We start from the raw sequence: 71,768 nt of genomic DNA, 5'->3' as shown, positions 1-71,768 counted from the left end.
CCCTGTTCTGCTCACTTAATTCTCACTCTTTACAGACCACCTCTGTTCACTGAATTCTCACACTTTAGAGCCCGGATCTGCTCAGTGAAATCTCGCTTTTAACAGCCCTGATCTGCTCACTGATGTTTCACTCTTTAAAGCACTGCTCTGCTCACTGAATCCTCGCTCTTTACAGCCCTGCTCTGCTCACTAAATTCTTACTCTTTACAGCGCCCTCTGCTCACAGAATTCTCGTTCTTTGCCTTTACAGCCTCGCTCTGTTCATTGAAATTGCTCTTCAGTGAAGTCTCTCTCTTTACAGCCCTGCTCTGCTCACTGAAGATCGCCCTTTACGGCCCAGTTCTGTTCACTGAAGTCTCGCTCGTTACTGCCCAGCTCTGCTCAGTGAGGTCTCGCTCTTTACAGTCCTGATCTGCTCACTGATTTCTCACACCTTCTATCCCCGTTCTGCTCAAAGTTTTCTCGTTCTTTAGAGACCCGCTCTGCTCACTGAAGTTTCGCTCTTTACAGCCCTGCTTTGCTCACTGAATTAACTCTCTTTACATCCCTGCTCTGCTCACAGAATTCTTACTCTTTAGAGCGGGGATCTGCTCAGTGAAATCTCACTCTTTACAGCCCCGCTCTGCTCTCTGAATTCTCGCACTTTACAGCCCACTCTATTCAATAAGGCCTTGCTCTTGACGGCACAGCTCTGCTCACTGAATCCTTGTTCTTTGCAGCCCTGCTCTGCTCACTGAATTCTCACTCTTTACTGCCCTGTTCTGCTCACTTAAATCTCACTCTTTACAGACCACCTCTGTTGACTGAATTCTCACTCTTTAGTGCCTGGAACTGCTCAGTGAAATCTCGCTTTTAACAGCCCTGATCTGCTCACTGAATTCTCACTCTTTACTGCCCTGTTCTGCTCACTTAATTCTCACTCTTTACAGACCACCCCTGTTCACTGAATTCTCACTCTTTAGTGCCCGGATCTGCTCAGTGAAATCTCGCTTTTAACAACCCTGATCTGCTCACCGATTTTTCGCTCTTTAAAGCACTGCTCTGCTCACTGAATCCTCGCTCTTTACAGCCCTGCTCTGCTCACTAAATTCTTACTCTTTACAGCGTCCTCTGCTCACAGAATTCTTGTTCTATACATCCCTGATCTGCTCACTGAATTCTCGCTCTTTACTGCCCAGTTCTGCACATTGAGGTCTCGCTCTTTACATCCCTACTCTGTTCTCTGAAGTCTCGCTCTTTACAGCCCTGATCTATTCAGTGAGGCCTCGTTCTTTAGAGCCCAACTCTGCTCACTGAATCCTCGCTCTTTAAAGCACTGCTCTCCTCACTTAATTCTCAATCTTTACAGCCCAGCTCTGCTCACGGAATCCTTGCTCTTTGCAGCCCTACTCTGCTCACTGAATCCTCGCTCTTTACAGCCCTGCTCTGCTCACTCTATTCTCACTCATTCCAGCCCTTCTCCTCTTATTGAATTCTCATTCTTTCTAGCCCCGATCTATTCAGTGAAGCCTCTCTCTTTACAGCCTTGCTTTGCTCACTGAAGATCGCCCTTTACAGCCCAGTTCTGTTCACCGAAGTCTTGCTCTTTACTGCCCAGCTCTGCTCAGTGAGGTCTCGCTCTTTACAGTCCTGCTCTACTCAAAGAGTTCTGGTTCATTCCAGCCCCGCTCTGCTCACTGAACTTTCGCTCTTTACAGCCCTGCTTTGCTCACTGAATTATTTCTCTTTACATCCCTGCTCTGCTCACAGAATTCTCGCTCTTTACAGACAACCTCTGTTCACTGAATTCTCACTCTTTAGAGCCCGGATCTGCTCAGTGAAATCTCGCTCTTTGCAGCCCTGCTCTGCTCACTGAATTCCTACTCTTTACAGCGGCCTCTGCTCACAGAATTCTCGTTCTATACATCCCTGCTCTGCTCACTGAATTCGCGCTCTTTACTGCCCTGCTCTGCACACTGAGGTCTCGCTCTTTACATCCCCACTCTGTTCTCTGAAGTCTCGCTCTTTACAGCCCTGATCTATTCAGTGAGGCCTCGTTCTTTAGAGCCCAACTCTGCTCACTGAATCCTCGCTCTTTAAAGCACTGCTCTGCTCACTTAATTCTCAATCATTACAGTCCTGCTCTGCTCATTGAAGATCCGTCTTTACAGCCCAGCTCTGCTTAGTGAACTCTTTGCCTTTACAGCCCCGCTCTGTTGTTTGAAATTGCTCTTTACGTGCCAGCGCTGCTCACAGAACTCCCATTATTTTCACTTCCCCTGTATTCACTGAAGTCTCATTTAGAGCCCGGCTCTGCTCCAACTCTCCTTCTTTACAGTGCTGCTCTGCTCATGTAAGTCTCATTCCTTACACCCCTGCTCTGCTCAGTGATGTCTCACACTCTACAGTCGCGCTTTCATGATTGAAGTATCGCTCTTTACAGCCCCGCACTGCTCACAGAATTCTCGCTCTTTACATCCCTGCTCTGCTCAATGAATTCTTGTTCTTTACAGCCCTGCTCTGATCACTGAAGTCTCGCTCTTTACAGCCCAGCTCTGCTCACTGAGGTCTCACACTTTACATCCCCTCTCTGCTCTCTGAATTCTCGCACTTTACAGCCCAGTCTATTCAGTAAGGCCTCGCTCTTTACAGCACAGCTCTGCTCACTGAATCCTTGTTCTTTGCAGCCCTGCTCTGCTCACTGAATCCTCGCTCTTTACAGCCCTGCTCTGCACACTTCATTCTCACTCATTCCAGCCCATCTCTTCTTATTGAATTCTCGTTCTTTCTAGCCCTGATCTATTCAGTGAAGTCTCTCTCTTTACAGCCCTGCTCTGCTCACTGAAGATTGCCCTTTACGGCCCAGTTCTGTTCACTGAGGTTTCGCTCTTTACTGCCCAGCTCTGCTCAGTGAGGTCTCGCTCATTACTGTCCTGATCTGCTCACTGATTTCTCACACCTTACAGCCCCGCTCTGCTCAAAGATTTCTCATTCTTTACAGCCCCGCTCTGCTCACTGAAGTTTCGCTCTTTACAGCCCTGCTTTGCACACTGAATTCTCACTCTTTACAGCCACGCTCTGCTCACTGAATTCTCACTCTTTACAGCCCTGCTCTGCTCACTTAATTCTCACTCTTCAGAGCCCGGATCTGCTCAGTGAAATCTCGCTCTTTACTGCACAGCACTGCTCTCTGAGGTCTCGCTCTTTACATCCCCGCTCTGTTCACTGAAGTCTTGCTCTTTACAGCCATGGACCATTCAGTGAGGCCTCGTTCTTTAGAGGGCAACTCTGCTCACTGAATCCTCGCTCTTTAAATCACTGATCTGCTCACTTAATTCTCAATCATTACAGTCCTACTCTGCTCATTGAAGATCCGTCTTTACAGCCCAGCTCTGCTTAGTGAACTCTTTGCCTTTACAGACCCGCTCTGTTCATTGAAATTGCTCTTTACCGGCCAGCGCTGCTCACAGAACTCCAATTATTTTCACATTCGCTGTACTCACTGAAGTCTCATTTATAGCCCTGCTCTGCTCCAACTCTCCCTCTTTATAGTGCTGCACTGCTCACGTATGTCTCACTCTTTACACCCGTGCTCTGCTCAGTGAAGTCTCACTCTCTACAGTCACGCTTTCCTGATTGATTTCTTGCTCTTTACAGCCCCGCTCTGCTCTCTGAATTCTCGCACTTTACAGCCCAGTCTATTCAGTAAGGCCTCGCTCTTTACAGCACAGCTCTGCTCACTGAATCCTTGTTCTTTGCAGCCCTGCTCTGCTCACTGAATCCTCACTCTTTACAGCCCTGCTCTGCTCACTGAAGATCGCCCTTTACAGCCCAGTTCTGCTCACTTAAGTCTCGCTCTTTACTGCCCAGCTCTGCTCAGTGTGGTCTCGCTCTTTACAGTCCTGATCTGCTCACCGAGTTCTCACAAATTACAGCCATACTCTGCTCAAAGATTTCTCATTCTTTACAGCCCCGCTCTGCTCACTGAATGTTCGCTCTTTACAGACCTGCTTTGTTCACTGAATTTTCTCTCTTTACATCCCTGCTCTGCTCACAGAATTCTCGCTCTCTACAGCTCACCTCTGGTCACTGAATTCTCACTCTTTATAGCCCGGATCTGCTCAGTGAAATCTCACTCTTAACAGCCCCGCTCTGGTCACTGAATTCTCACTCTTTACAGACCACCTCTTTTCACTGAATTCTCACTCTTTAGAGCCCAGATCTGCTCAGTGAAATCTCGCTTTTATCAACCCCGCTCTGCTCACTGAGGTTTCGCTCTTTACAGCCATGCTCTGCTCACTGAATCCTCGCTCTTTACAGCCCTGCTCTGCTCACTAAATTCTTACTCTTTACAGCGCCCTCTGCTCACAGAATTCTCGTTCTATACATCTCTGCTCTGATCACTGAATTCTCACTCTTTACTGCCCAGCTCTGTGCACTGAGGTCTCGCTCATTACATCCCCACTCTGTTCTCTGAAGTCTCGCTCTTTACAGCCCTGATCTATTCAGTGAGGCCTCGTTCTTAAGAGCCCAACTCAGCTCACTGAATCCTGGCTCTATAAAGCACTTCTCTGCTCACTTAATTCTCAATCATTACAGTCTTGCTCTGCTCATTGAAGATCCATCTTTACAGCCCAGCTCTGCTTATTGAACTCTTTGCCTTTACAGCCCCACTCTGTTCATTGAAATTGCTCTTTACAGGCCAGCGCTGCTCACAGAACTCCATTATTTTCACTTACCCTGTACTCACTGAAGTCTCATTTATAGCCCTGCTCTGCTCCAACTCTCCTTCTTTACAGTGCTGCACTGCTCATGTATGTCTCACTCTTTACACCCCTGCTCTTCTCAGAGATGTCCCTCTCTCCACAGTCGCGCTTTCGTGATTGAAGTCTCGCTCTATACATCCCTGCTCTGCTCACTGAATTCTTGTTCTTTACAGCCGTGCTCTGATCACTGAAGTCTCGCTCTTTACTGTCCAGCTCTGCTCACTGAGGTCTCGCTCTTTACATCCCCGCTCTGCTCTCTGAATTCTCGCACTTTAAAGCCCAGTCTATTCAGTAAGGCCTCGCTCTTTACAGCCCAGCTCTGCTCACTGAATCCTTGCTCTTTGCAGCCCTGCTCTGCTCACTGAATCCTCGCTCTTTACCGCCCTGCTCTGCTCATTTAATTCTCACTCATTCCAGCCCTTCTCTTCTTATTGAATTCTCATTCTTTCTAGACCCGATCTAATCAGTGAAGTCTCTCTCTTTACAGCCCTGCTCGGCTCACTGAAGATCGCCATTCATGGCCCAGTTCTGTTCACTGAAGTCTCGCTCTTTGCTGCCCAGCTCTGCTCAGTGAGGTCTCGCTCGTTACAGTGCTGCTCTGCTCACTGAGTTGTCACACCTTACAGCCCCGCTCTGCTCAAAGATTTCTTGTTCTGTACAGCCCCGCTCTGCTCACTGAAGTTTCGCTCTTTACAGCCCTGCTTTGCTCACTGAATTCTCACTCTTTACAGCCACGCTCTGCTCTCTGTATTCTCACTCTTTACAGCCCTGCTCTGCTCACTTAATTCTCACTCTTTACAGACCACCTCTGTTCACTGAATTCTCACTCTTTAGAGCCCGGATCTGCTCAGTGAAATCATGCTCTTAACAGCCCTGCTCTGCTCACTGAGGCTTCGCTCTTTACAGCCCTGCTCTGCTCAATGAATCCTCGCTCTTTACAGCCCTGCTCTGCTCACTGAATTCTTACTCTTAACATCGCTCTCTGCTCACAGAATTCTCGTTCTATACATCCCTGCTCTGCTCACTGATTTTTCGCTCTTTGCTGTCTAGCTCTGCTCACTGAGATCTCACTCTTTTAATCCCCAAACTGTTCTCTGAAGTCTCGCTCTTTACAGCCATGGTCTATTCAGTGAGGCCTCGTTCTTTAGAGCCCAACTCTGCTCACTGAATCCTCGCTCTTTAAAGCACTGCTCTGCGAACTTAATTCTCAATCATTACAGTCCTACTCTGCTCATTGAAGATCCGTCTCTACAGCCCAGCTCTGCTTAGTGTGCTCTTTGGCTTTGCAGCCCCGCTCTGTTCATTGAAATTGCTCTTTACCGGCCAGCGCTGCTCAAAGAACTCCCATTATTCACTTCCGCTGTACTCACTGAAGTCTCATTTATAGCCCTGCTCTGCTCCAACTCCCCCTCTTTACAGTGCTGCACTGCTCACGTATGTCTCACTCTTTACACCCCTGCTCTGCTCAGTCAAGTCTCACTCTCTACAGTCGCGCTTGCCGGATTGAAGTCTCGCTCTTTACAGCCCCGCTCTGCTCACAGAATTCTCGCTCTTTACTGCACAGATCTGCTCACTGAGATCTCGCTCTTTATATCCCCGCTCTGCTCTCTGAATTCTTGCACTTTGCAGCCCAGTCTATTCAGTAAGGCCTCGCTCTTTACAGCACAGCTCTGCTCACTGAATCCTTGTTCTTTGCAGCCCTGCTCTGCACACTGAATCCTCGCTCTTTACAGCCCTGCTCTGCTCACTTAATTCTCACTCATTCCAGCCCTTCTCTTCTTATTGAATTCTCGTTCTTTCTAGCCCCGATCTATTCAGTGAAGTCTCTCTCTTTACAGCCCTGCTCTGCTCACTGAAGATCGCGCTTTACGGCCCAGTTCTGTTCACTGAAGTCTCGCTCTTTACGGCCCAGCTCTGCTCAGTGAGGTCTCGCTCTTTTCAGCCCCGCTCTGCTCACTGAGTTCTCACACCTTACAGCCCCGCACTGATCAAAGATTTCTCGCTCTTTACAGCCATGCTTTGCTCACTGAATTTTCTCTCTTTACATCCCTGCTCTGCTCAGAGAATTCTCCCTCTTTACAGCCCACCTCTGTTCACTGAATTCTCACTCTTAAGAGGCCCGCTCTGCTCACTGAATTCTCACACTTTACAGCCGTGCTCTGCTCACTTAATTCTCACTCTTTACAGACCACCTCTTTTCACTGAATTCTCGCTCTTTAGAGCCCTGATCTGCTCAGTGAAATCTCGCTCTTAACAGCTCCGCTCTGCTCACTGAGGTTTTGCTCTTTACAGCCCTGCTCTGTTCACTAAATTCTTACTCTTTAACGCGCCCTCCGCTCACAGAATTCTCGTTCTCTACAACTCTGCTCTGATCACTGAAGTCTCGCTCTTTACTGCCCAGCTCTGCTCACTGAGGTCTCGCTCTTTACATCCCCGCTCTGCTCTCTGAATTTTCGCACTTTACAGCCCAGTCTATTCAGTAAGGTCTCGCTCTTTACAGCCCAGCTCTGCTCACTGAATCCTTGTTCTTTGCAGCCCTGCTCTGCTCACTGAATCCACGCTCTTTACAGCCCTGCTCTGCACACTTAATTCTCACTCATTCCAGCCCTTCTCTTCTTATTGAATTCTCGTTCTTTCTAGCCCCAATCTATTCAGTGAAGTCTCTCTCTTTACAGCCCTGCTCTGCTCACTGAAGATTGCCCTTTACGGCCCAGTTCTGTTCACTGAAGTCTCGCTCTTTAATGCCCAGCTCTGCTCAGTGAGGTCTCGCTCTTTACAGTCCTGCTCTGTTCACTGAGTTCTCACACCTTACAGCCCCGCTCTGCTCACTGAAGTTTCGCTCTTTACAGCCCTGCTTTGCTCACAGAATTCTCGCTCTTTATAGCCCACCTCTGTTCATTGAATTCTCACTCTTTAGAGCCCGGATCTGCTCAGTGAAATCTCACTCTTAACAGCTCCGCTCTGCTCACTGAATTTTCACTCTTTACTTCCCTGCTCTGCTCACTTAATTCTCACTCTTTACAGACCACCTCTGTTCACTGAATTCTCACTCTTTAGAGCCCAGATCTGCTCAGTAAAATCTCGATTTTAACAGCCCCGCTCTGCTCACTGAGGTTTCGCTCTTTATAGCCATGATCTGCTCACTGAATCCACGCTCTTTACAGCCCTGCTCTGAACACTAAATTCTTACTCTTTACAGTGCCCTCTGCTAACAGAATTCTCGTTCTATACATCCCTGCTCTGCTCACTGAATTCTCGCTCTTTACTGCCCAGCTCTGCTCACTGAGGTCTCGCTCATTACATCCCCACTCTGTTCTCTGAAGTCTCGCTCTTTACAGCCCTGATCTATTCAGTGAGGCCTCGTTCTTAAGAGTTCAACTCAGCTCACTGAATCCTCGCTCTATAAAGCACCGCTCTGCTCACTTAATTCTCAATCATTACAATCTTGCTCTGCTCATTGAAGATCCATCTTTACAGCCCAGCTCTGCTTATTGAACTCATTGCCTTTACAGCCCCGCTCTGTTCATTGAAATTGCTCTTTACAGGCCACCGCTGCTCACAGAACTCCATTATTTTCACTTTCCCTGTACTCACTGAAGTCTCATTTATAGCCCTGCTCTGCTCCAACTCTCCTTCCTTACAGTGCTGCACTGCTCATGTATGTCTCACTCTTTACTCACCAGCTCTTCTCAGTGATGTCTCACTCTCCACAGTCGCGCTTTCGTGATTGAAGTCTCGCTCTTTACATCCCTGCTCTGCTCACTGAATTCTTGTTCTTTACAGCCGTGCTCTGATCACTGAAGTCTCGCTCTTTACTGTCCAGCTCTGCTCACTGAGGTCTCGCTCTTTACATCCCCGCTCCGCTCTCTGAATTCTCGCACTTTAAAGCCCAGTCTATTCAGTAAGGCCTCGCTCTTTCCAACCCAGCTCTGCTCACTGAATCCTTGCTCTTTACCGCCCTGCTCTGCTCATTTAATTCTCACTCATTCCAGCCCTTCTCTTCTTATTGAATTCTCGTTCTTTCTAGCCCCGATCTAATCAGTGAAGTCCCTCTCTTTACAGCCCTGCTCGGCTCACTGAAGATCGCCATTTATGGCCCAGTTCTGTTCACTGAAGTCTCGCTCTTGGCTGCCCAGCTCTGCTCAGTGAGGTCTCGCTCGTTACAGTCCTGCTCTGCTCACTGAGTTCTCACACCTTACAGCCCCGCTCTGCTCAAAGATTTCTCGTTCTTTACAGCCCCGCTCTGCTCACTGAAGTTTCGCTCTTTACAGCCCTGCTTTGTTCACTGAATTTTCTCTCTTTACATCCCTGCTCTGCTCACAGAATTCTCGCTCTTTACAGCTCACCTCTGTTCACCGAATTCTCAATCTTTAGAGCCCGGATCTGCTCAGTGAAATCATGCTCTTAACAGCCCTGCTCTGCTCACTGAGGCTTCGCCCTTTAAAGCCCTGCTCTGCTCACTGAATCCTCGCTCTTTACAGCCCTGCTCTGCTCACTGAATTCTTACTCTTTACAGCGTCCTCTGCTCACAGAATTCTCGTTTTATACATCCCTGCTCTGCTTACTGAATTCTCGCTATTTACTGCCCAGCTCTGCTCACTGAGGTCTCACTCTTTACATCCCCGCTCTGTTCTCTGAAGTCTCGCTCTTTACAGCCATGGTGTATTCAGTGAGGCCGCGTTCTTTAGAGCCCAACTCTGCTCACTGAATCCTCGCTCTTTAAAGCACTGCTCTGCCAACTTAATTCTCAATCATTACAGTCCTACTCTGCTCACTGAAGATCCGTCTCTACAGCCCAGCTCTGCTTAGTGAACTCTTTGCCTTTACAGACCCGCTCTGTTCATTGAAATTGCTCTTTACCGGCCAGCGCTGCTCACAGAACTCCCATTATTTTCACTTCATCTGTACTCACTGAAGTCTCATTTATAGCCCTGCTTTACTCCAACTCTCCCTCTTTATAGTGCTGCACTGCTCACGTATGTCTCACTCTTTACACCCCTGCTCTGCTCAGTGATGTCTCACTCTCTACAGTCGCGCTTGCCTGATTGAAGTCTCGTTCTTTACAGCCCCGCTCTGCTCACAGAATTCTCGCTCTTTACATCCCTACTCAGCTCACTGAATTCTTGTTCTTTACAGCCCTGCTCTGATCACTGAAGTCTCGCTCTTTACATCCCCGCTCTGCTCTCTGAATTCTTGCACTTTACAGCCCAGTCTATTCAGTAAGCTTCGCTCTTTATAGCACAGCTCTGCTCACTGAATCCTTGCACTTTGCAGCCCGGCCCTGCACACTGAATCCTCGCTCTTTACTGCCCAGCTCTTCTCACTTAAGTCTCGCTCTTTACATCCCATCTCTTCTCTCTGAATTTTCGCACTTTACAGCCCAGTCTATTCAGTAAAGCCTCGCTCTTTACAGCCCAGCTCTGCTCACTGAATCCTGGTTCTTTGAAGCCCTGCTCTGCTCACTGAATCCATGCTCTTTGCAGCCCTGCTCTGCACACTTAATTCTCACTCATTCCAGCCCTTCTCTTCTTATTGAATTCTTGTTCTTTCTAGCCCCAATCTATTCAGTGAAGTCTCTCTCTTTACAGCCCTGCTCTGCTCACTGAAGATTGCCCTTTACGGCCCAGTTCTGTTCACTGAAGTCTCGCTCTTTAATGCCCAGCTCTGCTCAGTGAGGTCTCGCTCTTTACAGTCCTGCTCTGTTCACTGAGTTCTCACACCTTAGAGCCCTGCTCTGCTCAAAGATTTCGCGTTCTTTACAGCCCCGCTCTGCTCACTGAAGTTTCGCTCTTTACAGCCCTGCTTTGCTCACAGAATTCTCGCTCTTTATAGCCCACCTCTGTTCATTGAATTCTCACTCTTTAGAGCCCGGATCTGCTCTGTAAAATCTCATTCTTAACAGCCCCGCTCTGCTCAAATTCTCACTCTTTACAGCCACGCTCTGCTCTCTGAAATCTTACTCTTTGCAGCCCTGCTCTGCTCACTTAATTCTCACTCTTTCCAGACCACCTCTGTTCACTGAATTCTCGCTCTTTTGAGCCCAGATCTGCTCAGTGAAATCTCGCTCTTAACAGTCCCGCTATGCTCACTGAGTTCTCACCCCTTACAGCCCCGCTCTGATCAAAGATTTCTCGCTCTTTACATCCCACCTCTGTTCACTGAATTCTCACTCTTAAGAGCCCGGATCTGCTCAGTGAAATCTCACTCTTAACAGCCCTGCTCTGCTCACTGAATTCTCCTTCTTTACAGCCCTGCTCTGCTCACTTAATTCTCACTCTTTACAGACCACCTCTGTTCACGGAATTCTCGCTGTTAAGAGCTCGGATCTGCTCAGTGAAATCTCGCTCTTAGCAGCCCCACTCTGCTCCATGAGGTTTCGCTCTTTACAGCCCTGCTCTGCTCACTGAATCCTCGCTCTTTACAGCCCTGCTCTGCTCACTGAATTCTTACTCTTTACAGCGTCCTCTGCTCACAGAATTCTTCTTCTATACATTCCTGCTCTGCTCACTGAATTCTCGCTCTTTACTGCCCAGATCTGCTCACTGAGGTCTTGCTCTGTACATCCCCGCTCTGTTCTCTGAAGTCTCGCTCTTTACAGCCGTGGTCTATTCAGTGAGGCCTCGTTCTTTAGAGCTCAAATCTGCTCACTGAATCCTCGCTCTTTAAATCACTGCTCTGCTCACTGAATTCTTGTTCTTTACAGCCCTTCTCTGATCACTGAAGTCTCGCTCTTTGCTGCCCAGTTCTGCTCAGTGAGGTCTCACTCGTTACATTCCTGCTCTGCTCACTGAGTTCTCACACCTTACAGCCCCGCTCTGCTCAAAGATTTTGCGTTCTTTACAGCCCCGCTCTGCTCACTGAAGTTTCACTCTTCACAGCCCTGCTTTGCTCACTGAATTCTCACTCTTTACAGCCACGCTCTGCTCACTGTATTCTCACTCTTTGCAGCCCTGCTCTGCTCACTTAATTCTCACTCTTTACAGACCACCTCTGTTCTCTGAATTCTCGCTCTTTAGAGCCCAGATCTGCTCAGTGAAATCATGCTCTTAACAGCCCTGCTCTGCTCACTGAGGCTTCGCTCTTTACAGCCCAGCTAAGCTCACTGAGGTCTCGCACTTTACATCACCTCACTGCACTCTGAATTCTCGCACTTTACAGCCCGGTCTATTCAGTAAGGCCTCGCTCTTTACAGCCCAGCTCTGCTCACTGAATCCTTGTTCTTTGCAGCCCTGCTCTGCTCACTGAATCCTCGCTCTTTACAGCCCTGCTCTGCACACTTAATTCTCAATCATTACAGTCCTACTCTGCTCATTGAAGATCCGTCTTTACAGCCCAGCTCTGCTGAGGGAACTCTTTGCCTTTACAGCCCCGTTCTGTTCATTGAAATTGCTCTTTACCGGCCAGCACTGCTCACAGAACTCCCATTATTTTCACTTCCACTGTACTCACTGAAGTCCCATTTATAGCCCTGCTCTGCTCCAACTCTCCCTCTTTATAGTGCTGCACTGCTCAAGTATATCTCACTCTTTACAACCCTGCTCTGCTCAGTGATGTCTCACTCTCTACAGTCGCGCTTTCCTGATTGAAGTCTCACTCTTTACAGCCCCGCTCTGCTCACACAATTCTCGCTCCTTACATCCCTGTTCTGCTCACTGAATTCTCGTTCTTTACAGCCCTTCTCTGATCACTGAAGTCTCGCTCTTTACTGCCCAGCTCTGCTCACTGAGGTCTCGCTCTTTACATCCCCGCTCTGCTCTCTGAATTCTCACACTTTACAGCCCAGTCTATTCATTAAGGCCTCGCTCTTTACAGCACAGCTCTGCTCACTTAATTCTCACTCATTCCAGCCCTTCTCTTCTTACTGAATTCTCGTTCTTTCTGGCCTCGATCTATTCAGTGAAGTCTCTCTCTTTACAGCCCTGCTCTGCTCACTGAAGATCGCCCTTTACGGCCCAGTTCTGTTCACTGAAGTTTCGCTCTTTACTGCCCAGCTCTGCTCAGTGAGGTCTCGCCCTTTACATCCCCGCTCTGCTCACTGAATTTTCTCTGTTTACATCCCTGTTCTGCTCAGAGAATTCTCGCTCTTTAAATCCCACCTCTGTTCACTGAATTCTCACTCTTAAGAGCCCGGATCTGCTCAGTGAAACCTCACTCTTAACAGCCCTGCTCTGCTCACTGAATTCTCCCGCTTTACAGCCTCGCTCTGCTCAAAGATTTCTCCTTCTTTACAGCACCGCTCTGCTCACTGAAGTTTCGCTCTTTACAGTCCTGCTTTATTCACTCAATTTTCTAACTCTTCCAGCCCTGCTCTGCTCACTGAATTTTTGTTCTTTACAGCGCTGCACTGATCACTGAAGTCTCGCTCTTTACTGCCCAGCTCTGCTCACTGAGGTCTCGCTCTTTACTTCCCCGCTCTGCTCTCTGAATTCTCGCACTTTACAGCCCAGTCTATTCAGTAAGTCCTCGCTCTTTACAGCACAGCTCTACTCACTCAATCCTAGCTCTTTGCTGCTCTGCTCTGTTCACTGAATCCTCGCTCTTTACAGCCCTGCTCTGCTCACTTAATTCTCACTCACTCCAGCCCTTCGCTTCTTATTGAATTCTTGTTCTTTCTAGCCCCGTTCTATTCAGTGAAGTCTCTCTCTTTACAGCCCTGCTCTGCTCACTGAAGATCGCCCTTTATGGCCCAGTTCTGTTCACTGAAGTCTCGCTCTATACTGCCCAGCTCTGCTCAGTGAGGTCTCGCTCTTTACAGTCCTGCTCTGCTCACTGAGTTCTCACACCTTACAGCCCCGCTCTGCTCGAAGATTTCTCGTTCTTTACATCCCCGCTCTGCACACTGAAGTTTCGCTCTTTACAGCCCTGCTTTGCTCACTGAATTACCTCTCTTTACATCCCTGCTCTGCTCACAGAATTCTCACTCTTTGCAGCCCTTCTCTGTTCACTGAATTCTCACTCTTTAGAGCCGGGATCTGCTCAGTGAAATCTCACTCTTAACAGCCCCACTCTGCTCACTGAATTCTCAGTCTTTACGGCCACGCTCTGCTCACTGAATTCTCGGACTTTACAGCCAACTCTATTCAATAAGGCCTCGCTCTTTACAGCACAGCTCTGCTCACTGAATCCGTGTTCTTTGCAGCCCTGCTCTGCTCACTTAATTCTCACTCATTCCAGCCCTTCTCTTCTTATTGAATTCTTGTTCTTTCTAGCCCAGATCTATTCAGTGAACTCTCTCTTTTACAGCCCTGCTCTGCTCACTGAAGATCGCCCTTTACGGCCCAGTTCTGTTCACTGAGGTTTCGCTCTTTACTGCCCAGCTCTCCTCAGTGAGGTCTCGCTCTTTACAGTACTGCTCTGCTCACTAAATTCTTACTCTTCACAGTGCCCTCTGCTCACAGAATTCTCGTTCTATACATCCCTGCTCTGCTCACTGAATTCTCGCTCTTTACTGCCCAGCTCTGCACACTGAAGTCTCGCTCTTTACATCCCCATTCTGTTCTCTGAAGTCTCGCTCTTTACAGCCCTGATCTATTCAGTGAGGCCTCGTTCTTTAGAGCCCAACTCTGCTCACTAAATCTGCGCTCTTTAAAGCACTGCTCTGCTCACTTAATTCTCAATCATTATAGTCCTACTCTGCTCATTGAAGATCCGTCTTTACAGCCCAGCTCTGCTTAGTGAAATCTTTGCCTTTACAACACCGCTCTGTTCATTGAAATTGCTCTTTACAGGCCAGTGCTGCTCACAGAACTCCCATTATTTTCACTTCCGCTGTACTCACTGAAGTCTCATTTATAGCCCTGCTCTGCTCCAACTCTCCTTCTTTACAGTGCTGTACTGCTCACGTATGTCTCACTCATTACACCCCTGCTCTGCTCAGTGATGTCTCACTCTCTACAGTCACGCTTTCCTGATTGATTTCTTGCTCTTTACAGCCCCGCTCTGCTCACTGAGGTTTTGCTCTTTAAAGCCCTGCTCTGTTCACTGAATTCTTACTCTTTACCGCGCCCTCCGCTCACAGAATTCTCGTTCTATACAACTCTGCTCTGATCACTGAAGTCTCACTCTTTACTGCCCAGCTCTGCTCACTGAGGTCTCGCTCTTTACATCCCCGCTCTGCTCTCTGAATTTTCGCACTTTACAGCCCAGTCTATTCAGTAAGGCCTCGCTCTTTACAGCACAGCTCTGCTCACTGAATCCTTGTTCTTTGCAGCCCTGCTCTGCTCACTGAATCCTCGCTCTTTACAGCCCTGCTCTGCTCATGTAATTCTCACTCCTTCCAGCCCTTCTCTTCTTATTGAATTCTCGTTCTTTCTAGCCCCGATCTATTCAGTGAAATCTCTCTCTGTACAGCCCTGCTCTGCTCACTGAAGATCTCCCTTTACGGCCCAGTTCTGTTCACTTAAGTCTCGCTCTTTACTGCCCAGCTCTGCTCAGTGTGGTCTCGCTCTTTACAGTCCTGATTTGCTCACTGAGTTCTCACAACTTACAGCCCCACTCTGCTCAAAGATTTCTAGTTCTTTACAGCCCCGCTCTGCTCACTGAAGGTTCGCTCTTTACAGCCCTTCTTTGTTCACTGAATTTTCTCTCTTTACATCCCTGCTCTGCTCACAGAATTCTCGCTCTTTACAGCTCACCTCTGTTCACTGAATTCTCAATCTTTCGAGCCCGGATCTGCTCAGTGAAATCTCACTCTTAACAGCCCCACTCTGGTCACTTAATTCTCACTCTTTACAGACCACCTCTGTTCACAGAATTCTCACTCTTTAGAGCCCGGATCTGCTATGTGAAATCGCGCTTTTAGCAGCCCCGCTCTGCTCACTGAGGTTTCGCTCTTTACAGCCATGCTCTACTCACTGAATCCTCGCTCTTTACAGCCCTGCTCTGCTCACTAAATTCTTAGTCTTTACAGCGCCCTCTGCTCACAGAATTTTCGTTCTATACATCCCTGCTCTGCTCACTGAATTCTCGCTCTTTACAGCCCAGCTCTGCGCACTGAGGTCTCGCTCATTACATCCCCAATCTGTTCTCTGAAGTCTCGCTCTTTACAGCTCTGATCTATTCAGCGAGGCCTCATTCTTTAGAGCCCAACTCTGCTCACTGAATCCTCGCTCTTTAAAGCACTGATCTGCTCACTTAATTCTCAATCATTACAGTCTTGCTCTGCTCATTGAAGATCCATCTTTACAGCCCAGCTCTGCTTAGTGAACTCTTTGCCTTTACAGCCCCTCTCTGTTCATTGAAATTGCTCTTTACAGGCCAGCGCTGCGCACAGAACTCCATTATTTTCACTTCCCCTGTACTCACTGAAGTCTCATTTATAGCCCTGCTCTGCTCCAACTCTCCTTCTTTACAGTGCTGCACTGCTCATGTATGTCTCACACTTTACACCCCTGCTCTGCTCAGTGATGTCTCACTCTCTACAGTCGCACTTTCGTGATTGAAGTCTCGCTCTTTACATCCCTGCTCTGCTCACTGAATTCTTGTTCTTTACAGCCCTGCTCTGATCACTGAAGTCTCGCTCTTTACTGCCCAGCTCTGCTCACTGAGGTCTCGCTCTTTACATCCCCGCTCTGCTCTCTGAATTCTCGCACTTTAAAGCCCAGTCTATTCAGTAAGGCCTCGCTCTTTACAGCACAGCTCTGCTCAATGAATCCTTTCTCTTTGCAGCCCTGATCTGCTCACTGAATCCTCGCTCTTTACAGCCCTGCTCTGCTCTTCTTATCGAATTCTCGTTCTTACTAGCCCCGATCTAATCAGTGAAGTCTCTCTCTTTACAGCCGTGCTTGGCTCACTTAAGATTGCCCTTTACGGCCCAGTTCTGTTCACTGAATTCTCGCTCTTTGCTGCCCAGGTCTGCTCAGTGAGGTCTCACTCGTTACAATCCTGCTCTGCTCACTGATTACTCACCTTACAGCCCCGCTCTGCTCAAAGATTTCGCTTTCTTTACAGCCCTGCTCTGCTCACTTAATTCTCACCCATTCCAGCCCATCTCTTCTTATTGAATTCTCATTCTTTCTAGCCCTGATCTATTCAATGAAGTCTCTCTCTTTACAGCCCTGCTCTGCTCACTGAAGATCGTCCTTTACGGCCCAGTTCTGTTCACTGAAGTCTCGCTCTTTTCTGCCCAGCTCTGCTCAGTGATGTCTCGCTCTTTACAGCCCCGCTCGGCTCACTGAGTTCTCACACCTAACAACCCCGCTCTGATCAAAGCTTTCTCTCGCTTTACAGCCCTGCTTTGTTCAGTGAATTTGCTCTCTTTACAGCCCTGCTCTGCTCACTGAATCCTCGCTCTTTACTTCCCAGCACTGCTCACTGAGGTCTGGCTCTTTACATCCCCACTCTGATCTCTGAATTCTCGCTCTTTACAACCATGGTCTATTCAGTGAGGCCTCGTTCTTTAGAGCCCAAATCTGCTCACTGAATCCTCGCTCTTTAAATCACTGCTCTGCTCACTTTATTCTCAAGCATTACAGTCCTGCTCTGCTCATTGAAGATCCGTCTTTACAGCCCAGCTCTGCTTAGTGAACTCTTTGCCTTTACAGCCCCGCTCTGTTCATTGAAATTGCTCTTTACCGGCCAGCGCTGCTCACAAACTCCAATTATTTTCTCTTCCACCGTAATGACTGAAGTCTCATTTATAACCCTGCTCTGCTCCAACTCTCCCTCTTTACAGTGCTGCACTGCACACGTATGTCTCACTCTTTACACCCCTGCTCTGCTCAGTGATGTCTCACTCCCTACAGTTACGTTTTCCAGATTGAAATCTCGCTCTTTACAGCCCCGCTCTGCTCACAAAATTCTCACTCTATACATCCCTGCTCTGCTCACTGAATTCTCGTTCTTTACAGCCCCGCTCTGGTCACTGAATTCTCACACTTTACACCCATGCTCTGCTCCCTTAATTCTCTCTCTTTACAGCACAGCTCTGCTCACTGAATCCTTGTTCTTTGTAGCCCTGCTCTGCTCACTGAATCCTCGCTCTTTACAGCCCTGCTCTGCTCATTTAATTCTCACTCATTCCAGCCCTTCTCTTCTTATTGAATTCTCGTTCTTTCTAGCCCTGATCTATTCAGTGAAGTCTCTCTCTTTACAGCCCTGCTCTGCTCACTGAAGATCGCCCTTTACGGCCCAGTTCTGTTCACTGAAGTCTCGCTCTTTACTGACAAGCTCTGTTCAGTGAGGTCTCGCTCTTTACAGTCCTGATCTGCTCACTGAGTTCTCACACCTTACAGCCACACTCTGCTCAAAGATTTCTCGTACTTTACAGCCCCGCTCTGCTCACTGAAGTTTCGCTCTTTACAGCCCTGCTTTGTTCACTGAATTTTCTCTCTTTATATCCCTGCTCTGCTCACAGAATTCTCGCTCCTTACAGTTCACCTCTGTTCACTGAATTCTCACTCTTAAGAGCCCGGATATGCTCAGTGAAATCTCACTCTTCACAGCCCCGCTCTGCTCACTGAATTCTCACTCTTTACTGCCCTGCTCTGCTCACTTAATTCTCACTCTTTATAGACCACCTCTGTTCACGTAATTCTCACTTTTTAGAGCCAGGAGCTGCTCAGTGAAATGTCGCTCTTAACAGCCCCGCTCTGCTCACTGAGTCCTCACTCTTAACAGCCCTGCTCTGCTCACTAAATTCTTACTCTTTACAGTGCCCTCGGCTCACAGAATTCTTTTTCTATACATCCCTGCTCTGCTCACTGAATTCTTTTTCTTTACTGCCCAGTACTGCACACTGAGGTACCCGCTCTTTACATCACCACTCTGTTCTCTGAAGTCTCGCTCTTTACTGCCCTGATCTATTCAGTGAGGCCTCGGTCTTTAGAGCCCAACTCTGCTCACTGAATCCTCGCTCTTTAAAGCACTGCTCTGCTCACTTAATTCTCAATCATTACAGTCCTGCTCTGCTCATTGAAGATCCGTCTTCACAGCCCAGCTCTGCTTAGTGAATTCTTTGCCTTGACAGCCCCGCTCTGTTCATTGAAATTGCTCTTTACAGGCCAGCGCTGCTCAAAGAAACCCCATTATTTTCACGTCCGCTGTACTGACTGAAGTCTCATTTATAGCCCTGCTCTGCTCCAACTCTCCTTTTTAAAGTGCTCTACTGCTCATGTATTTCTCACTCTTTACACCCCTGCTCTGTGCACTGAATTCTCACTCTTTAGATCCCGGATCAGCTCAGTGAAATCTCACGCTTAACAGCCCCGCTCTGCTCACTGAATTATCACTATTTACTGCCCTGCTCTGCTCACTTAATTCTCACTCTTTACAGACCACCTCTGTTCACGGAATTCTCACTCATTAGATCCCGGATCAGCTCGGTGAAATCCCGCTCTTAACAGCCCCGCTCTGTTCACTGAGGTTTCGCTCTTTACTGCCCTGCTCTGCTCACTGAATCCTCGCTCTTTACAGCCCTGCTCTGCTCACTAAATTCTTACTCTTTACATTACCCGCTGCTCACAGAATTCTCGTTCTATACATCGCTGCTCTGCTCACTGAATTCTCGCTCTTTACTTCCCAGCACTGCACACTGAGGTCTCGCTCTTTACATCCCCACTCTGTTCTCTGAAGTCTCGCTCTTTACAGCCATGGTCTATTCAGTGAGGCCTCGTTCTTTAGAGCCCAACTCTGCTCACTGAATCCTCGCTCTTTAAATCACTGCTCTGCTCACTTAATTCTCAAACATTACAGTCCTACTCTGCTCACTGAAGATCCGTCTTTACAGCGCAGTTCTGCTTAGTGAACTCTTTGCCTTTACAGCCCCGCTCTGTTCATTGAAATTGCTCTTTACCGGCCAGCGCTGCTCACAGAACTCCCATTATTTTCACTTCCGCTGTACTCACTGAAGTCTCATTTATAGCCCTGCTCTGCTCCAACTCTCCCTCTTTACAGTGCTGCACTGCTCACGTATGTCTCACTCTATACACCCCTGCTCTGCTCAGTGATGTCTCACTCTCTACAGTCACGTTTTCCTGATTGAAGTCTCGCTCTTTACAGCCCCACTCTGCTCACAGAATTCTCGCTCTTTACATCCCTGCTCTGCTGACTGAATTCTCGTTCTTTACAGCCCTGCTCTGATCACTGAATTCTCGCTCTTTACTGCCCAGCTCTGCTCACTGAGGTCTCGCTCTTTACATCCCCGCTCTGCTCTCTGAATTTTCGCACTTTACAGCCCAGTCTATTCATTAAGGCCTCGCTCTTTACAGCCCCGCTCTGCTCACAGAATTCTCACTCTTTACATCCCTGCTCTGCTGACTGAATTCTCGTTCTTTACAGCCCTGCTCTGATCACTGAATTCTCGCTCTTTACTGCCCAGCTCTGCTCACTGAGGTCTCGCTCATTACATCCCCGCTGTTGTCACTGAATTCTCACACTTTAGAGTCCTGCTGTGCTCACTTAAATCTCACTCTTTACAGCACAGCTCTGCTCACTGAATCCTTTTTCTTTGCAGCCCTGATCTGCAAACTGAATCCTCGCTCTTTACAGCCCTGCTCTGCTCACTTAATTCTCACTCATTCCAGCCCTTCTCTTCTTATTGAATTTTCGTTCTTTCTAGTCCCGATCTACTCAGTGAAGCCTCTCTCTTTACAGCCCTGCTCTGCTCACTGAAGATCGCCCTTTACGGCCCAGTTCTGTTCACTGAAGTCTCGCTCTTTACTGCCCAGCTCTGCTCACTGAGGTCTCGCTCTTTACATCCCCAATCTGTTCTCCGAAGTCTCGCTCTTTACAGCCATGGTCTATTCAGTGAGGCCTCGTTCTTTAGAGCCCAACTCTGCTCACTGAATCCTAGCTCTTTAAAGCACTGCTCTGCTCACTTAATTCTCAATCATTACAGTCCTACTCTGCTCATTGAAGATCCGTCTTTACAGCGCAGTTCTGCTTAGTGAACTCTTTGCCTTTACAGCCCCACTCTGTTCATTGAAATTGCTCTTTACCGGCCAGCGCTGCTCACAGAACTCCCATTATTTTCACTTCCGCTGTACTCACTGAAGTCTCATTTATAGCCCTGCTCTGCTCCAACTCTCCCTCTTTACAGTGCTGCACTGCTCACGTATGTCTCACTCTATACACCCCTGCTCTGCTCAGTGATGTCTCACTCTCTACAGTCGCACTTTCCTGTTTGAAATCTCGCGCTTTACAGCCCCGCTCTGTTCACAGAATTCTCGCTCTTTACATCCCTGCGCTGCTCTCTGAATTCTCGCTCTTTACAGCCCTGCTCTGATCACTGAAATCTCGCTCTTTACAGCCCTGCTCTGCTCACTGATTTCTTACTCTTTACAGCGCCCTCTGGTCACAGAATTCTCGTTCTATACATCCCTGCTCTGCTCACTGAATTCTCGCTCTTTACTGCCCAGCTCTGCTCACTGAGGTCTCGCTCTTTACATCACCACTCTGTTTTCTGAAGTCTCGCTCTTTACAGCCATGGTCTATTCAATGAGGCCTCGTTCTTTAAAGCCCAACTCTGCCTTCTGAATCCTCGCTCTTTAAAGCACTGCTCTGCTCACTTAATTCTCAATCATTACAGTCCTACTCTGCTCAATCAAGATCCGTCTTTACAGCCCAGCTCTGCTTATTGAACTCTTTGCCTTTACAGCCCCGCTCTTTTCATTGAAATTGCTCTTTGCCGGCCAGCGCTGCTCACAGAACTCCCATTATTTTCTCTTCCGCTGTACTCACTGAAGTCTCATTTATAGCCCTGCTCTGCTCCAACTCTACTTCTTTACAGTGCTGCACTGCTCATGTATGTCTCACTCTTTACACCCCTGCTCTGCTCAGTGATGTCTCACTCTCTACAGTCACGCTTTCCTGATTGAAATCTCGCTCTTTACAGCCCCGCTCTGCTCACTGAATTCTCGTTCTTTACAGCCCTGCTCTGATCATTGAGGTCTCGCTCTTTACATCCCCGCTCTGCTCTCTGTATTCTCGCACTTTACAGCCCAGTCTATTCAGTAAGGCCTCGCTCTTTACAGCACAGCTCTGCTCACTGAATCCTCGCTCTTTACAGGCCTGCTCTCCTCACTGAATTCTCACTCATTCCTGCCCTGCTCTGCTTATTGAATTTGCATTCTTTCTTGCCCCGATCTATTCAGTGAAGTCTCCCTCTTTACAGCCCTGCTTTGCTCACTGAAGATCGCCCCATACGGCCCAGTTCTGTTATTTGAAGTCTCACTCCTTACTGCCCAGCTCTGCTCAGTGAAACATTGCCCTTTACAGCCCCGCTCTGCTCACTGAAGATTTCTGTTTAGAGTCCAGCTGTGCATACACAATTCGGGCTCATTACAGCCCCGCTGTGCTTATTGAGGTCTCCTTTATAGCCCCGCTTTGCTGCAAGTCTCCTCTTAACAGTCCTGCAATGCTCACATAAGTCTCACTCTTTACACACCGGCTCTGTTCATTGATGTCTCACTCTTTACATTCGCGTTTTTCTGATTGAAGTCTCACTCTTTACATCCCCAATCTCCTCACGGAAGTCATGCTCCTAACAACCTGCTCTGCCAGCTCAAGATCACTCTTTACATCCCTGCTCTGCTCACTGAATTTTCTCTCTTTACAGTCCCGCTCAGCTCACTGAATTCTCGGTCTTTTCAGCCCCAATTTGCTCACTGAAGTCTAGCTCTTTACTGCCCAGCTCTGTTCACTGAAGATCACTCTATAAAACCCAACCCTGCGCAGTGAAGTCTCATAATTTTCAGTCCGGCTCTGCTCACTACAGCCTCCTTGATAGCCCTGCTCTACTCCAAGTCTGCCTCTTTACAGTCCTACACTGCAGCCATTAGTCTCACTCTTTGCACCCCAGCTCTGCTCAGTGTGGTCTCACTCTTTACAGTCGCGTTTTGCTGATTGAAGTCTCACTCTTGACAGACACACTCTCCTCACGGAAGTCTCGCTCCTTAAAAGTTGCTCCGCTCACTGAAGATCACTCTTTACATGCCAGCTCTGCTCAGTGAAATGTCGCACTTTACAGCCCTACACTGCTCACTGAATTCTCACCCCTTACAGCCCCGCTCTTCTCACTGAATCCTCGCTCTTTACAGCCCCGCTCTGCTCACAGAATTCTTGCTCTTTACAACCCACCTCTGTTCACTGAATTCTCGCTCTGTGCAGCCCTGATCTGCTCAATGAATTATCGCTCTTCACAGCCCTAAGCTGCTAACTGAAGTCTCGCTCTTTACGCCGCCGCTCTTCTCAGTGATGTCTGGCTCTTTAGAATTGCCCTCTGCTGATTGAAGTTTCACTCTTCACAGCCCCACTCACCTCAGGGAAGTCACGCTCCTTACAACTTGCACCGCTACATGACGATCGCTCTTTACAGCCCCACAATGCTCACTGAAGTCTAACTCTACACAGTTCTGCTCTGCTCACTGACTTCTCACTCTTTACATCCCTGCTCTGCTCACTGAATTCTCGCACTTTACAGCCCAGTCTATTCAGTAAGGCCTCGCTCTTTACAGCCCAGCTCTGCTCACTGAATCCTTGTTCTTTGCAGCCCTGCTCTGCTCACTGAATCCTCCCTCTATACAGCCCTGCTCTGCTCACTTAATTCTCACTCATTCCAGCCTTTCTCTTCTTATTGAATTCTCGTTCTTTCTAGCCGCGATCTATTCAGTGAAGTCTCTCTCTTTACAGCACTGCTCTGCTCACTGAAGATTGCCCTTTACGGCCCAGTTCTGATCACTGAAGTCTCGCTCTTTACTGCCCAGCTCTGCTCAGTGAGGTCTCGCTCTTCACAGCCCCGCTCTGCTCACTGAGTTCTCAGCCTTTACAGCCCCACTCTACTCAAAGATTTCTCGTTCTTTACAGCCCCGCTCTGCTCACTGAAGTTCCGCTCTTTACAGCCCTGCTTTGCTCACTGAATTTTCTGTCTTTACATCCCTGCTCTGCTCACAGTATTCTCGCACTTTACAGCTCACCTCTGTTCACTGAATTCTCGCTCTTTAGAGCCCGGATCTGCTCAGTGAAATCTCGCTCTTAACAGCCCACCTCTGCCCACTGAATTCTCATTCTTTACAGACACGCTCTGCTCACTGAATTCTCACTCTTTACAGCCCTGCTCTGCTCACTTAATTCACACTCTTTACAGACCACCTCTGTTCACTGAATTCTTGCTCTTTAGAGACCGGATCTGCTCAGTGAAATCGCGCTCTTTACAGCCCTGATCTGCTCACTGAAGTCTCGCTCTTTACATCCCAGTTCTGCTCAGTGAAGTCTCATTATTTACAGTCCCGATCTTCTCATTTAAGTCTCCTTTATAGCCCTGCCCTGCTAGAGATCTCCTTCTATACAGTCCTGAACTGCTCACATAAGCCTCACTTATTACACCCCCGCTGCGATTAGTCATGTCTCGCTCTTGACAGTCACACTCTGCTCATTGAAGTTTCACTCTTGACAGACCCACTCTCTTTACGGAAGTCTCGCTCCTTACAACCTGCTCCGCTAACTGAAGATCGCTATTTACAGCCCTGCAGTGCTTAGTGAAATCTCACTCTTTACAGCCCCGCTCTGTTCACGGAATGCTCTGACTTTTCAGCACCGATCTGCTCACTGAAGTCTAGCTCCCTACTGCCCCGCTTTGCTCACTGAAGATCGCTCTTCACAACCCAGCTCTGCTCAGTGAAGTCTCGAAATTTTCTGTCCCGCTCTCCACACTGAAGTCTGGTTATTTACAGACCAGCACTGCTCACTGAAGAATTCTTTACAGCCCTACTCAGGGCGAAGTCTCGCTCTTTACAGCCCCACCCTGTTCTCTGAATTCTCGCACTTTTCAGCCCCGGTTTATTCAGTGAGGCTTCGTTCTTTACAGCCCAGCTCTGCTCACTGAATCCTCGCTCTTTACAGCCCTGCTATGCTCACTTAATTGTCACTCATTACAGCACTGATCTGCTCATTGAATTCTCGCACTTTGTAGCCCCGATCTATTCAGTGCGGTCTCGTTCTTTACAGCCCAGCTCTCCTCACTGAAGATCGGTCGTAAAGCCCAGCTCTGCTCACTGACGATTGCTCTTTACAGGCCAGCTCTGCTCACAGAATTCCCGTTATTTTCAGTCCCACTGTGCTCATTGAAGTCTCATTTATAGCCCCGCTCTGCTCCAAGTCTTCTTTACAGTCCTCACTGCTCACATAAGTCTCACTCTTTACACCCCTGCTCTGCTCAGTGATGTCTCCCTCTTTACCGTCCTTCATGGGTCAGTGAAATCTCGGTCTTTACAGCTCCACACTGCTCACTCTATTCACTGTAGTGTTGCTCTTTACAGCCCCGCTCTGCTCACTGAATTCTCGCACTCAACAGCCCTGCTCTGCTCACTGAAGATCGCTCTTTACAACCCAGTTCTGCTCAGTGAAGTCTCGTAATTTTCAGTCCGGTTCTACACACTGAAGTCTGGTTATTTACAGACCAGCGCTGCTTACTGAAGATTCCTTTACAGCCCTGCTCGGCGCGAAGTCTCACTCTTTACAGCCCCACACTGCTCCCTGAATTCTCGCACTTTTCAGCCCCGGTCAATTCAGTGAAGCCTCGGTCTTTACAGCCCAGCTTTGTTCACTGAAGATTGCTGTTTACAGTCCCGCTCTGTTCACTGAAGTCCCACTCTTTAATGCCCCGATCAAGTCAGAAAAGTCTTGCTCTATAAAGAGCAGCTCTACTTAATGAATTCTCGCTCTTTACAGCCTCCCTCTGCTCACTGATTTCACGCTCTTCACAGGTCGGTTCCACTGACTGAAGTCGCGCTCTTTACAGCCCCCATCTGCTCGCTGAATTCTTGCTCTTCACAGCCACGTTCTGCTCACTGAAGTCTCGTTCTTTACAGGTCGGTTCCGCTGACTGAAGTCTCACTTTTTACAGCCCCGCACTGCTCACTGATGTCTCGCTATATACAGCCCCCATCTACTCAGTGAAGTCTCGCTCTATACAGCCCCACTATGCTCACTGAAGTGTCGCTTTTACACCCTGCTCTGCTCGAAATCTCGCTCTTTATTTCCTGCTCTGCTCAATGAATTCTCGCTCATTACAGCACCGCTCTGCTCATTGAATCCTCACTCTTTACATCCCAACTCTGCTCGCTGAATTCTCACCCTTTGCAGTCCCGCTCTGCACACAGAAGCTTCGCTCTTCGCAGGCCCGTTCTGCTCACTGAAGTCTCAATCTATCCAGCACACCTCTGCTCACTGAAACCACGCTCTTAACAGCCCTGCTATGCTCACTGATGTCCCGCTATATACAACCCTGATCTACTCAGTTAAGTCTCGCTCTTTCAGCCGTGCTCTGCTCACTGAATTCTCGCTCTTTACACTCCCTCTCTGCTCACTAACGTCGGTCTCTTTCCAGCCCAGTTCTGCTCACTGAGGTCATGTTCTTCACAGCCCAGTCCGGCTCACAGAATTGTCGCTCTTTACAGCCCAGCTCTGCTCATTGAAATTTCATTCTTTGCAGCCCAGGTCTGCTCAGTGAATTCTCACTCTTTACTGATCTGCTCTGCTCACTGAAGTCTCGCTTTTACATCACTGCTATGCTCGATATCTCGCTCTTTACAATCCAACTCTGCTCAATGAATTCTCACTCATTGCAGCACTATCGGCTCACCAAACTCTCGCTCTTTACAGCCCCGCTCTGCCCGCTGAATTCTTGCTCTTTACAGCCCCGCTCTGCTCGCTGAATTCTCAACATTAGCGGTCCCGTTCTGCACACAGAAGCCTCGCTCTTCACAGCCCCGTTCTGCTCACTGAAGTCTTGCACATTCGAGCCCAGCCCTGCTCACTGAATCCTCACTCTTTACAGCCAAGCTCTTCTCACTGAATTTTTGCTCTTTACAACCCTGCTCTGCTCATGAATTCTCGCTCATAACAGCCCATCTCTGCTCAGTCAAGTCTCGCTCTTTCCAGTCCAGCTCCGCTCAGTGAACTGTTTCTCTTTACAGCCCTGCTCTGCTCAAAATCTCGTTCTTTACAGTCCAGCTCTGCTCAATGAATGCTCACTCATTACAGCACCGCTCCGCTCACTGAATTCTCACTCTTTACAGCCCAGATCTACTCGCTGAATTCTCACCCTTTGCAGTGCCGCTCTGCACACAGAAACCTCACTCTTCAGAGCCCCGTTCTGCTCACTGAAGTCTTGCTCTTTCTAGCCCAGCCCTGGTCACTGAAGTCTTGCTCTTTATAGCCACGCGCTTCTCACAGAATTTTCGCTCTTTACAGCTACGGTCTTCTCATTGAATTTTCGCTCTTTACAGCCCCGCTCTGCTCACTGAGTTCTCGCTCTTTAGAGCCCCGCTCTGCTCGCTGAATTCTTGCTCTTTACAGCCCCGCTCTACTCACTGAAATCTCGCGCATTACAGCCCACCTCTGCTCACTGAATTCCCACTCCTAACAGCCTCGATCTTTAATGCCCCGATCAATTCAGTAAATTCTTGCTCTATATAGTGCAGCTTTGCTCTGTGAAATCTCGCTCTTTGCAAACCTGAACTACTTAGTGTATTCTCGCTCTTTACATCCTCCCTCTGCACAATGAAGTGACGATCTTTACAGGTCGGGTCTGCTGTCTGAAGTCTCGCTTTCTACAGCCCCGCTCTGCTCACTGAATCCTCAGTCATTACCGCCCCACTCTGCACACTGAATTCTTGCTCTTGACAGCCCACCTTGGCTCAGTGAATTCTCGCTCTTTGCAGCCCTGCTCTATTCAGTGAAATCTCGCTCTTTACAACCCCGCTCTGCGAACTGAAGTATCGCTCTTAAATGCTTCGATCTACTCAGTGAAGTCTCGCCCTTTACAGCCTCGGTCTGCTCATTGAAGTCTCACTCTGTCCAGTGCACCTGTACTCACTGACACCTCGCTCTGTACAACCGTGCTCTGCTCGCTGAATTCTCACTCTTTACAGACCCACTCTCTCACTGAACTCTCGCTCATTACAACCCACCTCTGCTCACTGAATTCTCACTCTTTACGGCCCCGCTCTGCTCACTGACCTTTCGCTCTTTACGGCCCCACTCTGCTCGCTGAAGTATCGCTCTTTACAACCCTGCTCTGCTAGCTGTATTCTCGTTCTTTACAGCACTGCTCTGCTCACTGATGTCTCGCTATATACAGCCCCGATCTGCTCAGTTAAGTCTCGCCCTTTACAGCCCCGCTCAGCTCACTGAAGTCTCACTCTTTCCAGACCTGCTCTGCTCACTGAACTGTTTCTCTTTACAGCTCAGCTCTGCTCGCTGAGTTCTCACCCTTTGCAGGCCCGCTCTGCACACAGAAGCCTCGCACTTCACAGCCCCATTCTGCTCATTGATGTCTTGCACTTCCTAGCCCAGCCCTGCTGACTGAATACTCAGTCTTGACAGCCACGCTCTTCTCATTGAATTTTCGCTCCTTACATTCCCGCACTGCTCGCTGAATTCTCGCTCTTTACAGCCCAGCTCTGCTCACTGAATTCTCACCCTTTGCTGTTCCGCTCTGCACACAGGAACCTCGCTCTTCACAGCCCCGTTCTGCTCACTGTAGTCTTGCACATTCTCGCCCAGCCCTGCTCACTGAATCCTCGCTCTTTACAGCCACGCTCTTCTCACTGAATTCTCACTCATTACAGCCATCCTCTGCTCACTGCATTCTGGCTCTTTAAAGCTCCGCTCTGCTCCGTGAAGTCTCACTCTTTTCCGCCCAGCTCCGCTCACTGAACTGTTTCTCTTTACAGCCCTGCTCTGCTCACTGACGTCTCGCTATATACAGCCCTGATCACTTCAGTGAAGTCTCGCTCTTTACAGCCCTGTTCTGCTCAGTGAAGTCTCATTCTTCCCGGCCCCGCTCCACTCGCTGAAGTCTCGATTTTTAATGCCCTGATCAATTCAGTAAAGATTCACTCTATATAGCGCAGCTCTGCTCACTGAAATCTCGCTCTTTGCAACCCTGATCTACTTAGCGTATTGTCGCTCTTTACACCCTCGCTCTGCTCAATGAAGTCACTAGGTTTACAGGTCAGTTCCGCTTTCTGAAGTCTCGCTTTTTACAGCCCCGCTCTGCTCAGTGAATTCTAGCTCATTAGATCCCTGCTCTGTTCACTGAATTTTCGCTCTTGACAGCCCACCTGTGCTCACTGAATTCTTTCTCATTATATCCCGCACTGCTCACTGGATTCTCGCTCTTTACAGCCCAGACCTCCTCACTGAAGTCTTCTCCTTACAGCCCAGCTCTGCTCAGTTTATTCTCACTCTTTACTGCTCCACTCTGCTCACTACAGTCTCACTCTTTACATCCCGGCTCTGCTCAAATCTCGCTCTTTACCGTCCAGCTCTGCTCCATGAATTCTCAGTCTTTGCAGCCCTGCTCTATTCAATGAAGTCTCGCCCTTTATAACCCCGCACTGCTAACTGAAGTATCGCTCTTAAATGCCTCGAAGTACTCATTGAAGTCTCGCTCTTTACAGCCTCGGTCTGCTCAGTGAAGTCTCGCTCTATCCAACGCAGATATGCTCACTGAAACCTTGCTCTTGACAGCCCTGCTGTGTTCGCTGAATTCTTGCTCTTTACAGCCCTGCGCTGCTCACTGAATTCCCGTTCTTTACTGCCCCGCTCTGCGCAGTGAATTCTCGCTCTTGAGAGCCCACCTCTGTTCACTGAATTCTTGCTCTTTACAGCCTCGCTCTGCTCACTGAATTCTCGCTCTTTACACCCCAGATCTTCTCACTGAAGTCTGCTCTTTAAAGCCCAGCTCTGCTCAGTGTATTTCCACCATTTGCACTGCTCCACCCTGCTCACTGCAGTCTCGCTCTTTGCAGCCCTGCTCTGCTCACTGAATTCTCGCTCTTTACAACCCTGCTGTGTTCGCTGAATTATTGCTCTTTACAGCCCTGCACTGCTCACTTAATGCTCGCTCTTTACAGCCCCGCTCTGCTCACTGAATTCTCGCTCTTTACATCCCCGTTGTGCTCACTGATGTTTTGCACTTTCATTCTCCGATCTGCTCAGTGAAATCTCGCTCTATACTGCCCAGCTGTGCTCAGTGAAGTTCACTCTTTTCAGCCCAGCTCCGCTCACTGAAATGTTTCTCTTTACAGCCCGGCTCTGCTCACTGTGTCACTATATGCAGCCCCGATCAACTCAGTGAAGTCTCACTCTTTACATGCCCGCTCTGCACACTGAATTCTCACTCTTTACAGCCCAGTTCTACTCGCTGAATTCCCACCCTTTGCAGTCCAGCTCTGAACACTGAAGCCTCGCTCTTCACAGCCCCGTTCTGCTCACTGAAGTCTTGCACATTCTAGCCCAGCCCTGCTCACTGAATCCTCACCATTTACAGCCCTGCTCTTCTCACTGAATTCTCACTGATTACAGCCCTCCTCTGCGCAGTGAATTCTCGCTCTTTACAGCTCCGCTCTGCTCAGTGAAGTCTCGCTCTTTTCCGCCCAGCTCCGCTTACTGAACTGTTTCTCTTTACAGCCACGCTCTGCTCACTGATGTCTCGCTATATAAAGCCCCGATCAACTCAGTGAAGTCTAGCTTCTTACAGCCACGCTCTGTTCACTGAAGTCTCACTCTTTCCAGCCCCGCTCTGCTCACTGAAGTCTCGATCTTTAATCCCCCGATAAATTCAGTAAAGTCCCGCTCTATATTGCTCTGCTCTGCTCAGTGAAATCTTGCTCTTTGCAACCCTGATCTACTTAGTGTATTCTCTCTCTTTACACCCTCCCTCTGCACAATGAAGTGACGATCTTTACAGGTCGGGTCTGCTGTCTGAAGTCTCGCTTTTTACAGCCCCGCTCTGCTCACTGAATTCGCGCTCTTAACAGTCACGCACTCCTCACTGAATTCTTTTTCTTTACAGCTCGGATCTGCTCAGTGAATTGTTGCTCTTTGCAGCCCCGCTCTGCTAACTGAAGTGTCGCTCTTAAATGCCTCGAAGTACTCAGTGAAGTTTCGCTCGTTACAGTCTCGGTCTGCTCACTTGAAGCCTCGCTGTATCCAGCGCAGCTCTGCTCACTGAAACCTCGCTGTTTACAACCCTGCTCTCTTTGCTGAATTCTCGCTTTTTACAGCCCCGCTCTGCTCACTGAATTCTCGCTTATTACAGCCCTGCTCTGCTCACTGAATTCTCGCTCTTGACAGCCCACCTTGGCTCACTGAATTCTCGTTCTTACAGCCCCGCACTGCTCACTGAATTCTCGCTCTTTACAGCCCAGATCTGCTCAGTGAATTCTCGCTCTTTGCAGCCCTGCTCGATTCAATGAAGTCTCGGTCTTTACAACACCTCTCTGCTAACTGATGTATCGCTATTAAATGCTTCGATCTACTCAGTGAATTCTCGCTCTTTACTGCCTCGCTCTGCTCACTCAAGTCTCACTCTATCCAGCACAGCTCTGCTCACTGAAACCTCGTTCTTTACAACTATGCTCTGCTCGCTGAATTCTCGTTCTTTACAGACCCGCTCTACTCACTGAATTCTCGCTCACTACAGCCAACCTCTGCTCACTGAATTCTCACTCTTTACAGCCCCGCTCTGCTCACTGAAGTCTCGCTCTTTACAGCACCGCTCTGCTCACTGATGTCCCGCTATATACAGCCCCAATCTACTCAGTTAAGTCTTGCTCTTTAAAACCCCACTCTGCTCACTGAAGTCTCACTCTTTCCAGACCCGCTCTGCTCACTGCAGTCTCACTCTTAAATGCCCTCCTCAATTCAGTAAATTCTAGCTCTATGTAGTGCAGCACTGTTCACTGAATTCCCGCTCTTTACTGTCCCACTCTGCTCACTGAAGTAGCTCTCTTTCCAACCCAGCTCTGCTCTTTCCAGTCCAGCCCTGTTCACAGATTTCTCGCTCTTTACAGCCCAGCTCTGCGCAGTAAAGTCTCGCTCTTCGCAGCCCAGGTCTGCTCAGTGAATTCTCAATCTTTACTGATCCGCTCTGCTCACTGCAGTCTCGCTCTTTCCATCCCTGCTCTGCTCTAAGTTTCGCTCTTTACAGTCCAGCTCTGCTCAATGAAGTCTCGGTCTTTAAAACCCAGCTCTGCTAACTGAAGTCTGCTCTTTACATCCCAGCTCTGCTCAGTGTATTCGTACTCTTTACTGCTCCACTTTACTCACTGCAGTCTCGCTCTTTGCATCCATGCTCTGCTCGAAGTCTTGGTCTTTACAGCTCAGCTCTGCTCACTGAATTCTCGCTCTTTACAACCCCGCTCTGCTAACTGAAGTATCGCTCTTAAAAGCCTCGAACTACTCAGTGAAGTCTCGCTCTTTACAGCCTCCATCTGCTCACTGAAGTCTCGCTCTTTCCAGTGCATCTCTGCTCACTCAAACCTCGCTCTTCACAACCCTGCTCTGTTTGCTGAATTCTCACTTTTTACAGCCCTGCCCTGCTCACTGAATTCTCGCTCTTTACAGCCTCGCTCTGATCAGTGATGTCTCGTTATATACAGCCCCGATCTACTCAGTGAAGTCTTGCTCTTTCCAACCCCGCTCTGCTCACTGATGTCTCACTTTTACACCCTGCTATGCTCAAAATCTCGCTCTTTACAGTCCAGCTCTGCTCAATGAATTCTCGCTCATTAGAGCATCGCTCCGCTCACTGAATTCTCGCTCTTTTCAGCCCAGCTCTGCTCACTGAATTCTCACCCTTTGCGGTGCCGCTCTGCACATAGAAGCCTCGCTCTTCACAGTCCCGTACTGCTCACTGAAGTCTTGCTCTTTCTAACCTAGCCCTGATCACTGAATACTGGCTCTTCATAGCCACGGTCTTCTCACTGAATTTTTGCTCTTTACAGCCACGCTCTGCTCGCTGATTTCTCGTTCTTTATAGCACCAATCGGCTCACTGATTTCTCGCTCTTTAGAGCCCAGCTCTGCTCGCTGAATTCTTGCTCTTTAAAGCCCTGCTCTGCTCACTGAATACTCACAATTTGCAGGCCCGCTCTGCACACTGAATTCTCACTCATTACAACCCTCCTCTGCACACAGAACTGTTTCTCTTTACAGCCCTGCTCTACCAACAGATGTCTCGCTATATACAGCCCCAAGCAACTCAGTGAAGTCTCACTCTTTACAGCCCCGCTCTGCTCACTAAAGTCTCACTCTTTCCATCCCCGCGTTCTCACAGAAGCCTCGCTCTTCACAGCCCCGTTCTGCTCACAGACATCTTGCACATTCTCGGCCAGCTCTGCTCACATAATCCTCGCTCTATACAGCCACGCTCTTCTCACTGAATTTTCGGTCTTTACAGCCCCGCTCTGCTCGTTGAATTCTCACCCTTTGCAGTCCCGCTCTACACACAGAAGCCTCGCTCTTCACAGCCCCATTCTGCTCACTGAAGTGTTGCACATTCGAGCCCAGCCCTGCTCACTGAATCCTCAATCTGCACAGACATGCTCTTCTCACTGAATTTTCGCTCTTTATGGCCACACTCTTCCCACTGATTGTTCGCTCAATAGAGCCCAGCTCTGCTCATGAGTTTTTGCTCATTACAGCCCACATATGCTCACTGAATTCTCACTCTTTACAGCCCACCACTGCTTAGTTAAGTCTCGCCCTTTTTCAGTCCAGCTCCGCTCTGTGAACTGATTATCTTTACAGCCCTGCTCTGCTCATTGATGTCTCGTTATATACAGCCCCGATCTACTCAGTGAAGTCTTGCTCTTTCCAACCCCGCTCTGCTCACTGATGTCTCACTTTTACACCCTGTTATGCTCAAAATCTCGCTCTTTACAGTCCAGCTCTGCTCAATGAATTCTTGCTCATTAGAGCATCACTCCGCTCACTGAATTCTCGCACTTTTCAGCCCAGCTCTGCTCACTGAATTCTCGCCCTTTGCAGTGCCACTCTGCACATAGAAGCCTCGCTCCTCACAGTCCCGTTCTGCTCACTGAAGTCTTGCTCTTTCTAACCTAGCCCTGATCACTGAATACTGGCTCTTCATAGCCACGGTCTTCCCACTGAATTTTTGCTCTTTACAGCCATGCTCTGCTCGCTGAATTCTCGTTCTTTATAGCACCACTCTGCTCACCGATTTCTCGCTCTTTAGAGCCCAGCTCTGCTCGCTGAATTCTTGCTCTTTAAAGCCCTGCTCTGCTCACTGAAAACTCACAATTTGCATGCCTGCTCTGCACACTGAATTCTCACTCATTACAACCCTCCTATGCGCACAGAACTGTTTCTCTTTACAGCCCTGCTCTACTCACAGATGTCTCGCTATATACAGCCCCGATCAACTCAGTGAAGTCTCGCTCTTTACAGCCCCGCTCTGCTCACTAAAGTCTCACTCTTTCCAGCCCCGCGTGCTCACAGAAGTCTCGATCTTTAATGCCCCGATCAATTCAGTAAAGGCTTGCTCTATATAATGCAGCACTGCTCAGTGAAATCTCCCATTTTGCATCCCTGATCTACTTAGTGTATTCTTGTTCTTTACGCCCTTGCTCTGCTCAATGAAGGCACGATTTTTACAGGTCGGTTCTGCTGTCTGAAGTCTTGCTTTTTGCAGCCCCACTCTGCTCAGTGAATTCTCGCTCATTACAGCCCCGCTCTGCTCACTGAATTCTTGCTCTTTACTCCCCCGATATTCTCACTGACATCTGCTCTTTATAGCCCAGATCTGCTCAGTGTATTCTCACCCTTTTCTGCTCCTCTCTGCTTACTGCATTTTCGCTCTTTACATCCTGGCTCTGCTAACTGAAGTATCGCTCTTAAATTCCTCGAACTACTCAGTGAAGTCTTGCTCTTTACAGCCTCTGTCTGCTCTGAAGCCTCGCTCTATCCAGCACAGCTCTACTCACTGAAACCTCGCTCTTTACAACCCTGCTCTGCTCATCGAATTCACGCTCCTTACAGCCCGGTTCTGCTCACTGATTTCTCGCTTTTTACAGCCCCACTCTGTTCAGTGAAGTTTCGCTCTTTACAGCCCCGTTGTGCTCACTGATGTATTGCATTTTCCTTCATCTATCTACTCACTGAAGTCTCGCTCTATACAGCCCAGCTCTACTCAGTCAAATCTCGCTCTTTTCAGCTAAGCTCCGCTCACTGAACTGTTTCTATTTACAGCCCAGCTCTACTCGCTGAATTCTCACCCTTTGCAGTCCTGCTCTGCAAACAGAATCCTCGCACTTCACAGCCCCGTTCTGCTCTCTGACGTCTTACACATTCTAGCCCAGCCCTGCTGACTGAATACTTGCTGTTTATAGCCACGATCTTCTTAATGAATTTTCGCTCTTTACATCCCCGCTCTGTTCGCTGAATTCTCGCTCTTTACAACCCATGTCTGCTCACTGAATTCTCACTCTTTACAGCCTCGCTTTGCTTGTTGAATTCTTCCTCTTTACAGCCCCATTGTGCTCACTGATGTTTTGCACTTTCATTCCCCGATCTACTCAGTGAAGTTTCGCTCTACACAGCCCAGCTGTGCTCAGTGAAGTCTTGCTCTTTTCAGGCCAGTTCTGCTCACTGAAGTCTTGCTCTTTCCAGCCCAACCCTGCTCACAGAATGCCCGCTCTTTACAGCCCAGCTCTGCTCAGTGAAGTCTCGTTCTTGGCAGCCCAGGTCTGCTCAGTGAATTCTCACTCTTTGCAGCCATGCTCTATTAAATGAAGTCTCGCTCTTTACTATCCCGCTCTGCTAACTGAAGTATCGCTCTTAAATGCTTCGATCCAGTCAGTGAAGACTCGCTCTTTACTGCTTCGCTTTGCTCACTGAAGTCTCGCTCTATCCAGCGCAGCTATGCTCTATGAAACCTCGCTCTTTACAACCCTGCTCTGCTCGCTGAAATCTCGCTCTTTACAGCCCACCTCTGCTCACTGAATTCTCGCTCTTTACATCTCCGCTCTACTCAGTGAAGTCTCGTTCTTTACAGCCCTGCTCAGCTCGCTGAATTCTTGCTCTTTGCAGCCCAGCTATGCTCGCTGAATTCTCAGTCTTTGGAGTCCCGCTCTGCACGCAGAAGCCTCGCTCTTCACAGCCCCGTTCTGCTCACAGACATCTTGCACATCTCGGCCAGCTCTGCTCACTGAATTTTCGGTCTTTACAGCCCCGCTCTGCTCGTTGAATTCTCACCCTTTGCAGTCCCGCTCTACACACAGAAGCCTCGCTCTTCACAGCCCCATTCTGCTCACTGAAGTGTTGCACATTCGAGCCCAGCCCTGCTCACTGAATCCTCACTCTGCACAGCCATGCTCTTCTCACTGAATTTGCGCTCTTTATGGCCACACTCTTCCCACTGAATTTTCGCTCATTACAGCCCAGCTCTGCTCATGAGTTTTCGCTCATTACAGGCCACATATGCTCACTGAATTCTCGCTCTTTACAGCCCACCGCTGCTCAGTTAAGTCTCGCTCTCTTTCAGTCCAGCTCCGCTCTGTGAACTGTTTCTCTTTACAGCCCTGCTCTGCTCATTGATGTCTCGTTATATACAGCCCCGATCTACTCAGTGAGGTCTTGCTCTTTCCACCCCCGCTCTGCTCACTGATGTCTCACTTTTACACCCTGTTATGCTCAAACTCTCGCTCTTTACAGTCCAGCTCTGCTCAATGAATTCTCGCTCATTAGAGCATCACTCCGCTCACTGAATTCTCGTTCTTTTCAGTGCAGCTCTGCTCACTGAATTCTCACCCTTTGCAATGCCACTCTGCACATAGAAGCCTCGGTCTTCACAGTCCCGTTCTGCTCACTGAAGTCTTGCTCTTTCTAGCCTAGCCCTGATCACTGAATACTGGCTCTTCATAGCCACGCTTTTCTCACTGAATTTTTGCTCTTTACAGCCATGCTCTGCTCGCTGAATTCTCGTTCTTTATAGCACCACTCTGCTCACTGATTTCTCGCTCTTTAGAGCCCAGCTCTGCTCGCTGAATTCTTGCTCTTTAAAGCCCTGCATGCTCACTGAATACTCACAATTTGCAGGCCCGCTCTGCACACTGAATTCTCACTCATTACAACACTCCTCTGCACACAGAACTGTTTCTCTTTACAGCCCTGCTCTAATCACAGATGTCTCGCTATATACAGCCCCGACCAACTCAGTGAAGTCTCGCTCTTTACAGCCCCGCTCTGCTCACTAAAGTCTCACTCTTTCCAGCCTCAGGTGCTCACAGAATTCTCGCTCTTTAATGCCCCGATCAATTCAGTAAATTCTTGCTCTATGTAGTGCAGCTCTGCTCAGTGAAATCTCCCATTTTGCAACCCTGATCTACTTAGTGTATTCTTGTTCTTTACGCCCTTGCTCTGCTCAATGAAGGCACGATTTTTACAGGTCGGTTCTGCTGTCTGAAGTCTTGCTTTTTGCAGCCCCACTCTGCTCAGTGAATTCTCGCTCGTTACAGCCCCGCTCCGCTCCGTGAATTCTCGCTCTAGAGAGCCCACCTCTGCTCACTGAATTCTCGCTCTTTACAGCCCCGCTCTGCTCACTGAATTCTTGCTCTTACATCCCAGATTTTCTCACTGACATCTGCTCTTTACAGCCCAGATCTGCTCAGTGTATTCTCACCCTTTTCTGCTCCTCTCTGCTTACTGCAGTCTCGCTCTTTACATCCCGGCTCTGCTAACTGAAGTATCGCTCTTAAATTCCTCGAACTACTCAGTGAAGTCTTGCTCTTTACAGCCTCTGTCTGCTCTGAAGCCTCGTTCTATCCAGCGCAGCTCTGCTCACTGAAACCTCACTCTTTACAACCCTGCTCTGCTCATCGAATTCACGCTCCTTACAGCCCGGTTCTGCTCACTGATTTCTCGCTTTTTACAGCCCCGCTCTGATCAGTGAAGTTTCGCTCTTTACAGCCCCGTTGTGCTCACTGATGTATTGCATTTTCATTCACCTATCTACTCACTGAAGTCTCGCTCTATACAGCCCAGCTCTACTCAGTCAAGTCTCGCTCTTTTCAGCCCAGCTCCGCTCACTGAACTGTTTCTATTTACAGCCCAGCTCTACTCGCTGAATTCTCACCCTTTGCAGTCCTGCTCTGCAAACAGAATCCTCGCACTTCACAGCCCTGTTCTGCTCTCTGACGTTTTACACATTCTAGCCCAGCCCAGCGAATACTCGCTGTTTATAGCGATGATCTTCTCAATCAATTTTCGCTCTTTACATCCCCGCTCTGTTCGCTGAATTCTCGCTCTTTACAGCCCAGGTCTGCTCACTGAATTCTCACTCTTTACAGCCTCGCTTTGCTTGTTGAATTCTTTCTCTTTACAGCCCCATTGTGCTCACTGATGTTTTGCACTTTCATTCCCCGACCTACTCAGTGAAGTTTCGCTCTACACAGCCCAGCTGTGCTCAGTGAAGTCTTGCTCTTTTCAGGCCAGCTCTGCTCACTGAAGTCTTGCTCTTTCCAGCCCAACCCTGCTCACAGAATGCCCGCTCTTTACAGCCCAGCTCTGCTCAGTGAAGTCTCACTCTTTACTATCCCGCTCTGCTAACTGAAGTATCGCTCTTAAATGCTTCGATCTAGTCAGTGAAGTCTCGCTCTTTACCGCCTCGCTTTGTTCACTGAAGTCTCGCTCTATCCAGCGCAGCTATGCTCTCTGAAACCTCGCTCTTTACAACCCTGCTCTGCTTGCTGAAATCTCGCTCTTTACAGCCCACCTCTGCTCGCTGAATTCTTGCTCATTGCAGCCCAGCTATGCTCGCTGAATTCTCAGTCTTTGGAGTCCCGCTCTGCACACAGAAGCCTCGCTCTTCACAGCCCCGTTCTGCTCACTGACGTCTTACACATTCTCGGCCAGCTCTGCTCACTGAATCCTCGCTCTATACAGACACGCTCTTCTCACTGAATTTTCGCTCCTTATGGCCATGCACTTCTCAATGAATTTTCACTCTTTACAGCCATGCTCTGCCCCCTGAATTCTTGCTCTTTACATCTCCGCTCCGCTCACTGAAGTCTGGATGATAAATGCCCCGATCAATTCAGTAATGTCTCGCTCAATACAGCGCAGCTCTACTCAGTGAAATCTCGCTCTTTGCAACCCTGATCTACTTCGTGTATTCTCGCTCTTTACACCCTCGCTCTGCACAATGAAGTCACGATCTTTACAGTTCGGGGCTGCTGTCTGAAGTCTCATTTTTTACAGCCCCTCTCTGCTCACTGATTTCTCGCTCATTATAGCCCCGCTCTGCTCACTGAATTCTCGCTCTTGTCAGCCCACCTCTGCTCACTGAATTCTCGCTCTGTCCAGTGCACCTCTGCTCACTGAAACCTCGCTCTTTACAACCGTGCTCTGCTCGCTGAATTCTCGCTCTTTACACACCCGCTCTACTCACTGAATTCTCACTCTTTACAGCCTCACTCTGCTCACTGAATTCTCGCTCTTAACAGCCCTACTCTGCCCACTGTTGTCTCTCTAAATACAGCCCCAATCTACTGAGTTAAGTCTCGCTCTTTCCAGCCACGCTCTGTTCACTGAAGTCTCACTCTTTCCACACCTTCTCTGCTCACTGAACTCGCACTCTTTAATGCCCCAATCAATTCAGTAAATTCTAGCTCTATTAAGGGCAGCGCTGATCACTGAACTCTTGCTCTTTACAGCCACGCACTGCTCACTAAATTCTCGCTCTTTACAGCCCAGATTTGCTCAGTGAATTCTCACTCTTTACAGCTCCACTCTGTTCACTGCAGTCTCGCTCTTTACATCCCTGCTGTGCTCGAAGTCTCGCTCTTTATAGTCCAGCTCTGCTCAATGAATTTTCGCTCTTTGCAGCCCTACTATATTCAATGAAGTGTCGATCTCTATAACCCTGCTCTGCTAACTGATGTATCACTCTTAAATGCTTCAATCTACTCAGAGAAATCTCGCTCTTTACAGCCTCGCTCTGCTCACTGAAGCCTCACTCTGTCATGCGCACTGCTCACCGAAACCTCGCTCTTTACAACCATGCTCTGCTCGCTGAATTCTTCCTGTTTACACACCCGCTCTACACACTGAATTCTCGCTCATTAGAGCCTCGCTCTGCTCACTGAAGAAACACTCTGTCATGCGCACGTCTGCTCACTGAAAGCTTGCACTTTACAACCGTGCTCTGCTCGCTGAATTCTTCCTCTTTACACACCCGCTGTACTGAGTGAATTCTCGCTCATTACAGCCTCGCTCTGCTCAGTGAATTCTCATTCTTTACTGATCCTCTCTGCTCGCTGAAGGCTCTTTTTTACATCCCTGCTTTGCTGGAAATCTCGCTATTTACAATCCAACTTGGCTCAATGAATTCTTGCTCCTTACAGCACCACTCGGCTCACTGAAATCTCGTTCTTTACAGCCCAACTCTGCTCGCTGAATTCTGACTCCTTACAGCCCCGCTCTGCTGGCTGAATTCTCGCTCTTTACAGCCCCGCTCTGCTCGCTGAATTCTCACCCTTTACAGTCCTGTTCTACACACCGAAGCCTCGCTCTTCATAAACCCCTTCTGCTCATTGAAGTCATGCACATTCGAGCCCAGCCCTGCTCACTGAGTCCTCAGTCTTCACGGCCACGCTCTTCTCACTGAATTTTCGCTCTTTACGGCCACGCTCTTCTCACTGAACTTTCTCTCATTACAGCCCAATTCATCTCATGAGGTCTCGCTTATTACAGCCCACATATGCTCACTGAATTCTCGCTCTTTACAGCCCACCGCTGCTCAGTCAAGTCTCGCTCTTTTCAGTCCAGCTCCGCTCAGTGAACTGTTTGTCTTTACAGCCCTGCTCTGCTCATTGATGTCTCGCTATATACAGCCCCGATCTACTCAGTGAAGTCTCGCTCTTTACAGCCTGCTCTGTTCAGTGAAGTCTTGCTCTTTCCACCCCAGCTCTGCTCACAGATGTCTCGCTTTTACACCCTGCTCTGCTCAATATCTCGCTCTCTACAGTCCAGCTCTGCTCAATGAATTCTCGCTCATTAGAGCATCGCTCCGCTCACTGAATTCTCGCTCATTACAGCCCAGCTCTGCTCACTGAGTCCTCACTCTTCACGGCCACGCTCTTCTCACTGAATTTTCACTCTTTACAGCCACGCTCTTCTCATTGAATTTTCGCTCTTTACATCTCCGCTCTGCTCACTGAATTCTCGCTCTTTACAGCCCCGCTCTGCTTGCTGAATTCTCGCTCTTTACAGCCACGCACTTCTCAATGAATTTTCGGTATTTATAACCATGCTCTGCTCGCCGAATTCTCGCTCTTTAAAACTCCACTCTGCTCACTGAAGTCTGGATGTTTAATGCCCCGATGAATTCAGTAAAGTCTTGCTCTATATAGCGCAGTTCTGCTCAGTGAAATCTTGCTCTTTGCAACCCTGATCTACTTAGTGTATTCTCGCTCTTTACTCCCTCGTTCTACTCAGTGAAGTCACGATCTTTACAGGTCAGGTCTGCTGTCTGAAGTCTCACTTTTTACAGACCCAATCTGCTCACTGAATTCTCGCTCATTATAGCCCCGATCTGCTCATTGAATTCTCGCTCTTGACAGCCCACCTCTGCTCACTGAATTCTCGCTCTTTACAGCCATGCACTGATCACTGATTTCTTGCTCTTTACAGCCCAGATCTGCTCCGTGAATTCTCTCATTTTCCAGCTCCACTCTGCTCACTGCAATCTCGCTCTTAACATCCTTGCTGTGATCAAAGTCTCGCACTTTACAGTCCAGCTTTGCTCAATGAAATCTCGCTCTTTGCAACCCTGCTCTATTCAATGAAGTCTCGATCTTTACAACCGTGCTCTGCTAACTGATGTAACACTCTTAAAGCTTCAATCTACTCAGAGAAGTCTCGATCTTTACAGACTCGCTCTGCTCACTGAAGTTCTCACTCTGTCCAGTGCACCTCTGCTCACTCTTTACAACCGTGCTCTGCTCGCTGAATTATCGCTCTTTACACACCTGCTCTACTCATTGAATTCTCGCTATTTACAGCCTCACTCTGCTCACTGAATTCTCGCTCTTTGCAACAATGCTCTGCTCGCTGAATTCTGGCTTTTTACAGCACCGCTCTGCTCGCTGAATTCTCGCTCTTTACAGCCCACCTCTGCTCACTGAATTCTCGCTCTTAACAGCCCTACACTGCCCACTGTTGTCTCACTAAATACAGCCCCAATCTACTGAGTTAAGTCTCGCTCTTTCCAGCCACACTCTGCTCACTGAAGTCTCACTCTTTCCACACCTTCCCACCTCACTGAACTCGCACTCTTTAATGCCCCAATCAATTCAGTAAATTCTAGCTCTGTAAAGCACAGCGCTGATCACTGAATTCTCAGTCTTTACAGCCATGCACTGCTCACTAAATTCTCGCTCTTTACAGCCCAGATCTGCTCAGTGAATTCTCACTCTTTACAGCTCCACTCTGCTCACTGCAGTCTCGCTCTTTACATCCCTGCTGTGCTCGAAGTCTCCCTCTTTATAGTCCAGCTCTGCTCAATGAATTTTTGCTCTTTGCAGCCCTACTATATTCAATGAAGTCTCGATCTCTACAACCCCGCTCTGCTAACTGATGTATCACTCTTAAATGCTTCAATCTACACAGAGAAATCTCGCTCTTTACAGCCTCGCTCTGCTCACTGAAGTCTCACTCTGTCATGCGCACCTCTGCCCACTGAAACATTGTTCTTTACAACCTTGCTCTGCTCGCTGAATTCTTGCTCTTTACACACCCGCTCTACTCACTGACTTCTCACTCATTACAGGCTCGCTCTGCTCACTGAATTCTCGCTCTTTACAGCCCCGCTCTACTCATTGAATTCTCGCTCATTACAGCCTCGCTCTGCTCACTGAATTCTCGCTCTTTACAGCCCCGTTCTGCTCAGTGAAGTCTCGCTCATTACAGCGCCGGTCTGCTCGCTGAATTCTCACTCTTTGCAGCACAGCTATGCTCGCTGAATTCTCAGACTTTGCAGTCCCGCTCTGCTCACAGAAGCCTCGCTCTTCGAAGCCCCATTCTGCTCACTGATGTCTTGCACATTCTCGGCCAGCTCTGCCTACTGAATCCTCGCTCTTTACAGCCACGCTCTTCTCACTGAATTTTCGCTCCATATGGCCATGCACTTCTCAATAAATTTTCGCTCTTTACAGTCACGCTCTGCTCGCTGAATTCTCGCTCTTTACATCTCCGTTCTGCTCGCTGAAGTCTGGATGTATAATTCCCCGATCAATTCAGGAAAGTCTCGCTCTATACAGCGCAGCTCTGCTCAGTGAAATCTCGCTCTTTGCAACCCTGATCGACTTAGTGTATTCTCGCTCTTTACACCCTCGCACTGCACAATGATGTCACGATCTTTACATTTCGGGTCTGCTGTCTGAAGACTCATTTTTTACAGCCCCTCTCTGCTCACTGAATTCTCGCTCATTATAGCCCCGCTCCGCTCACTGAATTCTCGCTCTTGACAGCCCAGCTCTGCTAACTGAATTCTCGCTCTTTACAGCCACACACTGCTCACTAATTTCTTGTTCTTTACAGCCCAGACCTGCTCAGTGAATTCTCACCCTTTACTGCTCCACTCTACTCACTGCAGTCTCGCTCTTTACCTCCCTGCTGTGCTCGATGTCTCGCTCTTTACAGTCCAGTTCTGCTCAATGAAATTTCGCTCTTTGCAGCCCTGCTCTATTCAATGAAGTCTCGATCTCTACAACCCCGCTCTGCTAACTGATGTATCACTCTTAAATGCTTCAATCTACTCAGAGAAATCTCGCTCTTTACAGCCTCGCTCTGCTCACGGATGTCTCACTCTGTCCAGCGCACCTCTGCTCATTGAAACCTCGCTCTTTACAAGAATGCTCTGCTCGCTGAATTCTTGCTCTTTACAGCCTCGCTCTGCTCACTGAATTCTCGCTCTTTACAGCCCCATTCTGCTCAGTGAAGCCTCGCTCTTTACAGCACCGCTCTACTCACTGATGTCTCACTCTTTGCAACTCTGCTCTGCTCGCTGAATTCCGGCTCTTTACAGCCCCGCCCTGCTCACTGAATTCTGGCTCTTTACAGCCCACCTCTGCTCACTGAATTCTCGCTCTTAACAGCCCTACTCTGCTCAATGTTGTCTCACTATGTACAGCCCTGAACCTACTCCGTTAAGTCTCGCTCTTTCCAGCCGCGCTCAGCTCACTAAAGTCTCACTCTTTCCAGCCCCGCTCTGCTCACTGAACTCGCACTCCTTAATGCCCCAATCAATTCAGTAAATTCTAGCTCTATATCGCGCAGCGCTGATCACTGAATTCTCGTTCTTTGCAGCAGAGCTATGCTCGCTGAATTCTCAGACTTTGCAATCCCGCTCTGCTCACAGAAGCCTCGCTCTTCGAAGCCCCATTCTGCTCACTGACGTCTTGCACATTCTCGGGCAGCTCTGCCTACTGAATCCTCGCTCTTTACAGCCACGCTCTTCTCACTGAATTTTCGCTCCATATGGCCACGCACTTCTCAATAAATTTTCGCTCTTTACAGCCACACTCTGCTCGCTGAATTCTTGCTCTTTACATCTCCGCTCTGCTCACTGAAGTCTGGATGTTTAATGCCCCTATCAATTCAGGAAAGTCTCGCTCTATACAGCGCAGCTCTGCTCAGTGAAATCTCGCTCTTTGCAACCCTGATCTACTTAGTGTATTCTCGCTCTTTACACCCTCGCACTGCACAATGATGTCACTATCTTTACATTTCGGGTCTGCTGTCTGAAGACTCAATTTTTACAGCCCCTCTCTGCTCACTGAATTCTCGCTCATTATAGTCCCGCTCTGCTCACTGAATTCTCGCTCTTGACAGCCCAGCTCTGCTAACTGAATTCTCGCTCTTTACAGCCACACACTGCTCACTAATTTCTTGCTCTTTACAGCCCAGACCTGCTCAGTGAATTCTCACCCTTTACTGCTCCACTCTACTCACTGCAGTCTCGCTCTTTACATCCCTGCTGTGCTCGATGTCTCGCTCTTTACAGTCCAGTTCTGCTCAATGAAATTTCGCTCTTTGCAGCCCTGCTCTATTCAATGAAGTCTCGATCTCTACAACCCCGCTCTGCTAACTGATGTATCACTCTTAAATGCTTCAATCTACTCAGAGAAATCTCGCTCTTTACAGCCTCGCTCTGCTCACGGATGTCTCACTCTGTCCAGCGCACCTCTGCTCACTGAAACCTCGCTCTTTACAACAATGCTCTGCTCGCTGAATTCTTGCTCTTTACAGCCTCGCTCTGCTCACTGAATTCTCGCTCTTTACAGCCCCATTCGGCTCAGTGAAGCCTCGCTCTTTACAGCACCGCTCTACTCACTGATGACTCACTCTTTGCAACTCTGCTCTGCTCGCTGAATTCCGGCTCTTTACAGCCCCGCCCTGCTCACTGAATTCTGGCTCTTTACAGCCCACCTCTGCTCACTGAATTCTCGCTCTTAACAGCCCTACTCTGCTCACTGTTGTCTCACTATATACAGCCCTGAACCTACTCCATTAAGTCTCGCTCTTTCCAGCCACACTCTGCTCACTGAAGTCTCACTCTTTCCAGCCCCGCTCTGCTCACTGAACTCGCACTCTTTAATGCCCCGATCAATTCAGTAAATTCTAGCTCTATATAGCGCAGCGCTGATCACTGAATTCTCGTTCTTTGCAGCAGAGCTATGCTCGCTGAATTCTCAGACTTTGCAATCCCGCTCTGCTCACAGAAGCCTCGCACTTCGAAGCCCCATTCTGCTCACTGACGTCTTGCACATTCTCGGCCAGCTCTGCCTACTGAATCCTCGCTCTTTACAACCACGCTCTTCTCACTGAATTTTCGCTCCATATGGCCATGCACTTCTCAATAAATTTTCGCTCTTTACAGCCACACTCTGCTCACTGAATTCTCGCTCTTTACATCTCCGCTCTGCTCACTGAAGTCTGGATGTTTAATGCCCCGATCAATTCAGGAAAGTCTCGCTCTATACAGCGCAGCTCTGCTCATTGAAATCTCGCTCTTTGCAACCCTGATCGACTTACTGTATTCTTGCTCTTTACACCCTCGCACTGCACAATGATGTCACGATCTTTACATTTCGGGTCTGCTGTTTGAAGACTCATTTTTTACAGCCCCTCCCTGCTCACTGAATTCTCGCTCATTATAGTCCCGCTCTGCTCACTGAATTCTCGCTCTTGACCGCCCACCTCTGCTCACTGAATTCTCACTCTCTACAGCCACGCACTGCTCACTGAATTCTCACTCTTTACATCCCAGATCTGCTCAGTGAATTCTCTCTCTTTACAGCACCGCTCAACTCACTGAAATCTCGTTCTTTACAGCCCCGCTCAGCTCGCTGAATTCTGGATGTTTAATGCCCCGATGAATTCAGTAAAGTCTTGCTCTATATAGCGCAGCTCTGCTCAGTGAAATCTCGCTCTTTGCAACCCTCATCTACTTAGTGTATTCTCGCTCTTTACTCCCTCGCTCTGCTCAATGAAGTCACGATCTTTACAGGTCGGGTCTGCGTCTGAAGTCTCACTTTTTACAGACCCACTCTGCTCACTGAATTCTCGCTCTTGGCAGCCACGCACTGCTCACTGATTTCTTACTCTTTACAGCCCAGATCTGCTCAGTGAATTCTCTCACTTCACAGCTCCACTCTGCTCACTGCAATCTCGCTCTTTACATCCTTGCTGTGCTCGAAGTCTCGCTCTTTAAAGTCCAGTTTGCTCAATGAAATCTCGTTCTTTGCAACCCTGCTCTATTCAATGAAGTCTCGATCTTTACAACCCCGCTCTGCTAACTTATGTAACACTCTTAAAGCTTCAATCTATTCAGAGAAGTCTCGATCTTTGCAGACTAGCTCTGCTCACTGAAGTCTCATTCTGTCCAGTGCACCTCTGCTCACAGAAACCTCGCTCTTTACAACCGTCCTCTGCTCGCTGAATTCTCGCTCTTTACAGCCTCGCTCTTCTCACTGAATTCTCGCCCATAACAGCCCTACTCTGCCCACTGTTGTCTCACTAAATACAGTCCTGATCTACTGCGTTAAGTCTCGCTCTTTCCAGCCACACTCTGCTCACTGAAGTCTCACTCTATCCACACCTTCTCTGCTCACTGAACTCGCACTCTTTAATGCCCCGATCAATTCAGTAAATTCTAGCTCTGTAAAGCACAGCGCTGATCACTGAATTCTCAGTCTTTACAGCCATGCACTGCTCACTAAATTCTCGCTCTTTACAGCCCAGATCTGCTCAGTGAATTCTCACTCTTTACAGCTCCACTCTGCTCACTGCAGTCTCGCTCTTTACATCCCTGCTGTGCTCGAAGTCTCCCTCTTTATAGTCCAGCTCTGCTCAATGAATTTTTGCTCTTTGCAGCCCTGCTCTATTCAATGAAGTCTCGATCTCTACAACCCCGCTCTGCTAACTGATGTATCACTCTTAAATGCTTCAATCTACTCAGAGAAATCTCACTACTTACAGCCTCGCTCTGCTCACTGAAGCCTCACTCTGTCATGCGCACCACTGCTCACTGAAACCGCGCTCTTTACAACCATGCTCTGCTCGCTGAATTCTTCCTCTTGACACACCCGCTCTACTCACTGAATTCTCGCTCATTACAGCCTCGCTCTGCTCACTGAATTCTCGCTCTTTACAGCCCCGTTCTGCTCAGTGAAGTCTCGCTCATTACAGCCCCGCTCTGCTCGCTGAATTCTCGCTCTTTGCAGCACAGCTATGCTCGCTGAATTCTCAGCCTTTGCAATCCCGCTCTGCTCACAGAAGCCTCGCGCTTCACAGCCCCGTTCTGCTCACTGATGTCTTGCACATTCTCGGCCAGCTCTGCTCACTGTATCCTCACTCTTTACAGCCACGCTCTTCTCACAGAATTTTCGCTCCATATGACCACGCCCTTCTCAATAAATTTTCGCTCTTTACAGCCACACTCTGCTCGCTGAATTCTCGCTCTTTACATCTCTGCTCTGCTCACTGAAGTCTGGATGTTTAATGCCCCAATCAATTCAGGAAAGTCTCACTCTATACAGCGCAGCTCTGCTCAGTGAAATCTCGCTCTTTACCTCCCTGTTGTGCTCAATGTCTCGCTCTTTACAGTCCAGTTCTGCTCAATGAAATTTCACTCTTTGCAGCCCTGCTCTATTCAATGAAGTCTCGATCTCTACAACCCCGCTCTGCTAACTGATGTATCACTCTTAAATGCTTCAGACTACTCAGAGAAATCTCGCTCTTTACAGCCTCGCTCTGCTCACGGATGTCTCACTGTGTCCAGCTCACCTCTGCTCACTGAAACCTCGCTCTTTACAACCATGCTCTGCTCGCTGAATTCTTGCTCTTTACAGCCTCGCTCTGCTGACTGATTTCTCGCTCTTTACAGCCCCATTCTGCTCAGTGAAGTCTCACCCTTTACAGCACCGCTCTGCTCACTGAATTCTGGCTCTTTACAGCCCACCACTGCTCACTGAATTCTCCCTCTTAACAGCCCTACTCTGCTCACTGTTGTCTCACTATATACAGCCCTGATCTACTCCATTAAGTCTCGCTCTTTCCAGCCACGCTCTGCTCACTGAAGTCTCACTCTTTCCAGCCCCGCTCTGCTCACCGAACTCGCACTCTTTAATGCCCCGATCAATTCAATTATTCTAGCTCTATATAGCGCAGTGCTGATCACTGAATTCTCGCTCTTCACACTCCCTCTCTGCCCCCTGAAGTCGCTCTCTTTCCAGCCCAGCTCTGCTCACTGAAGTCTTGCTCTTTCCAGCCCAGACCTGGTCACAGAATTGTCGCTCTTCACAGCCACGCACTGCTCACTAAATTCACGCTCTTTACAGCCCAGATCTGCTCAACGAATTCTCATTCTTTAAAGCTCCACTCTGCTCACTGCAGTCTCGCTCTTTACATCCCTGCTGTGCTCGAAGTCTCGCTCTTTATAGTCCAGCTCTGCTCAATGAATTTTTGCTCTTTGCAGCCCTGCTCTATTCAATGAAGTCTCGATCTCTACAACCCCGCTCTGCTAACTGACGTATCACTCTTAAATGCTTCAATCTACTCAGAGAAATCTCGCTTTTTTCAGCCTCGCTCTGCTCACTGAAGCCTCACTCTGTCATGCGCACCACTGCTCACTGAAACCTCGCTCTTTACAACCATGCACTGCTCACTGAATTCTTCCTCTTTACACACCCGCTCTACTCATTGAATTCTCGCTCATTACAGCCTCGCTCTGCTCACTGAATTCTCGCTCTTTACAGCCCCGTTTTGCTCAGTGAAGTCTCGCTCCTTACAGCCCACCTCTGCTCACTAAATTCTCACTCTTTGCAGCACAGCTATTCTCGCTGAATTCTCAGACATTGCAATCCCGCTCTGCTCACAGAAGCCTCGCTCTTTGCAGCCCCATTCTGCTCACAGACTTCTTGCACATTCTCGGCCAGCTCTGCCTACTGAATCCTTGCTCTTTACAGCCACGCTCTTCTCACTGAATTTACGCTCCATATGGCCATGCACTTCTCAATAAATTTTCGCTCTTTACAGCCACACTCTGCTCGCTGAATTCTCGCTCTTTACATCTCCACTCTGCTCACTGAAGTCTGGATGCTTAATGCCCCGATCAATTCAGGAAAGTCTCGCTCTATACAGTGCAGCTCTGCTCAGTGAAATCTCGCTCTTTGCAACCCTGATCGACTTAGTGTATTCTCGCTCTTTACACCCTCGCTCTGCACAATGAAGTCACGATCTTTACATTTCGGGTCTGCTGTCTGAAGACTCATTTTTTACAGCCCCTCTCTGCTCACTGAATTCTCGCTCATTATAGCCCCGCTCTGCTCACTGAATTCTCGCTCTTGACAGCCCACCTCTGCTCACTGAATTCTCGCTCTTTACAGCCACACACTGCTCACTAAATTCTCGCTCTTTACAGCCCAGACCTGCTCAGTGAATTCTCACTCTTTACTGCTCCACTCTGCTCACTGCAGTCTCGCTCTTTACCTCCCTGCTGTGATCGATGTCTCGCTCTTTACAGTCAGAGCTGATCAATGAAATTTCGCTCTTTGCAGCCCTGCTCTATTCAATGAAGTCTCGATCTCTACAACCCCGCTCTGCTAACTGATGTATCACTCTTAAGTGCTTCAATCTACTCAGAGAAATCTCGCTCTTTACAGCCTCGCTCTGCTCACGGAAGTCTCACTCTGTCCAGCGCACCTCTGCTCACTGAAACCTCGCTCTTTACAACCATGCTCTGCTCGCTGAATTCTCGCTCTTTACATCCTCGCTCTACTCACTGAATTCTCGCTCTTTACAGCCACATTCTGCTCAGTGAAGTCTCACTCTTTACAGCACCGCTCTACTCACTGATGACTCACTCTTTGCAAACCTGCTCTGCTCGCTGAAGTCCGGCTCTTTACAGCACCGCTCTGCTCACTGAATTCTGGCTCTTTACAGCCCACCTCTGCTCACTGAATTCTCGCTCTTAACGGCCCTACTCTGCTCACTGTTGTCTCACTATATACAGCCCTGATCTACTCCGTTAAGTCTCGCTCTTTCCAGCCGCGCTCTGCTCACTGAAGTCTCACTCTTTCCAGCCCCGCTCTGCTCACTGAACTTGCACTCTTCAATGCCCCGTTCAATTCAGTAAATTCTAGCTCTATATAGCGCAGCGCTGATCACTGAATTCTCGCTCTTTACATTCCCTCTCTGCTCACTGAAGTCGCTCTCTTTCCAGCCCAGCTCTGCTCACTGAAGTCTTGCTCTTTCCAGCACAGCCCTGCTCACAGAACTGTCGCACTTTACAGCCCAGTCTTGCTCATTGAAGTCTCGATTTTGTAGCCCAGGTCTGCTCAGTGAATTCTCATTCTTTACTGATCCACTCTGCTCGCTGAAGACTCGCATTTACATCCCTGCTCTGCTCGAAATCTCGCTACTTACAATCCAACTCTGCTCAATGAATTCTCGCTCTTTACAGCACCGCTCAGCTCACTCAAATCTCGCTCTTTACAGCCCAACTCTGCTCGCTGAATTCTCACTCCTTACTGCCCCGCTCTGCTGGCTGAATTCTCGCTCTTTACAGCCCCGCTCTGCTCGCTGAATTCTCACCCTTTGCAGTCCCGCTCTACACACCGAAGCCTCGCTCTTCACAAGCCCCTTCTACTCACTGAAGTCATGCACATTCGAGCCCAGGCCTGCTCACTGAGTCCTCACTCTTCAAGGCCACGCTCTTCTCATTGAATTTTCGCTCATTATAGCCCAACTCTGCTCATGAGGTCTCGCTTATTACAGCCCACCGATGGTCACTGAATTCTCGCTCTTTACAGCCCACCTCTGCTCAGTCAAGTCACGCTCTTTTCAGTCCAGCTCCGCTCAGTGAACTGTTTGTCTTTACAGCCCTGCTCTGCTCATTGATGTCTCGCTATATACAGCCCTGATCTACTCAGTGAAGTCTCGTCTTTACAGCCTGCTCTGCTCAGTGAAGTCTTGCTCTTTCCACCCCAGCTCTGTTGACGGATGTTTCGCTTTTACACACTGCCCTGCTCAAAATCTCGCTCTCTACAGTCCAGCTCTGCTCAATGAATTCTCGCTCATTAGAGCATCGCTCCGCTCACTGAATTCTCGCTCATTACAGCCCAGCTCTGCTCACTGAATTCTCACACTTTGCAGCGCCGCTCTGCACACAGCAGCCTCGCTCTTCACAGCCCCGTTCTGCTCACTGAAGTCTTGCACTTTCTAGCCTAGCCCTGCTTACTGAATACTCGCTCTTCATAGCCATGGTATTCTCACAGAATTTTTGCTCTTAACATCCCCGCACTGCTCGCTGAAGTCTCGTTCTTTATAGCCCCGCTCTGCTCACTGGTTTCTCACTCTTTAGAGCCCAGCTCTGCTCACTGAATGCTTGTTCTTTAAAGCCCTGCTCTGCTCGCTGAATTCTTGCTCTTTAAAGCCCTGCTCTGCTCGCTGAATTCTCACCCTTTGCAGGCCCGCTCTGCACACTGAATTCTCACTCTTTACAGCCCCGCTCTGCTCGCTGAAGTATCGATCTTTAATGCCCCGATCAATTAAGTAATGTCTCGCTCTATATAGCGCAGCTCGGCTCAGTGAAAACTCGCTCTGCTCACTGAATTCTCACTCTTTACACCCCAGATCTTCACACTGAAGTCTGGTCTTTACAGCCCAGCTCTGCTCAGTGTATTCTCACCCTTTTCTGCTCCACTCTGCTTACTGCAGTCTTGCTCTTTACATCCCGGCTCTGCTAACTAAAGTATCGCTCTTAAATTCCTCGAACTACTCAGTCAAGTCTTGCTCTTTACAACCTCGGTCTGCTCACTGAAGCCTCGCTCTATCCAGTGCAGCTCTGCTCACTGAAAGCTCGCGCTTTACAACCCTGCTCTGCTCATCGAATTCACGCTCTTTACAGCCTGGCTCTGCTCACTGAATTCTCACTCTTTACAGCCCCGCTCTGATCAGTGAAGTTTCGCTCTTTACAGCCCCGATTTGCTCACTAATGTTTTGCATTTTCATTCACCGATCTACTCACTGAACTCTCGCTCTATACAGCCCAGCTCTATTCAGTCAAGTCTCGCTCTTTTCAGCCCAGCTCCGCTGACTGAAATCTCACCTTTTGCAGTCCCGCTCTGCTCACAGAATCCTCGCACTTCACAGCCCCGTTCTGCTCACTGACGTCTTGCACCTTCTAGCCCAGCCCTGCTGACTGAATACTCGCTCTTTATAGCCACGATCTTCTCAATGAATTTTCGCTTTTTACATCCCCGCTCTGCTCGCTGAATTCTCGTTCTTTACAACCCAGGGTCTGCTCACTGAATTCTCGCTCTTTACAGCCCCGCTTTGCTTGTTGAATTCTTCTCGTAACAGCCCCGTTGTGCTCACTAATGTTTTGCACTTTCATTCCCCGATCTACTCAGTGAAGTCTCTCTCTACAGAGCCCAGCTGTGCTCAGTGAAGTCTCGCTCTTTACAGCCCCGCTCTGCTCACTGAAGTCTCACTATTTCCAGACCCGCTCTGCTCACTGAAGTCTCACTCTTAAATTCTCTGTTCAATTCAGTAAATTTTAGCTCTATATAGCGCAGCTGTGTTCACTGAATTCTCGCTCTTTACAGTCACTCTCTGCTCAATGAAGTAGCTCTCTTTCCAGCCCAGCTCTGGTCACTAAAGTCTTGCTCTTTCCAGCCCAGCTCTGCTCACTGAATTCTCACTCTTTACACCCCAGATCTTCACACTGAAGTCTGGTCTTTATAGCCCAGCTCTGCTCAGTGTATTCTCACCCTTTTCTGCTCCACTCTGCTTACTGCAGTCTCGCTCTTTACATCCCGGCTCTGCTAACTAAAGTATCGCTCTTAAATTCCTCGAACTACTCAGTCAAGTCTTGCTCTTTACAACCTCAGTCTGCTCACTGAAGCCTTGCTCTATCCAGCGCAGCTCTGCTCACTGAAAGCTCGCCCTTTACAACCCTGCTCTGCTCATCGAATTCACGCTCTTTACAGCCTGGCTCTGCTCACTGAATTCTCGCTTTTTACAGCCCCGCTCTGATCAGTGAAGTTTCGCCCTTTACAGTCCCAATTTGCTCACTGATGTTTTGCATTTTCATTCACCGATCTACTCACTGAAGTCTCGCTCCATACAGCCCAGCTCTATTCAGTCAAGTCTCGCTCTTTTCAGCCCAGCTCCGCTCACTGAATTGTTTCTCTTTACAGCCCAGCTCTGCTCGCTGAATTCTCACCTTTTGCAGTCCCGCTCTGCTCACAGAATCCTCGCACTTCACAGCCCCGTTCTGCTCACTGACGTCTTGCACCTTCTAGCCCAGCCCTGCTGACTGAATACTCGCTCTTTATAGCCACGATCTTCTCAATGAATTTTCGCTTTTTACATCCCCGCTCTGCTCGCTGAATTCTCATTCTTTACAACGCAGGGTCTGCTCACTGAATTCTCGCTCTTTACAGCCCCGCTTTGCTTGTTGAATTCTTCTCGTAACAGCCCCGTTGTGCTCACTAATGTTTTGCACTTTCATTCCCCGATCTACTCAGTGAAGTCTCTCTCTACAGAGCCCAGCTGTGCTCAGTGAAGTCTCGCTCTTTACAGCCCCGCTCTGCTCACTGAAGTCTCACTATTTCCAGACCCGCTCTGCTCACTGAAGTCTCACTCTTAAATTCTTTGTTCAATTCAGTAAATTTTAGCTCTATATAGCGCAGCTGTGTTCACTGAATTCTCGCTCTTTACAGTCACTCTCTGCTCACTGAAGTAGCTCTCTTTCCAGCCCAGCTCTGCCCACTAAAGCCTTGCTCTTTCCAGCCCAGCTCTGCTCACAAAATTCTTACTCATTACAGCCCAGCTCTGCTCAGTGAAGTCTCGCTCTTGGCAGCCCAGGTTTGCTCAGTGAATTCTCACTCTTTGCAGCCCTGCTCTATTCAATTAAGTCTCGCTCTTTACAACCCCGCTCTGCTAACTGACGTATCGCTCTTAAATGCTTTAATCTAGTCAGTGAAGTCTCGCTCTTTACAGCCTCGCTTTGCTCACAGGAGTCTCGCTCTATCCAGCGCAGCTCTGCTCACTGAAACCTCGCTATTTACAACCCTAATCTGCTCACTGAAATCTCACTCTTTACAGCCCACCTCTGCTCACTGAATTCTCGCTCTTTACAGCCCCGCTCTGCTCGCTGAATTCTCGCTATTTACAGCCACGCACTTCTCGATGAATTTTCGCTCTTTACAGCCCAACTCTGCTCGCTGAATTCTCACTCCTTACAGCCCTGCTCTGCTGGCTGAATTCTCGTTCTTTACAGACCCGCGCTGCTTAGTCAAGTCTCGCTCTTTTCAGTCCAGCTCCGCTCAGTGAACTGTTTGTCTTTACAGCCCTGCTCTGCTCATTGATGTCTCGCTATATACAGCCCTGATCTACTCAGTGAAGTCTCGCCCTTTACAGCCAGCTCTGCTCAGTGAAGTCTTGCTCTTTCCACCCCAGCTCTGCTCACGGATGTCTCGCTTTTACACCCTGCTCTGCTCAAAATCTCGCTCTCTACAGTCCAGCTCTGCTCAATGAATTCCCGCTCATTAAAGCATCACTCCGCTCACTAAATTTTCGCTCATTACAGTCCAGCTCTGCTCGCTGAATTCTCACACTTTGCAGTGCCGCTCTGCACACAGAAGCCTCGCTCTTCACAGCCCCGTTCTGCTCACTGAAGTCTTGCACTTTCTAGCCTAGCCCTGCTCACTGAATACTCGCTCTTCATAGCCACGCTCTTCTCATTCAATTTTCGCTCTTTACAGCCATGCTCTTCTCATTGAATTTTTGCTCTTTACATCCCCGCTCTGCTCGCTGAAGTCTCGTTCTTTATAGCCCCGCTCTGCTCATTGATTTCTCACTCTTTAGAGCCCAGCTCTGCTCGCTGAATTCTTGCTCTTTAAAGCCCTGCTCTGCTCGCTGAATTCTCACCCCTTGCAGGCCCGCTCTGCACACTGAATTCTCACTCATTACAACACTCCTCTGTGCACTGAACTGTTTCTCTTTACAGCCCTGCTCTGCTCACTGATGTCTCGCTATATACAGCCCCTCTCTGCTCACTGAAGTATCGATCTTTAATGCCCCAATCAATTAAGTAATGTCTCGCTCTATATAGCACAGCTCGGCTCAGTGAAATCTCGCTCTTTGCAACCCTGATCCACTTAGTGTATTCTGGCTCTTTATGCCCTTGCTCTGCTCAATGAAGGCACGATTTTTACAGGTCAGTTCTGCTGTCTGAAGTCTTGCTTTTTGCAGCCCCACTCTGCTCAGTGAATTCTCGCTCTTGAGAGCCCACCTCTGCTCATTGCATTCTCGCTCATTACAGCCCCGCTCTGCTCACTGGATTCTTGCTCTTTACATCCCAGATCTTCACACTGAAGTCTGGTCTTTACAGCCCAGCTCTGCTCAGTGTATTCTCACCCTTTTCTGCTCCACTCTGCTTACAGCAGTCTCGCTCTTTACATCCCAGATCTGCTAACTGAAGTATCGCTCTTAAATTCCTCGAACTACTCAGTCAAGTCTTGCTCTTTACAGCCTCGGTCTGCTCACTGAAGCCTCGCTCTTTCCAGCGCAGCTCTGCTCACTGATAGCTCGCTCTTTACAACCCTGCTCTGCTCATCGAATTCTCGCTCTTTACAGCCCCGCTCTGATCAGTGAAGTTTCGCTCTATACAGCCCCGTTTTGATCGCTGATGTTTTGCATTTTCATTCACCGATCTACTCACTGAAGTCCCGCTCTATACAGCCCAGCTCTGCTCAGGCAAGTCTCACTCTTTTCAGTCCAGCTCCGCTCACTGAATTGTTTCTCTTTACAGCCCAGCTCTGCTCGCTGAATTCTCACCCTTTGAAGTCTTGCTCTGCACACAGAATCCTCGCACTTCACAGCCCCGTTCTGCTCACTGACGTCTTGCACCTTCTAACCCAGCCCTGCTGACTGATTACTCGCTCTTTATAGCCACAATCTTCTCAATGAATTTTCACTTTTTACATCCCCGCTCTGCTTGCTGAATTCTCGTTCTTTACAACCCAGGTCTGCTCACTGAATTCTCGCTCTTTACAGCCCCACTTTGCTTGTTGAATTCTTCGTCTTTACAGCCCCGTTGTACTCACTGATGTTTTGCACTTTCATTCCCCGATCTACTCAGTGAAGTTTTGCTCTACACAGCCCAGCTATGCTCAGTGAATTCTTGCTCTTTCCAGCCCAGCCCTGCTCACAGAGTACCTGCTCTTTACAGCCCAGCTCTGCTCAGTGAAGTCTCGCTCTTTACAGTCCAGCTCTGCTCAATGAAATTTCGCTCTTTGCAACCCTGCTCTATTCAATGAAGTCTCGATCTTTACAACCCCGCTCTGCTAACTGATGTAACCCTCTTAAAGCTTCAATCTACTCAGAGAAGACTGGATCTTTACAGACTCGCTCTGCTCACTGAAGTCCCACCCTGTCCAGTGCACCTCTGCTCACAGAAACCTCGCTCTTTACAACAGTGCTCTGCTCACTGAATTCTTCCTCTTTACACACCTGCTCTACTCACTGAATTCTCACTCTTTACAGCCTCATTCTGCTCACTGAATTCTCGCTCTTTGCAACCCTGCTCTGCTCGCTGAATTCCGGCTTTTTACAGCACCGCTCTGCTCGCTGAATTCTTGCTCTTTACAGCCCACCTCTGCTCACTGAATTCTCGCTCTTAACAGCCCTACTCTGCTCACTGTTATCTCACTATATACAGCCCCGATCTACTGAGTTAAGTCTCGCTCTTTCTAGCCACGTCTGCTCACTGAATTCTCACTCTTTCCAGACCCGCTCTGCTCACTGAACTCAGACTCTTTAATGCCCCGATCAATTCAGTAAATTCTAGCTCTATAAAGCGCAGTGCTGATCACTAAATTCTCGCAATTTACAGACATGCACTGCTCACTAAATTCTCGCTCTTTACAGCCCAGGTCTGCTCAGTGAATTCTCACTCTTTACAGCTCCACTCTGCTCACTGAAGTCTCACTCTGTCATGCGCACCTCTGCCCACTGAAACATTGTTCTTTACAACCTTGCTCTGCTCGCTGAATTCTTGCTCTTTACACACCCGCTCTACTCACTGACTGCTCACTCATTACAGGCTCGCTCTGCTCACTGAATTCTCGCTCTTTACAGCCCCGTTCTGCTCAGTGAAGTCTCGCTCTTTACAGCCCCGCTCTGCTCGCTGAATTCTCGCTCTTTGCAGCACAGCTATGCTCGCTGAATTCTCAGCCTTTGCAATCCCGCTCTGCTCACAGAAGTCTCGCCCTTCGCAGCCCCGTTCTGCTCACTGGCGTCTTGCACATTCTCGGCCAGCTCTGCTCACTGAATCCTCGTTCTTTACAGCCACGCTCTTCTCACTGAATTGTCACTCCATATGGCCACGCACTTCTCAATAAATTTTCGCTCTTTACAGCCACACTCTGCTCGCTGAATTCTCGCTCTTTACATCTCCGTTCTGCTCGCTGAAGTCTGGATGTATAATTCCCCGATCAATTCAGGAAAGTCTCGCTCTATACAGCGCAGCTCTGCTCAGTGAAATCTCGCTCTTTGCAACTCTGATCGACTTAGTGTATTCTCGCTCTTTACACCCTCGCTCTGCACAATGATGTCATGATCTTTACATTTCGGGTCTGCTGTCTGAAGACTCATTTTTTACAGCCCCTCTCTGCTCACTGAATTCTTGCTCTTGACAGCCCACCTCTGCTCACTGAATTCTCGCTCTTTACAGCCACGCACTGCTCACAAAATTCTCGATCTTTATAGCCCAGACCTGCTCAGTGAATTCTCACCCTTTACTGCTCCACTCTGCTCACTGCAATCTCGCTCTTTACCTCCCTGCTGTGCTCGATGTCTCGCTCTTTACAGTCAAGCTCTGCTCAATGAACTTTCGCTCTTTGCAGCCCTGCTCTATTCAATGAAGTCTCGATCTCTACAACCCCGCTCTGCTAACTGATGTATCACTCTTAAATGCTTCAATCTACTCAGAGAAATCTCGCTCTTTACAGCCTCGCTCTGCTCACTGAAGTCTCACTCTGTCCAACGCACCTCTGCTCACTGAAACCTCGCTCTTTACAACCGTGCTCTGCTCGCTGAATTCTCGCTCTTCACAGCCTCGTTCTGCTCACTGAATTCTCGCTCTTTACAGCCCCATTCTGCTCAGTGAAGTCTCGCTCTTTACAGCACCGCTCTACTCACTGTTGTCTTGCTCTTTGCAACCCTGCTCTGCTCGCTGAATTCCGGCTCTTTACAACATCGCTCTGCTCGCTGAATTCTGGTTCTTTACAGCCCACCTCTGCTCACTGAATTCTCGCTCTTAACAGCCCTAATCTGCTCACTGTTGTTTCACTGTATACAGCCCTGATCTACTCTGTTAATTCTTGCTCTTTCCAGCCGCGCTCTGCTCACTGAAGTCTCACTCTTTCCAGCCCAGCTCTGCTCACTGAACTCGCACTCTTTAATGCCCCGATCAATTCAGTAAATTCAAGCTCTATATAGCGCAGCGCTGATCACTGAATTCTCGCTCTTTACAATCCCTCTCTGCTCACTGAAATCTTGCTCTTTCCAGCCCAGCCCTGCTCACAGAATTCTCGCTCTTTATAGCCCAGCTCTGCTCATTGAAGTCTCGCTTTTGCAGCCCAGGTCTGCTCAGTGAATTCTCACTCTTTACTGATCCACTCTGCTCACTGAAGTCTCGCTTTTTCATCCCTGCTCTGCTCAAAATCTCGCTACTTACAATCCAACTCTGCTCAATGAATTCTCGCTCTTTACAGCACCGCTCGGCTCACTGAAATCTCGCTCTTTACAGCCCAACTCTGCTCACTGAATTCTCACTCTTTACAGCCCCGCTCTGCCTGCTGAATTCTCGCTCTTTGCAGCCCCGCTCTGCTCGTTGAGTTCTCACCCTTTGCAGTCCCGCTCTACACACAGAAGCCTCGCTCTTCACAGACCCCTTCTGCTCACTGAAGTCATGCACATTCGAGCCCAGGCCTGCTCACTGAGTCCTCATTCTTCACGGTCATGCTCTTCTCACTGAATTTTCGCTCTTTATTGCCATGCTCTTCTCACTGAATTTTCGCTCATTACAACCCAACTCTGCTCATGAGGTCTCGCTTATTACAGCCCACCTATGCTCGCTGAATTCTCACTCTTTACAGCCCACCTCTGCTCAGTCAAATCTCGCTCTTTTCAGTCCAGGTCCGCTCAGTGAACTGTTTGTCTTTACAGCCCTGCTCTGCTCATTGATGTCTCGCTATATACAGCCCTGATCTACTCAGTGAATTCTCGCTCTTTAGAGCCCACTCTGCTCAGTGAAGTCTTGCTCTTTCCACCCCCGTTCTGCTCACGGATGTCTCGCTTTTACACCCTGCTCTGCTCAAAATCTCGCTCTTTACAGTCCAGCTCTGCTTGCTGAATTCTCACACTTTGCAGTGCCGCTCTGCACACAGAAGCCTCGCTCTTCACAGCCCCGTTCTGCTCACTGAAGTCTTGCACTTTCTAGCCTAGCCCTGCTCACTGAATACTCGCTCTTCATAGCCACGCTCTTCTCACTGAATTTTTGCTCTTTACAGCCACGCTCTTCTCATTCAATTTTCGGTCTCTACATCCCCGCTCTGCTCGCTGAAGTCTCGTTCTTTATAGCCCCGCTCTGCTCATTGATTTCTCACTCTTTATAGCCCCACTCTGCTCATTGATTTCTCACTCTTTAGAGCCCAGCTCTGCTCGCTGAATTCTTGCTCTTTAAAGCCCTGCTCTGCTCGCTGAATTCTCACCCCTTGCAGGCCCGCTCTGCACACTGAATTCTCACTCATTACAACACTCCTCTGTGCACTGAACTGTTTCTCTTTACAGCCCTGCTCTGCTCACTGACGTCTCGCTATATACAGCCCCGCTCTGCTCACTGAAGTATCGATCTTTAATGCCCCGATCAATTCAGTAAAGTCTTGCTTTATATAGCACAGCTCGGCTCAGTGAAATCTCGCTCTTTGCAACCGTGATCTACTTTGTGTATTCTCGCTCTTTATGCCCTTGCTCTGCTCAATGAAGTCACGATTTTTACAGGTCAGTTCTGCTGTCTGAAGTCTTGCTTTTTGCAGCCCCACTCTGCTCAGTGAATTCTCGCTCATTACAGCCCCACTCTGCTCACTGCATTCTCACTCATTACACCCCAGATCTTCTCACTGAAGTCTGGTCTTTACAGCCCAGCTCTGCCCAGTGTATTCTCACCCTTTTCTGCTCCACTCTGCTTACTGTAGTCTTGCTCTTTACATCCCGGCTCTGCTAACTAAAGTGTCGCTCTTAAATTCCTTGAACTACTCAGTGAAGTCTTGCTCTTTACAGCCTCTGTCTGCTCACTGAAACCTCGCTCTATCCAGCGCAGCTCTGCTCACTGAAAACTCGCTCCTTACAACCCTGCTCTGCTCATCAAATTCCCGTTCTTTACAGCCCGGCTCTGCTCACTGAATTCTCGCTCTTTACAGCCCCGCTCTGATCAGTGAAATTTCGCTCTTTACCGCTCCATTTTGCTCACTGATGTTTTGCATTTTCATTCACCGATCTACTCACTGAAGTTTCGCTCTATACAGCCCAGCTCTACTCAGTCAAGTTTCGCTCTTTTCAGCCCAGCTCCGCTACTGAATTGTTTCTCTTTACAGCCTAGCTCTGCTCGCTGAATTGTCACCCTTTGCAGTCCCACTCTGCACACAGAACCCTCACACTTCACAGCCCCGTTCTGCTCACTGACGTCTTGCACCTTCTAGCTCAGCCCTGCTGACTGAATACTCACTCTTTATAGCCACGATCTTCTCAATGAATTTTTGCTTTTTACATCCCTGCTCTGCTCGCTGAATTCTCGTTCTTTACAATCCAGGTCTGCTCACTGAATTCTCGCTCTTTACAGCCCCGCTTTGATTGTTGAATTCTTCCTCTTTACAGCCCCGTTGTGCTCACTGATGTTTTGCGCTTTCATTCCCCGATCTACTCAGTGAAGTCTCTCTCTACAGAGCCCAGCTGTTATCAGTGAAGCCTCACTCTTTACAGCCCCGCTCTGCTCACTGAAGTCTCACTCTTAAATGCCCTGCTCAATTCAGTAAATTTTAGCTCTATATAGCGCCGCTGTGTTCACTGAATTCTCGCTCTTTACAGTCACTCTCTGCTCACTGAAGTAGCTCTCCATCCAGCCCAGCTCTGCTCACTGAAGTCTTGCTCTTTCCAGCCCAGCCCTGCTCACAAAATTCTCGCTCTTTACAGCCCAGGTCTGCTCAGTGAATACTCACTCTTTGCAGCCCTGCTCTATTCAATTAAGTCTCGCTCTTTACAACCCCTTTCAGCTAACTGAAGTATCGCTCTTAAATGCTTCGATCTAGTAATTGAAGTCTCGCTCTTTACAGCCTCGCTTTGCTCACTGAAGTCTCGCTTTATCCAGCGCTGCTCTGCTCACTGAAACCTCGCTATTTACAACCCTGCTCTGCTCACTGAAATCTCGCTCTTTACAGCCCACATCTGCTCACTGAATTCTCGCTCTTTACAGCCCCGCTCTGCTCACTGAATTCTCGCTCTTTATATCTCCGCTCTACTCAGTGAAGTCTCATTCTTTACAGCCCCGCTCTGCATGCTGAATTCGCGCTCTTTGCAGCTCAGCTGTGCTCACTGAATTCTCATCCTTTGCAGTCCCCCTCTGCACACAGAAGCTTTGCTCTTCACAGCCCTGTTCTGCTCACTCACGTCTTGCAGATTCTCGGCCAGCTCTGCTGACTGAATCCTCGCTCTTTACAGCCACGCACTTCTCACTGAATTTTCGCTTCTTATGGCCACGCTTTTCTCAAAGAATTTTTGCTCTTTACAGCCACACTCTGCTCGCTGAATTCTCGCTCTTTACATGTCCGCTCTGCTCACTGAAGTCTGAATGTTTAATGCCCCGATCAATTCAGTAATGTCTCGGTCTATATAGTGCAGCTCTGCTCAGTGAAATCTCAATCTTTGCAACCCTAATCTACATAATGTATTGTCGTTCTTTACGTCCTTGCTCTGCTCAATGAAGTCACGATCTTTACAGGTCGGGTCTGCTGTCTGAAGTCTCATTTTTTCCAGACCCACTTTGCTCACTGAATTCTCGCTCATTATAGCCCCGCTCTGCTCACTGAATTCTCGCTCTTGACCGCCCATGTCTGCTCACTGAATTCTCGCTCTCTACAGCCACGCACTGCTCACTGAATTCTCACTCTTTACATCCCAGATCTGCTCAGTGAATTCTCTCTCTTTACAGCACCACTCGGCTCACTGAAATCTCGTTCTTTACAGCCCAACTCTGCTCGCTGTAATCTCTCTCTTTACAGCCCAGATCTGCTCAGTGAATTCTCTCTCTTTACAGCTCCACTCTGCTCACTGCAGTCTCGCTCTTTACATCCCTGCTGTGCTCGAAGTCTCGCTCTTTACGGTCCAGCTCTACTCAATGAAATCTCGCTCTTTGCAGCCCTGCTCTATTCAATGAAGTCTCAATGTCTACAGCCCCGCTCTGCTAACTGATGCATTACTCTTAAATGATTCAATCTACTCAGAGAAATCTCGCTCTTTACAGCCTCGCTCTGCTGACAGAGGTCTCACTCTGTCCAGCGCACGTCTACTCACTGAAACCTCGCTCTTTACAACCGTGCTCTGCTCGCTGAAATCGCGCTCTTTACACGCCCGCTCTACTCACTGAATTCTCGCTCTTTACAGCCTCGCTCTGCTCACTGAATTCTCGCTCTTTACAGCCCCATTCTGCTCAGTGATGTCTGGCTCTTTAGAGAACCGCTCTACTCACTGAAGTCTCGCTCTTTGCAACCCTGCTCTGCTCGATGAATTCCGGTTCTTTACAGCCCCGCTCTGCTCGCTGAATTCTCGCTGTTTACAGCCCTACTCTGCTCACTGTTGTCTCGCTATATACAGCCCCGATCTAATGGCCATGCACTTCTCACTGAATTCTTGCTCTTTACAGCCACGCACAGCTCACTGAATTCTCGCTCTTTGCAGCCCAGATCTGCTCAACGAATTCTCATGCTTTACAGCTCCACTCTGCTCACTGCAGTCTCATTCTTTACATCCCTGCTGTGCTCGAAGTCTCGCTCTTTACAGTCCAGAGCTGATCAATGAAATCTCGCTCTTTGCAGCCCTGCTCTATTCAATGAAGTCTCGATCTCTACAACCCCGCTTTGCTAACTGATGTATCATTCTTAAATGCTTCAATCTACTCAGAGAAATCTCGCTCTTTACAGCCTCGCTCTGCTCACTGAAGTCTCACTCTGTCAAGTGCACCTCTGCTCACTGAAACCTCGCTCTTTACAACCATGCTCTGCTCGCTGAATTCTCGCTGTTTACACACCCGCTCTACTCACTGAATTATCACTCTTTACAGCCTCACTCTTCTCACTGAATTCTCGCTATTTACAGCCCCGTTCTGCTCAGTGAAGTCTTGCTCTTTGCAACCCTGCTCTTCTCGCTGAATTCCGGCTCTTTACAACCCCGCTCTGCTCTCTGAATTCCAGCTCTTAACAGCCCTATTATGCTCACTGTTGTCACACTATATACAGCCCCAATCCACTCAGTTAAGTCTCGCATTTTCCAGCTGCGCTCTGCTCACTGAAGCATCACTCTTTCCAACCGCACTCTGCTCACTGATCTTGAACTCTTTAATGCCCCGATCAATTCAGTAAATTCTAGCTCTACATAGCGCAGTGCTGGTCACTGAATTGTCACTCTTTACACTCCCTCTCTGCTCTCTAAATTCACTCTCTTTCCAACCCAGCTCTGCTCACAGAAGCCTTGCTCTTCACAGCCCTGTTCTGCTCACTCACTTCTTGCAAATTCTCGGCCAGCTCTGCTCACTGAATCCTCGATCTTTACAGCCACTCTCTTCTCACTGAATTTTCGCTCTTTATGGCCACGCTTTTCTCAAAGAATTTTTGCTCTTTACAGCCACACTCTGCTCACTGAATTCTTGCTCTTTACATCGCCGCTCTGCTCACTGCAGTCTTGATGTTTAATGCCCCAATCAATTCAGTAAACTCTCGCTCTGTAGAGCACAGTTCTGCTCAGTAAAATCTCGCTCTTTGCAACCCTGATCTACTTAGTGTCTTCTCGCTCTTTACACCCTCGCTCTGCACAATGAAGTCACGAGCTTTACAGGTCGGGTCTGCTGTCTGAAGTCTCACTTTTACAGCCCCGCTCTGCTCACTGAATTCTCGCCCATTTTTGCCCCGCTCTGCTCACTGAATTCTTGCTCTTGAAAGCCCACCTCTGCTCACTGAATTCTCGCTCTTTACAGCCACACACTGCTCATTAAATTCTCGCTCTTTACAGCCCAGATCTGCTCAGTGAATTCTCACTCTTTACAGCTCCACTCTGCTCACTGCAGTCTCGCTCTTTACATCCCTGCTGTGCTCGAAGTCTCGCTCTTTACAGTCCAGCTCTGCTCAATGAAATCTCGCTCTTTGCAATGCTGCTCTATTCAATGAAGTCTCGATCTCTACAACTCCACTCTGCTAACTGATGTATCACTCTTAAATGCTTCAATGTACCCAGAGAAGTCTCGCTCTTTACAGCCTCGCTCTGCTCACTGAAGTCTCACTCTGTCCATTGCACCTCTGCTCACTGAAACCTCGCTCTTTATAACCATGCTGTGCTCCCTGAATTCTCGCTCTTTCCACACCCGCTCTACTCACTGAATTCTCGCTCTTTGCAGCCTCGCTCTGCTCACTGAATTCTCGCTCTTTACACGCCCGTTCTGCTCAGTGAAGTCTCGTTCATTGCAACCCTGCTCTGCTCGCTGAATTCCGGCTCTTTACAGCCCCGCTCTGCTCGCTGAATTCTCACTCTTAACAGCCCTACTCTGCTCACTGTTGTCTCGCAATATACAGCCCCAATCTACTCAGTTAAGTCTCGCTCTTTCCAGCCCGACTCTGCTCACTGAAGTCTCACTTTTTAATGCCCCGATCAATTCAGTACATTCTAGCTCTATATAGCACAGCGCTGATCACTGACTTGTTGCTCTTTCTACTCCCTCTCTGCTCACTAAAGTCGCTCTCTTTCCAACCCAGCTCTGCTCACTGAAGTCTTGCTCTTTCTAGCCCAGCCCTGCTCACAGAATTATCGCACTTTACAACCCAGCTCTGCTCATTGAAGCCTCGCTTTTGCAGCCCAGGTCTGCTAAGTGAATTCTTACTCTTTACTGGTCCGCTCTGCTCACTGAAGTCTCGCTTTTACATCCCTGCTCTGCTCGAAATCTCGCTCCTTACAATCCAACTCTGCTCAATGCATTCTCTCTCTTTACAGCACCACTCGGCTCACTGAAATCTCGTTCTTTACAGCCTAACTCTGCTCGCTGTAATCTCACTCTTTACAGCCCAGATCTGCTCAGTGAATTCTCTCTCTTTACAGCTCCACTCTGCTCACTGCAGTCTCGCTCTTTACATCCCTGCTCTGCTCAAAGTCTTGCTCTTTACAGTCCAGCTCTGCTCAATGAAATCTCGCTCTTTGCAACCCTGCTCTATTCAATGAAGTCTCGATCTTTACAACCACGCTCTGCTAACGGATGTAACACTCTTAAAGCTTCAATCTACTCAGAGAATTCTCGTTCTTTGCAGCCTCCCTCTGCTGACTGAAGTCTCACTCTGTCCAGCCCACCTCTGCTCACTGAAACCTTGCTCTTTACAACTGTGCTCTGCTCGCTGAATTCTCGTTCTTTACACACCCGCTCTACTCACTGAATTCTCGCTCTTTACAGACTTGGTCTGCTCACTGAATTCCCGCTCGTTGCAACCCTCCTCTGCTCGCTGAATTCCGGCTCTTTACAGCCCAGCTCTGCTCACTGAATTCTAGCTCTTAACAGCCCTCATCTGCTCACTGTTGTCTCACAATATACAGCCCCGATCTACTCAGTTAAGTCTCGCTCTTTCCAGCCCCACTCTGCTCACTGAAGTCTCACTTTTTAATGCCCCGATCAATTCAGTACATTCTAGCTCTATATAGCAGAGCGCTGATCACTGACTTGTTGCTCTTTCTACTCCCTCTCTGCTCACTAAAGTCGCTCTCTTTCCAACCCAGCTCTGCTCACTGAAGTCTTGCTCTTTCTAGCCCAGCCCTGCTCACAGAATTGTCGCTCTTTACAACCCAGCTCTGCTCATTGAAGCCTCGCTTTTGCAGCCCAGGTCTGCTAAGTGAGTTCTTACTCTTTACTGGTCCGCTCTGCTCACTGAAGTCTCGCTTTTACATCCCTGCTCTGCTCGAAATCTCGCTCCTTACAATCCAACTCTGCTCAATGCATTCTCGCTCTTTACAGCACCACTCGGCTCACTGAAATCTCGTTCTTTACAGCCTAACTCTGCTCGCTGTAATCTCACTCTTTACAGCCCAGACCTGCTCAGTGAATTCTCTCTCTTTACAGCTCCACTCTGCTCACTGCAGTCTCGCTCTTTACATCCCTGCTCTGCTCAAAGTCTCGCTCTTTACAGTCCAGCTCTGCTCAATGAAATCTCGCTCTTTGCAACCCTGCTCTATTCAATGAAGTCTCGATCTATACAACCATGCTCTGCTAACGGATGTAACACTCTTAAAGCTTCAATCTACTCAGAGAATTCTCGCTCTTTGCAGCCTCGCTCTGCTGACTGAAGTCTCACTCTGTCCAGCCCACCTCTGCTCACTGAAACCTTGCTCTTTACAACTGTGCTCTGCTCGCTGAATTCTCGTTCTTTACACAACCGCTCTACTCACTGAATTCTCGCTCTTTACAGACTTGGTCTGCTCACTGAATTCCCGCTCGTTGCAACCCTCCTCTGCTCGCTGAATTCCGGCTCTTTACAGCCCCGCTCTGCTCACTGAACTTGCACTCTTTAATGCCCCGATCAATTCAGTAAATTCTAGCTCTATGTAGCACAGCGATGATCACTGAAGTCTTGCTCTTTACAGCCACGCACTGCTCACTAAATTATCGCTCGTTACAGCATTGCTCTGCTCACTGAATTCTCGCTCTTTACAGCCCCATTCTGCTCAGTGATGTCTGGCTCTTTAGAGAACCGTTCTACTCACTGAAGTCTCGCTCTTTGCAACCCTGCTCTGCTCGATGAATTCAGGTTCTTTACAGCCCCACTCTGCTCACTGAATTCTCGTTCTTTACAGCCCTACTCTGCTCACTGTTGTCTCGCTATATACAGCCCTGATCTAATGGCCATGCACATCTCACTGAATTCTTGCTCTTTACAGCCACCCACTGCTCACTGAATTCTTGCTCTTTGCAGCCCAGATCTGCTCAACGAATTCTCACTCTTTACAGCTCCACTCTGCTCACTGCAGTCTCACTCTTTACATCCCTGCTGTGCTCGATGTCTAGCTCTTTACAGTCCAGCCCTGCTCAATGAAATCTCGCTCTTTGCAGCCCTGCTCTATTCAATGAAGTCTCAATCTCTACAAACCGCTCTGCTAACTGATGTATCATTCTTAAATGCTTCAATCTACTCACAGAAGTCTCGCTCTTTACAGCCTCGCCCTGCTCATTGAAGTCTCACTCTCTCCAGCGCACCTCTGCTCACTGAAACCTCGCTCTTTACAACCATGCTCTGCTCGCTGAATTCTCGCTGTTTACACACCCGCTCTACTCATTGAATTCTCGCTCTTTACAGCCTCACTCTTCTCACTGAATTCTCGCTATTTACAGCCCCGTTCTGCTCAGTGAAGTCTCGCTCTTTGCAACTCTGCTCTTCTCGCTGAATTCCGGCTCTTTACAACCCCGCTCTGCTCTCTGAATTCTAGCTCTTAACAGCCCTATTCTGCTCACTGTTGTCTCAGTATATACAGCCCCGATCCACTCAGTTAAGTCTCGCATTTTCCAGCCGCGCTCTGCTCACCGAAGTATCACTCTTTCCAACCGCACTCTGCTCACTGAACTTGCACTCTTTAATGCCCTGATCAGTTCAGGAAATTCTAGCTCTACATAGCGCAGCGCTGATCACTGAATTGTCACTCTTTGCACTCCCTCTCTGCTCTCTAAATTCGCTCACTTTCCAACCCAGCTCCGCTCACAGAAGCCTTGCTCTTCACAGCCCCGTTCTGCTCACTCACGTCTTGCAAATTCTCGGCCAGCTCTGCTGACTGAATCCTCGCTCTTTACAGCCACGTTCTTCTCACTGAATTTTCGCTTCTTATGGCCATGCTTTTCTCAAAGAATTTTCGCTCTTTACAGCCACACTCTGCTCGCTGAATTCTCGCTCTTTACATGTCTGCTCTGCTCACTGACGTCTGGATGTTTCATGCCCCGAGCAATTCAGTAAAGTCTCGCTCTATATAGTGCAGCTGTGCTCAGTGAAATTTGACTCTTTGCAACCCTGATCTACTTAGTGTAATCTCATTCTTTACTCCCTCGCTCTGCTCAATGAAGTCACGATCTTTACAGGTCGGGTCTGCTGTCTGAAGTCTCACTTTTTTCAGACCCACTCTGCTCACTGAATTCCGGCTCATTATAGCCCCGCTCTGCTCACTGAATTCTCGCTCTTGACTGCCCACCTCTGCTCCATGAATTCTTGCTCTTTACAGCCATGCACTGCTCACTGAATTCTTGCTCTTTACAGCCCAGATCTGCTCAGTGAATTCTCTCTCTTTACAGCTCCACTCTGCTCACTGCAGTCTCGCTCTTTACATCCCTGCTCTGCTCGATTTCTCACTCTTTACAGTCCAGCTCTGCGCAATGAACTCTCGTTCTTTGCAACCATGCTCTATTCAATGAAGTCTCGATCTCTACAACCACGCTCTGCTAACGGATGTAACACTCTTAAAGCTTCAGTCTACTCAGAGAATTCTCGCTCTTTGCAGCCTCGCTCTGCTGACTGAAGTCTCACTCTGTCCAGCGCACCTCTGCTCACTGAAACCTCGCTGTTTACAACTGTGCTCTGCTCGCTGAATTCTCGTTCTTTAAAGACTTGCTCTGCTCACTGAATTCCCCCTCGTTGCAACCCTGCTCTGCTCGCTGAATTCCGGCTCTTTACAGCCCTGCTCTGCTCACTGAATTCTCTCTCTTAACAGCCCTACTCTGCCCACTGATGTCTCGCAATATAACGGCCCCAGTCTACTCAGTTAAGTCTCGCTCTTTCCAGCCACTCTCTGCTCACTGAAGTCTCACACTTCCCAGCCCCGCTCTGCTCACTGAACGCGCACTCTTTAATGCCCTGATCAGCTCAGGAAATTCTAGCTCTACATAGTGCAGCACTGATCACTTATTGTCGCTCTTTACACTCCCTCTCTGCTCTCTAAATTCACTCTCTTTCCAACCCAGCTCTGCTCACTGAAGTCTTGCTCTTTGCAGCCCAGCCCTGCTCACAGAATTGTCGCTCTATACAGCCCAGTTCTGTTCATTGAAGTCTCGCTATTGCAGCCCAGGTCTGCTAAGTGAATTCTCACTCTTTACTGATCCGCTGTGCTCACTGAAGTCTCGCTTTTACATCCCTGCTCTGCTTGAAATCTCGCTCTTTACAATCCAACTCTGCTCAATGCATTCTCGCTCTTTTCAGCATCGCTCGGCTCACTGAAATCTCGCTCTTTACAGCCCAAATCTGCTCGCTGTATTCTCACTCTTTACAGCCCCGCTCTGCTCGCTGAATTCTCGCTCTTTACAGTCTTTCTCTGCTCACTGAAGTTTTGCTCATTCCAGCCCAGCCCAGCTCACAGAATTCTCGCTCTTCACAGCCCAGCTCTGCTCAGTGAAGTCTAGCTCTTGGCAGCCCAGGTCTGCTCAGTGAATTCTCACTCTTTGCAGCCCTGCTCTATTCAATTAAGTCTCGCTCTTTACAGCCTCGCTTTGCTCACTGAAGTCTCACTCTATCCACCGCAGCTCTGTTCACTGAAACCTTGCTCTTTACAACCCGGCTCTGCTCGCTGAAATCTCGCTCTTTACAACCCCGCTCTGCTCACTGAATTCTCGCTCTTGACATCTCCGCTCTACTCAGTGAACTCTCGCTCTTTTCAGCCCAGCTCCTCTCATTGAACTGTTTCTCTTTACAGCCCTGCTCTGCTCGCTGAATTCTCACGCTTTGCAGTGCGGCACTGCTCACAGAAACCTAGCTCTTCACAGCCCCGTTCTGCTCACTGACGTCTTGTACTTTCTAGCCCAGCCCTGCTCACTGAATTCTCGCTCTTTATAGCCACGGTCTTCTTACTGAATTTTCGCTCTTTACAGTCAAGCTCTTCTCATGGAATTTTCGCTCTTTACATTCCCACTCTGCTCACTGAATTCTCGTTTTTTACCGTCCAGCTCTGTTCACTGAATTCTCGCTCTTTAGAGCCTCGCTCTGCTCACTGAATTCTTGCTTGTTAAAGCCCTGCTCTGCTCGCTGAATTTTCATGCTTTGCAGTCCCGCTCTGCACACAGAAGCCTCACTCTGCACAGCCCCGTTCTGCTCAATTAAATCTTGCACATTCTAGCCCAGCCCTGCTCACTGAATCCTCGCTCTTTACAGCCTCGCTCTTCTCACTGAATTCTCACTCATTACAGCCCTCCTCTGTTCACTGCATTCTCATTCTTTACAGCTCTGCTCTGCTCAGTGAAGTCTTGCTCTTTTCTGTGCAGCTCCGCTCACTGAACTGTTTTCTTTACAGCCCTGCTCAGCTCACTGATGTCTCGCTCTATGCATCCCCAATCAATTCAGTGAAGTCTCGGTGTTTACAGCCCCGTTCTGCTCACTGAGGTTTTGCACTTTCATTCCCCATCTACTCAGTTAAGTCTCTCTCTTTACAGCCTCACACTGCTCACTAATGTCTCGTTCTTTAATACCCTGATCAATTCAGTAAAGTCTAGCTGTATATAGCGCAGCTGTGCAGACTGAATTCTCAAACTTTGCAGATTGGCTCTGCTCACTGAACTCGCTCTCTTTCCAGCCCACCTCCGCTCACTGATGCCTTGCTCTTTCCAGCCCAGCCCTGCTCACTGAATTGTCGCTCTTTACAGCCCAGCTCTGCTCAGTGAAGTCTCGCTCTTGACAGCCCCACTCTGCTCACTTACTTCTCATTTTAAATCCCCGCTCTGCACGAAATCTCCTTCTTTACAGTCCAACTCTGCTCAATGAAATCTCGCTCTTTACATTACCTCTCTGCTTATTGAATTCTCGTTCTTTACAGCCCCAATTTGCTCGCTGAATTCTCGCTCTTCACAGCCCAGCTCTGTTCGCTGAATTCTCACCATTTGCAGTCCGGCTCTGCACACAGAAGGCTCGCTCTTCATAGCCCCATTCTGCTCACTGAAGTCTTGCACTTTCTAGCCCAGCCCTGCTCACTGAATCCTCGCTCTTTATAGCCACGTTCTTCTCACTGAATTTTCGCTCTTTACATCCCCGCTCTGCTCGCTGAATTCTTGTTCTTTACTGCCCCACTCTGCTCGCTGAATTCTCGTTCTTTACAGCCCCACTCTGCTCGCTGAATTATCACTCTTTACAGCCCCAATATGCTCGCTGAACTCGCGCTCTTTATACCCCAGCTCTACCGTTGAATTCTCACCCTTTGCAGTCCAGCTCTGCATACAGAAGCCTCGCTCTTCATAGAGCTCACTGAAGTCTTGCACTTTATAGCCCAGGCCTGCTCACTGATTTGTCGCTCTTTACAGCCACGCTCTTCTCACTGAATTTTCGCTCGTTATGGCCACGCTCTTCTCACTGAACATTCGCTCATTCCATCCCTGCTCTGATCGCTG

This window comes from Carcharodon carcharias, chromosome 1 (assembly GCF_017639515.1).
Source record: "Carcharodon carcharias isolate sCarCar2 chromosome 1, sCarCar2.pri, whole genome shotgun sequence".
In the NCBI taxonomy this organism is placed as follows: Eukaryota; Metazoa; Chordata; class Chondrichthyes; order Lamniformes; family Lamnidae; genus Carcharodon; species Carcharodon carcharias.
Note: the sequence above shows the minus strand (reverse complement) of the source record.